The sequence below is a fragment of the Equus asinus genome, chromosome 1 (assembly GCF_041296235.1).
Source record: "Equus asinus isolate D_3611 breed Donkey chromosome 1, EquAss-T2T_v2, whole genome shotgun sequence".
NCBI classification, from domain to species: domain Eukaryota; kingdom Metazoa; phylum Chordata; class Mammalia; order Perissodactyla; family Equidae; genus Equus; species Equus asinus.
This window is the reverse complement of record NC_091790.1, coordinates 167,873,117-167,945,205: the sequence shown is the minus strand read 5'-3', so window position 1 is coordinate 167,945,205 and position 72,089 is coordinate 167,873,117.

Here is a 72,089-nt window from a genome sequence, read left to right as displayed (position 1 = left end):
AGCACTTTATTTTCCTACTGACACTATGTGGGATAGATAGTTCTTTGTGCCATCTATAATGCTGGGTATTTTCAGTCTTTTCGTATTTGTTAAGCTGGAAGATAAGAAACAATATCTTATTATTTTTTATTTACATTTATTTAATTAAAATGAGTTTAAACACATTTAATTGTGTTGACCTACCTCTTAGATTTCTTTATTTTAACATTTCTGTTCATATCCTTTGCCCCAATTTTTGTTTTTAAATGGGGATCTTTATTGGATTTTGCAGTTGGCTCGTTCAATGACCCCCTGATGCCATAGTGAAACAATCCTGCCTAGCAGCCATAACCTTTTGTTATTTACTGTCTTCTTTTTATGGGCAGTTGGCGGCACCGGTTCTGCAACTGACCATCATTTGGATTCTGTCTTAGCTTCACTCTGCCTACCTTTCCCAGATGGGTGAGAAAAAATTAACTCTCTCTCAGAATGGCCATGGTCTTAAGGACTGATACAGTTGCACTGGATTATGGAATAAAATAACCCCATGCTCTGTCAGGTATATAGGAATGGCACGTGGGTTTTTTTTGGTTTATTTCTTTGTCTTTTTTTTTTCAGTCAAATTTCAGATGTTTTTAGGATATACCACCTGTCTCTGATCCTAGAACAAAACTAGATTATTTTAATTATTGATCTGTATCTTTTCATGACAATATTCACTAATATTGAAGGGTCCTTGGAACTCTAAAAACGTATGTAACACAAATGGGGGCCTATTCTATTTTTAAGATTATTCAATAAAGTAGTATCCATATTTAGCCTTTACTTATTAAACAATAAAAAAAGTACATCTTTGATACAAGACTATTTTCTTTATAAAAAAAGTGCATGTCCTGCTGTAGACAGTTTTCGTATTTTCAAAATTCAACTTTAAGCTCATCAGATCAATTTACTAAAAGCACCTGGAAGGTACGCCACATTGTAATGTGAAAGAGGTATTGAAGAGATGACTTGTAATTTAGCAAGTCTATTGTATCAGAGTTTTGATGGGAATAACTCTTGGCCAATTTCATTCAAAACTATGAGACTTCTTGCTCACTGATGAAATAGATATGACAGAATAATGGCTGATGTTAGATGCCAATCACACACACAGATATCTCCAGCCATCATTCTGTTTTCAAAAGAACATGCTGTGTCTTACTAACTCAAATGATGGCTTTCTCTGTGCATTCCAGTTCACTTTAATATGTGTATCATGCTGAAGAGAAAATTTTTTCTCTTTAAGATTTTATTGTGATCTCACATGCATTTACTTCCATTATTTAAAAACAATGTGGACTAAATTTCTTTGACGAAGCCAAAAAAGAAATGTTATAGAGTTCAATGTAGCTTATCCATATGTATTATAATCTGATTGGTATAAAAGCCTATCTAATTCTAATATAAACCCCCTGAGATATTGCATTTTAACAATTCAAGTGAGTAGACACAGATTTTCTGTGCCTCATTTAGGTACCTCAGTTTCAAATTTTAGCAAGTAGATAGTGTCATCCATCTATTTTTGCTCCACACTTATAAAAAATGCCAACAATACTTTTATGTAATGTTTTTCTTACAGAATAGATTTACCTCCCTTATGTGTTATACTTATTTTTGCCAGACCTAATTTTGATGGATTCCTTTCTACGTTTGAACACATGTGGTGCTATTTTTTCACGTATTTTTGACCAAGTATAACAGACAACCAAATTGGACAACTTTATATTTAGGGAAAATGACATTTTCATATTGTACACTGTAAAATACATGTTGGTGGCCTTGGGAACTTTGAATAAGTCAGCCTGAGAAAAATCACATGATTTCTTCAGTCTAGAGGAGGAGGTAGAATTTATGTGTGTGTGTGTGTGTGTGTGTGTGTGTGGCCAGATGATCTTTACAGTACTTTCAAGTACTAAAACTGCATAAATCCATTATACTATAGTTTTCAAATACTCAAGTCTTCCTGGTGTTGGGCCAAGTCATCTTCCTGTGGGGCCTACATATACTAGTGATCAGTCACAGAAACTCTCCTTTTAGACATTGTGAGCTTTCTTAGAAACGGAAACCGGAGCAGCTCATTTAGGTTTCCTTTGCACTTCATCCTCTTCTTAGGTGTCATCTTCTCAGCAAGAGTGTATAGGGTGGAGACTTGATCATGGGTTATATTAAGATGAGTCAAAGAGACGTATTTGCTTAAGTTCAGATTCTTAGGCACAAGGTATTTGGATGATTTGCAGTTTGGCAAATAGTATTATGAATAAAGGACAAGAATAGGGGTTCTGGAGAGATGGTGACCTATCTGCATACCCCTGTCTCCCTCCAATGTGAATTACAATCCATCCACCCATACAGTTACCAGGGCTAGCAGGCAAGTGAAGTCTGACAGGTATATGACGGCGATGGCCTTTCTGGTTTTCAGAAGGAGGTGGGACCTGAGGGCTCAGGACTCAGTTCTCCTTTGGGGCTGACTAAACTCTGAGAATGACAGTAGAGAGCTCAGAGGCAAGAGTCAGGACTCTGTGGCTGGAAAAAATTGGCTTGTGTAGATTCACTGACCCCTGAGTGGAAGGGTAGCACTACCTAGCATGAGTGGCCATGGGAAGAAGACCTGCTAGTCTCCTTGGACTTTAAGAATTTGCAGAGAGAAACTGATGGCTTTAACCCATCCCTAACCTCAAGCACACAGACCACAGATTCGTAGCTAAACAGAGAGTAGAAAAGAGGTTTCTTCCTCTTTCTGGTATGAGAGAATGACAGTTTGCAGCTGTCAGATTGCCAGTTTTCAGAGGCAGAGACTGGGAGGTCAAAGAAGGAAGGAAAGCATATAATGAAGTTTTGTTATTTTTATCTTCTTAGCGTGGAGATAAGAAGAATACTGATTATACCCAATGCCTACAATGTAAAGCATTGCAGCATCTTGACCTCAGGTGACTAGAACCATGTGTATCCAAAGGAAAAGTGAGCACACAGAAAACTTGACTCCTGTTGAAATAGGAATAATGAAGGAGACAACAGGAATATTAACACAAAATAATTAGACACATAAAGACATAAGATAAAAGTAGAAGACTATCTTAGATTCTGAAATATTTATGGATGGAAGGATATTATTCTAGGATTTGTTATCAAATAATTCAGTTGGGTTAGGAGGTAGTGGGTGGGGGTTTAGATGAAACAAAATCTCCATGTGCTGGGAGTTGCTAAAGCTAAGTGCTGGGTACATGGAGGGCAGAGAATTGTGTGTGTGTTATTATACAATTCTTTCAAATTATGTATAAATTTTCATAATAATACATTTAAAAATTACCATGAAGGATACAGTATATTATACAGTATATTGAGAACCATTTAGTGGCCTGGAAGTTCAAATAGAAGAAATAGCTAAAATTTCAGAATGAAAAGACAAAGATGTTGAAATCACAAAGGAAAAGATTAAAGACTTGGGAAAATGCTGGATAATGAAATTTAGAAGGAGAATAATGACTACATGAAGGAATATAATAAAGAAATTACAAAAGAAATTTTCCCTAGTTTGAAGAATGAGTTTAATTTGTTAGTTGAAAGGGCTTAGTAGGTTACAAGCAGGATTGATATAAAAAAGACATTTAGGCATATCCTGGTGAAGTTTCTGACTTAAAAAATAAAGAGAAAATTCTTACACGTCTCAAACAATAAAAACTTCACAAACAAAGAAAAAAAAATCAAACTTTCTTTGGACTTATCTCTAATATTGGATGCTAAAAGCCCAGTGTAATAACTTCTGCTGACTAGTGAAAGAAAAAGACAGCAACTCAAGAATCTTACATGGATGGGAGGTAATTCACCTGTCAGGGTAAAGAAAGGCAAGGACTTTGATAAGCAAGAACTCACAGAATATAACCCACATGGCCCATCTGAAGAAAATCCTTGAGCAAGAATTCCAACCAAATGAATGAATCACAACAGAGGCCTTAGAAGAATGGAAGACAAAGAGAGGAAGAAACATTGATGAGGCTAGACGAGGATCCTGAAGGTAGAGGAGGCGTGGTGCAAAGCAAACCTAGCAAGAGTCTGCAATGGAAAGTGCCGAACTATCTCAGTGAATCCAAGGATCTGGGATGAGGCAACAGGAAAAAGAAGAAAGAACCTGCACAAGTCTTCTGACATTCGATGGGGTGAGAGTGGGGAAGTACTGATACCCCAAGTCTCATCTTATTGGGTGGGAAAAGCAAATCAGAAATAGAGCCCTGAGTGGGGAAAGAGAGTTGACATCTTATTTTTGTATAGGAGTAGAGAAATACGTGGTCCTTACCAAGTCCTCAGAATCAGAAGGTGGAAAATATATATTTATGGAAAAATATAAATCTCCAGAGTAACAAAAGAAAAGGGGGGTTGTGTAATAACTACATAAAACTAGGCAAAAAATTTTTAAAAAAGGCAAAGGAAAAAAACCCAACAAAGTAAGTGAATAGTAAACATAAAGTAAGATCAAGAAATAAAATTAAATCTATTGTTATACCAAATATGAATAATCTAAATTTCTCTATTGAAACCTGTAGACTGTGAGAATAGTTAGAATATGTTCATTAAAAATGAACATACTTAAAACAAAATAATAAGCAAAGTATGGAAATAAAAGGATAGGCAAGCAGATAGCAGAAAAATGCAAAAATAATTTAGAAAGGAAACAAGTGACAACATTAGTTACGTACACTTCATTTTTAAGGACAAAAGCACTGAACAACTGAACAATATAAAAGAAACATTATGTAATGATAAAAGAAAATTTATAGATGATGCTATTCTCACACATTTGTGTGCTTCAGAAAATAGAACAGCTTAATTTATACAGTAAAAATGATTTGCAATTGCAATGAAAACTTAATAGTGTTGCTAATGTAGTAAGAGATACTGAAAAAAACTTTTAAAGAATTTTTAAGATCTAGATAAAAAAATAAGAAAGAGTATGACTAAATAATTAGCAATAAACAAATGTGATTATATAGAGATATATAGATTATGTGTGTGTATATATATATATATACATGCATACATATACATATACACACACATTTGTGTATATATATGGAGAGAAAGAGAGGTGAGAAATCTGCAACCTAAAGATTATAAACCTTTTTCATATGTACATGGACATTTTACGAAGAATCGATATCGTGTTCTTGGTTACAAAGTAAACCATAACAAAGTTTTTAAAGTAGAGATCTTACAGGTGCCATTTTGGTAATTTAATAAGCATAAATAAATTTAAATGATGATAAAACATTTTATTACCTAAGTATTAAGAATAGTCCCATATAAATCTTGGGTCAAAGAGGGAACAAAAATTAAATTTGAGGCCAAATAAAATCCAATTGGGGAAAAAAAAAAAACATTTTCCATGCTCAAACTTTTGAAGATAGACACAATTTAGTCACTCTCTAATCAGATGGAATGTATAGTTATAAATTCATTTATTTGTTGGCCCAACAAATATTCATTGCACATCTCCTGTAGGTCAGGTGCCTTTCTCAGTATTATGGACACAGCAGTGAATAAGATGTCTGTCCTGTGCTTTCATTTTAGTGAGGAGGAAAGATGATAAAAATAAACAAAAATTATAAAGTTAATAAAATAAAAATGGGACAAAAGAAGGGTATAGAGTAGAAAAGAGATCCATTTTAGTTTAGGTATTATTAAAGCAGAAAAAAAATCACAGGACTCTGGGGCTGGCCCCATTGCCAAGTGGTTAAGTTCGTACGCTCCACTTCAGTGGCCCAGGGTTTCGCTGGTTCAGATCTTGGGCATGGACATGGCACCGCTCATCGAGCCATGCTGAGGCGGCGTCCCACATGCCACAACTGGAGGGACTCACAACTAAAAATATACAATTATGTACCAGGGGGCTTTGGGGAGAAAAAGGAAAAATAAAATCTTAAAAAAAAAAATCATAGGACTCATTTTGGGAAATTAACAAAGAAACGAATAAGCCCAAAACAAGTAGGGAAAGAAATAAAGCTGGAATTAATTTAAAGTATAAACATGCAAATAGAAAAGTATAATATCAGAATGGAAAAGGGTATTAAAGGACACATAACAGTTTTTAACTTTGGGGCAGGATAGGCATGCCGTGGTGGTGGGGTATGCAGATATATGTGTAGTGTTAAACATGTTTCCAGTAGAGAGTATATGAGTGTGTGTGAGTGGATATGTGTGTGTGTGTGCACACATTCAAGAAAGGACAAGGATTCCTACCAGAGATTGGTTTTATGTTCATTAATTAGCCCAAGGTATGAGACTCATTTCTTTTCGAGAAGAAAATGATGTCTTAGGTTATGATGACGATGATGCTAGCAAGCACAGTAACAGAGCAACAATATCAATGAAGAGTTGACTCTAGGCATCCAGTGTTCGTAGTTAATTACATTCACTATCTTTTATCATTAATGTCATATGGGTCCCATTTTACGAATGAGCAAACAGAAGCCCAGAGAGTTGACATTCTAAGCCTCAGTTTTATCTGTGATCTAGTGTATCACAGGCCCTCCAGGACCAGTTCAACTGACCCAGCTCTTATCAACGGAGTGATAAGATTTTCTTTCAGAAAATCTGCAAAGTCATATAGCCAGGGCACGTACAAAAGAAGAAATCAGGAGCTGAAATGACCTCAGGACTAAAGATCCTCCTCCCATGGAACCCCAGCCCTGGGACACTACTGGAACTTGAAATTTGGACTCTTATCAGAAGCAAAGTGTCCCTCACAGGAAGATCTGATATTAAAATTCCTTCCCCGTATCATCATAAATCTTTAGAACCCTGTAATAAATGTTTAAAATATTACCATAAATACTTGAAGCCCATCAATCAAAACCTGTCCCATCAGCATTTCCACATGCCAGCCTATTGTCCCTAACCTCTTAAATTTCACCCCAAAGCCTGAATCAGGGAGAAACATCTGAGGGCACACGCCCCATCTCCCTGCAGATTGATCTTGCAGAATAAAAGCTGATTTCTCCCCCAAAGCTTGATGCTATAATTAATTGGATCGTTTATGCACGTCGGGCAGAGAACCCCAATTTTGTGTGGTATACTAGCATTAAGAATAAGCTTACTATTGCCGTGGGGTGTTTGGAGAATATACTTATTTAGGCTGTGTTAAAATTAACTTCCAAATGTCATGGTGTAACACAGCTGAAGTCTCCTTCCCGTGCATTCTACAGGAGCACCATGAGTTGGTGGGGTGCTCTGCATGATTCAGTTACCTAGCAATCTAGACTACAGGAGGCTCCAGCATCTTGACTGGAGCAGAAGTGAGCAAGGAGTTTCTACTCACAAATTCTCCAGCCCATTGACCACAAATGATCATCTAGCCCTGCTTACATACAAGGGGCCTGGAAAATAGGGGTTTTTGTGTGTGTCTAGGAAGAGAAGGAGAATCATCTATTCATGAGCACTAATAATGTATGTCACAACATCTAACCAGGGGTTGTTTGTAAAGCACTTTGCACAGTGGCTATCACATGGGAAATTATTCAGCAAAAGTATACTATCATAATCATAAATACTACCTACTTGGAATCAGAATCATTTAATGTCATTGAACCAAAAGACATATATTTGAATATGTGATAATCGTAAATATTATCAGAAATTAGGAAAGTGGGTCCACGGGATTGTATACATATTTTAAAAAATGGAGATTATGAAGGAGAAGGCAATGCAATATTTTTGGCTTATTGATAATAATAGATAGCATGAATTTCTCAAAAGTTTGTGCATTTTGCATAGATGTATGTAGGATAAGCTAATTTCCGGTAGAACAGAAAGAATCGCAGATATGTAACCACGGGACCAGGAGCAGAGTTCGCCACCCCAAAATATGCCTCTTTGGCATAAGAACTATTTTAAGCTGAGAAACAGCAGACACAGGGAAAGCTCTGAAAACCTAGTGGAAGTTACCTATTTGTAAGGGAAATTTACATTTATAAGAAAATCTCCATTGTAAGGTTGCCTTCCTCTCTGTGCCAGGAAGGAGAGGTTGACTAAATCTCTAGAAACTCTTAAAAATAGAGAAGGCATTGACTTAAAATCTACATAACAACTTTACCCTGGCTCACTGTGCTGACCTCATCTTAACACGAGAGTGTTAAAGCTATTTTTTTCAGGGCAGCAAGACAGCCAGGAGCATGTGCAGACGAGAAAAATTTATATGTCGATCGAAACTCATCCTGCCAGTGCTTCCATATCCCAGCCTGACCTCCCTGATCCCTTAAACCTTATCCCATACCCTGAACTGGGGAGATGGAGTTGAGAGCCTTTCCTTCTGTCTGCTTACCAATCGATTGCATAATAAACTGCTTCTTTTCTCAAAGACTGCTGTACCACGGTATTGGCTTCTGTGCACATCCGGTGGAGAGTCCTTGCTCTGTAACAGATATGTTTCTCTGTGCTCACTTCTCAACAGCTCAGAATAGCAGGACAAAAAAAAACATGAAGAGAAATCTCAAGGGAAGAAATAGAGCCAAAAAGTTTTAGATAGTAAAATAGATATTTACAGCTACAGAAGTAATTAATGAAAAGCGTATACTGCAGAAACAAAAGTGGAAAAATTGAAAGAAAAAACAAAACTACTCATAAAAATCTTTCTACAGAGATGGGGCAAAGTGATTAGAGATGTAAGAGAAAGTAAGTACAAATAAAAGCGTCAGACTCACCTCTGAGTTGGTATGATCAAAACAGGATGACGTGAAACTTGAAAGAAAAACAGCTAGGTTAGGACGGCAGTGAAAAAGAAATCTTGGAAAATTTAGTTTTGTTTTGTGTTACCTCTTGCAAACACAAAAAAAAGAATATATATATTTTTCTTTTTACAAGACAGAGGCAGGAATTTAATGAGATAGCTGACTGTCAATCAAAGGATGAAGATATTACAATTTAACAAAAGATATTGTGGCTCAGAGATTGATCCATGGGATAAAGATGTGGAGAGAGTTCGCAGGCGGCCTGTGGGCCTCTGGCCTCACTGCGGAGCTCTACTCAATTCAGAACGGACCTTTGACTGCCTTCTTCAACAGAAAGAAAGGTGAAATGTCCAGCTCCATAAAGCAAGGCCTGGTAAACAAGGCATGCTGGTGATATTTAATAATAGTGATAGGAAATATTAGAAACTGAAGTCACTGGCATTTGCAAGCAGAGAAGCAGAGATTAAAGATTCTTCCAGAACTTCTCTTACTAAGATTGGGGGAAAGAGAGGAGGGACTGACACACGAGATGGAGTTCTTTGTTGAATTTAGGAGGAATCAAAATTCATGCTGAAGGAGAAAATTAAGCAAGATGTTTACTACACTGTCTCAAGAAGAGTAAATCCTGAGAAGAGGAAAAAAGCAACAGCTACGGGCATTTTTTTCTGACAGAGCCCTTGAGCATTATTAGGGGGGTAAGTAATTACCAACTTTTCCACAACTAATTAGTGAAATTTGAGTCCAGAGCCTTTGCTCACAATTGTATTCTCTGTCTCTCTCTCTTTCACACACACACACACACACACAAACACACTTTCTGCTGCACATCTCTTAGTCTCTTTAAAGATAAATTAGAGCTGATTTAAAAAAAAATCAAAACTGTTGCAATATCCGATCAAATAAGCAATTTCACTAAAGAGGGAGATTAGAATCACTTTACGCCTGTGTAGTGCTTTAATATCTTTTCAGATTTCTCCCATGTCCATCATTCATTTGATCCTCACAAGTTATTATTAAATTTATTTACATATAATACATATTAATGATTCTCCAACAAAGATCAACACAAATCCTTCAAACATTGCACAATAGTTTCTAATTAACTCAACACATACCTGTTTTTACTGTTTTGCCATAATCTATTTCATCCTTCTTTATTATATAATGTGTTTTACCTTTTTGGACTGTTTGTAGACTTATTGCAAAATCATAATGTTTATATATTTTTACTACTGAAAAAGATATCTTGAAAGTATTAGTTCTTGATTCCCCACCCTTTCCTTTTCATAAAATCAAGAAAATTTTTCCATAACTGTAGTTTACACATTTTCTCCATGATCTTAGATAGTTGGCTTTAAAAGCCTTTTGAAGTCGTATAGTCACACACTAAATGTCATGGTGTCATCTCCTCTCTATGTCCTACAATTAGGCTGAGTGTCCTCTCAACCCAAAACTTCTGTTACCCTTAATTGAAACTTCTCTATTTTTAATTAACTCTTCAGAAATTTTAAACACTCAATAAATCAGAAAGCTATCTTACCCATCCTTGCGCAGATCGCTTTTGCTATACTTCCGTGAGATCTTTTTCTTTCTTTTCTTTTCTTTTTCAAAGAATAAAACGCTGTAAGGGCCAGGCCCTGGACTGAGTGGTCAAGTTCGCTTGCTCTTCTTCAACAGCCCAGGATTTGCTGGTTTGGATCATAGGAGTGGACCTACACACTGCTCATCAGGCATGCTGCGGCAGCATCCCACAGAGAAGAACTAGAATGACTTACAGCTGGGATATATAACTATGTACTGGGGCTTTGGGAAGAAAAAAAAAACAGGAAGATTGGCAACAGATGTTAGCTCAGGGCCAATCTTCCTCACCAAAAAGCTTAATTAAAAAAAAAAAAGAGTAAAACACTGTAGATGCAGTTGAAGAAACTCCATTCCTTTTTCATGTCCCTTGTCTTCCTCCCCAGCAGTAACTGCTATTCTGGATTTGAGGTGTGCCCTTCCCATTCATAATTTTAAACATTTACCACATATATGTATATTCATAAATAATATAAGTATCATCTTATTTTTGTAAAACTGATATTAATGATAACATAACTTGTTCAATAATTTTCTTTCACTCTGCATTAAGTTTTCAAGTTTTATTAGGTTGATACATAGCGATCTAGTTCACTCATTTTAACATCTGAATTTTATTTGTTCTATAACCCAGTCCAATAAATTTCTGGACCTATTTTCCACTGGAATTGCTGTTTTCATCATCATCATCATTGATGATGAATACTCTTATTTCAAAATTCAGTGGACACTTTCTACTGTAGTCCTCAGTTTCTCAGCAGAACTGAATCCAGTTGCCCATCTCTCCTCCTGCGTGACTCGTGCTTTTCTTTTGGACTATGTGGGGCAGTACTCTCCTGGTTTCACCGTACCTCTTTGAACTGCTTTCAGTTTCCTGTGCTGCCTGTTCGCATCCAGATTCTAAATATTGAAGTCCTCAGGGCTTTGTCTCAGGTTTTTTTTCTAATTTCGTTCTCCCTGCAGTCTCTCCATGAATGGTTCATCTATCTCCATGGCTTTAAAACTATCTCTGTGCTGATGACTCCCAAATCTATATGCCTTCAGTACTGGCTATTTTCCAGGATCTTATGTATTTAACGTCTTTTTTGCTTTCTCCAATAGGATATCTCTAAATCCCCTTGATATTTGTCTCTTTCCTGCACAAACTTCTCCTCCCTCACCCTGCCTTCTAATCTACAGATATATTTGAGTTGGAAATATTTATGATACATTGCAAATCTTCCCATTTGTTTTGGTCTCTGTCACCACCATCCTAGTCTAGGCTGACCTGAATTTTTGGAATACTCTCTTATCTGAGCTCCTTGTGTCTGTCTTCTCTTGCCTCTCTGGTCCATCCCCCACATACAAGACAAAATGGCCTTTTAAAAATGCAGATTTGATTATGCTACTTCTCTACCGAAATCCTTTCATAAGCTTTTCGATATTCTTAGAATAACATTTAATATCCTTATTATGTCCTACATGGTCCTGCAAGATCTGGGTCCCCCTTCCCTCCCTAACTCTCTCTTTCTCATCTCTACCTTAGTTGTGATGTGAGATAAAGGACTTCTGAAGTTATTCTACCAGCTCAGCAGAAAACACATCAAAATATAAAGCTTCTTCTCAGAAAAAAAGACTTTTGATTTGTAGCATAGTGAGAACTAAATAAATTACAAAATGCAGAAGTTTAAAAAATATGATTTTAATGAAGTGGGCGTATATTTAGGAGTGGAATGGCTGAATCACATGTTAGATAGACATTTAATTTTTCAACACGGTTTCAAACTGTTTTCCAAAGTGGTGTGATCATTTTGCATCACCACCAGCAGTATATAAGGATTCTAGTCCTTCCACACTCTTGCCAACACTTGGTATGGCTGGGCTTTTTTAATTTTAGCCATTCAAATAGGTGTGTAGAAACATCTCCCTATTTCCCTAATGACTAATGATGCTGGGTAATTCCATTCATGTTCTTATTTGCCATCCATATATCTTTTTTAGTGAAGTTCTGTTTAAACTTTTTGCTTGTTTTTCATTGATTTTTTTGTTTGTTTTCATATTACTGAATTCTCAGAGTTCCTCATATATTCTAAATACAAATCATCTCTCAAATACGTGACTTTCAAAGTCTATGGTATATGAAGTCATATATCCATACAAAAAATTATACATGGAAATTCATAACAGCTTTATTTGTTGTAATCTCAAACTGGAAACAACCCAAATTTCCATCAGTAGGTGAAAGAATAAACAAACTAGTTTATCCATATAGTAGAGTACTATTCACCAATAAAAAAGAATTGACACATATGGCAGCATGAATGAGTCTCAAAATAATTATGCTGAGTGAAAGAAGTGACACAAAAAATATATATACTGTATGATTCTGCTTATGTCAAATTGTAGAAAATGTAGTCTAATCTATAGTGAAAGAAAGCAGATTATTTGTTGCCTGGGGACAGGGGTAGGGCTAGGGCTGGGTGAGATGAATTAGAAAGGGACATGAGGAATCTTTTGGGGGTGATTGATGTATGCATATCTTGATTGTGGTGATATATACATATATTAAAACTTAGAAAATGATATGTTTTAAATATTTGCAATTTATTTTTTGTCAATTACACTTCAATGAAGCTACATAAAAATATACTAGACCAATTTGTTTTTTGGTGAGGAAAATTTGCTCTGAGCTAACATCTGTGCCAATCTTCCTCTGTTTCGTATGAGGGTCGCTGCTATAGTAGAACTTGATGAGTGGTGTAGGTTTCCACCCAGGATATGAACCCATGAACTCTGGCTGCCGAAGCGAATCATGCCAGACTTAACCACTATGCCACGGGGCTGGCCCCTAGAGCAATGCTTTATTAAAAAGAAACCTAAAGTGAAGAATCTTTTCCTAATGCAAATTACCCCTTCACTGTCAGCTTGCCAATGTAGTGTGTGGATTTGGGATTGTCAGTTGGGTACAGTTCTCATCTGTGGGATGTTTGTCTCAGCACCTGACCACTTATTGCCCTTTTGGCCCTCTCAAAAGATATATAATACTATGCATTTATTTTGCCTGTGGTGCTGCGCCATGACACATTACCAAGGCTTCATCAACCTGGCCCTACTCCTGGCAGTGCAAAAACACCACATCCATCTTTCACTCTTTCAGGAAGTTTCACCTCGCCAGCTGACAAGGGAGACTTTTATTTGAGTTCTATGAGAGCTTCCTTAGAGAGCTTCAGTTTCCCTAACTACACACCAGTCTACACCATAGCCCAAATCTGTATAACGACAGGATCTTTTGCTTAATGTTTCTGCATTTTCCTTTTAAATTCTATAACCGAAGCAGGCCTTTTTGGTTTCATTTTTAATTCCATCAGGTATTCGTTTAGATTATCCTACCAAATTTTAATTGATGATTTTGTCTTGATTCTAACGTACTTTTGCAGATACCAGACTGAACTTGTGTTATAGTTAACTAGTAACAGATATTTCATGCCATCTTTGCTGCTTATTACTTGTAATTAAATATTCACAGCTGAAAGCAATTTGTGTTAATAGTGGAAAATCCCTTCTGAGGGGTAGATCCAGGATATCCTAGGGGAAAGCAGAATAGGAAGCCATCACTTGGGTGTGGTTTGATAGTGCCAAGAGGCCCTTATGTAAAAACATCGGAAATATTTCCCCTGGCTGATACTGCCACAGGGACTGAATATCCACGACTGGTGTTTTTCCTTACAAATCTTACCAAAAATCTATGTATATTTTTATCTGGCTAAAGCATGATGGTTTCTGGAAAATAAAGTATATTGGGTATCATTTTAGCACAAGAACATTTATAAGATTAAATAAATTTTGCCATGCTGTTCATTTTAATTCTCTTTAATTTGATTTGGGAAAACAAAGTAAAATCACTTAGTACTTGATCAGAGTTAGGGATAGTATTTGTACGTATAATGCAATGAAGTATGTTAATCTGAGCTCTCTATCAAAATCAGAAAAACAAGCATTCATAATCATAAGGGAATGACCCATGTAGCTTAAAATTTTTACGCTATACATATGTTTGTGCATCACACACACAATATGCACACACATATATACATGGCTGAAAGGCAAAAAATGTGAGTTTTATATTTGTAGACTCAAATTTTTACTTTGAGATCAGTAATTTCAGAAATATGCTTTTTGTGAAAAAAGGGTTTCATATTGAGTTGTGGAATAAACCCACATTTATTTCAAGAGAAGTTCTGATTTTGTTCCTGGACTCTCAATGAGTTTTACAATGATACAAACAGGAAAGTAAAGTCTGAGTCCTGAGAGAAGGAACACATTACATGTATTCTTAATTGCTGCTTACTTTGGAAGGTTTATTGGCAGGCAAGACAAGAAAGGTCAAGAATGAAAACAATGAATATTCTGGGATCCAGGCCTTCATTAGCATTCTCTAGCTTTGTGAGTCATGTAAAGACAACTCTTGACTATTTTTTTTTAACCTTTTTTTAGGTGAGAAAGATCGCCTTGAGCTAACATCTGTTGCCAATCTTCCTCTATTTTGTATGTGGGTTGCCACCACAACATGGCTGGCAAGTGATGTAGGTTCGTGCCAGGGATCTGAACCCGTGAACTGGGGCTTCTAAAGAGGAGCACCCCGAACTTAACCACTATGCCACAGGGCCAGCCCTGACCCTTGGCCTTTTAATCAATTACTGTTTCATATTTCATTACTAATACTGTATCTTACTGGCATCTTTGCCCAACAAAATATCTCTCTTTCTCTCTCATATATCTCTTCTTCCCGTCTAAAGGAGCAAAAGCTAGAGAGTTACCAATTTTTGATATTGTTTCTTATCAGCTGTAGGCGGTGCTCCCAATTTCTCTCTCTGAGTACCACTCCTGGTCAAAATTGAAAGAAAGATTACAAATTATTTTATGTTTAGGTCTGTAAGCTTTTTCACTGAAATAAGGAGAGAAAAAGTATTGGGAGAGTTCACAGATATAAATATTTGCAGACGTTTAAAATTAAGGTTTGATCAATAAATTGCTGTGCTATAACAACACACGGAAAGTACAACAATGAATAGAGTATTCTCTCATTTCTCACTAGAATCATGAGTTTATATAGGAGGTATTTTTAACATTTCATAATTTTGAAAAATTTTGTCATTTTTTCCTCAAGTTTATGGGCTATGTTTGTTATTAAAATAAAAGTGAAAGCATCAGCCATAGTAAATACAACACAGTGATAGATATGTTAGTAAGTTATATGGGCTCCTTAAAATTAACATTAACTTTAGTTATATTTTGAAATAAAACTAGAAGAAAAAAATTGCAATATTTTATGATTTGTGCACCGGGTATCATTAGGACAAGTCGCTGCTTATTAACTACCTGCTAAGTAGTGTTCAAGTTATGGCTGTTTGCTAATGAAGCAAAGATATTTTGCTGCAACTCATTTTTATTGAAGAAAAGCCTAAGGGTCATATCTGCTCTGGGTTAAAACTGACAGAGATTAATTTAAATTCATTCGGCAGTCCTGCCGAGGTGACGGTGGTGAGTGAGGTGGTTGTCATAATTTATCTGTACTCTGAAAATCTTCTGACCTTATTTGCTTTCCAAGCTATGAATGAGCGATTTCTAAATGGCTCAACATTTCAGGATGAGTGTTGGCAAGTAAAATCCCATAACACAGGAGGAATAACGTGATGGCAGAAGTTGAAAGCCAAAGTCCGAAGCAGGAACCCTCGACAAGAAATTGTCTGTTTCATAGCATTCATGTTTAAATCTCTTTCCTTCCCTGCCTTCCTCTCTTCTTCCATTTGTCCTTCCTTCCTCCTTGCTTCTTTCCTACCTTCCCCCTTTCCTCATTCCCTCCCCTCCACTCTCTTTCTTTCTAGAACCAACCTAGTCTATATCTTAGAACTGATTTACACTTGTAAACAATATGCAAGAATGATTCCATTTTAAAGGAATCCACATTTCCAGTGTAAGTAGAACAAGAGAATTACCTCTAGACAACATATGGAAAAAGACTTGCATTTTATTTTTGATTTATTTAGTTTTACTTTATTTTCATGTACATTAAATCTCATAGCTATCTAGAAACAAAGTTGTAAAAAGATGAACATTGCCTTTCTTCTCCCTGCCTTTTAGCAACTCTCTCTCAGTTTCTGTCTCGCTACCCTGACACCAGGTACCCAGAGACTGTTTTCTGTTCTTCCGTATTTCAGTATTTCAAATAAAGCTTTTGTGAATGGAATTTGAATCTATTGCCTTTGCATCCAAGAAAACTGAGAGTTTACATGTTGATGGTGCAAGTAGCTTTAAGACTACATTAACCCGCATTATTACATGGAGTTTTCTGCAGCAACACTGCATTGTAGTTAGAAAGGCACTGTTACCTCCAACACGTAAAGAAATTCAGTTCAGAAAGGTCAAGTGACGTAACCAATGCTTGCCAGTTAGTAAGCCCCCAGGATAGAACTAAAACCCAGGTTTTCTGACTTATACTTCTGCATTCTTCCCACGGCATTACTTTGGAAAAGCTTTGGTTAGTTAAATCTTATGTGGTATTTATGTATGGTGAAAGCTTCCTTTAGTTTTTATCCCAGAATACATTGTATTGGGGATAATTTTGAAACTCAATTGAAAGATTATCAAATGGTAGAATTTCAGTCAGTGGTAAGAGAATATTGGCCTTGAAAATATTTTAGGAAAGGTCTTCTTGGTATTCATCTGCTCACCAGGGAAGGTCTACTGACTTCACCTGTACATAAAGCAGACCCTTGCAGATATGATCATGTACTTATGCTACTTTTTGTTGGAAAACAGTATGATTCTTTTTTTTTTGTAAGGAAGATTAGATTAGCTCTGAGCTAACATCTGCGCCAATCTTCCTCTACTTTGTATGTGGGATGCCTCCACAGCATGGCTTATGCATCAAGTTGGTCTACACCCGGACCCAAACCCACGAACTCCAGGCAGCCAAAGTGAAGAGCATGGAACTTTAACCACTGGGCCATGGGGCCAGCCCCTACAATTCTTTTTTATCATTCAAATGTTGGCAATGCACATAAACAAAGAAATTCTTCATACACAGCACAATTATTTAGAACACAGGATTTGATATGAGACAGAATTTGGATGAAGTTCTGACTCTTATCTTACTACCTTTATGACTGAGGTTTAGTTAATTGACCTCTCACGGTCTCACTTGCCTCAGTGGAAAATGGGAAAGATTAGGCCTAATACTCTGCTTTTAAGCTCCATGTGCTGTATTGATTGCTAACTCTTCAATTATTTAAGAGTCACAGTGACTCTTAAAAAGTTACAGCGTTTTTCAGATGACTCCTCTATTCTAGTATAATACTTTTTCCATCCCATAACTTGCTAAATAAATACTCTATATTAAACAACATATTGACACTTTAGTTTCAGGCAAAGTTATGTTTACTAATTTTTTCAAAACATTGACTTTTGGTTAGAGAATATTACACAAACACTTTCTAATCATTGTGTTAGTACGTTTGCTTTGTGTACTTAAAACAATTGCAAGGTACGAAGGGATAGATGCTTCTTTGACACTTCAGTCTCTTGTGAGTGTGCACTAGTTCCATTCATTTCAAAATGCTCTCAAGTTTTGTCTTTATTTTGTGCTTCAAGGTTTTTCTTTTCCTTTCTGTGCTGTAACTACTTTTAAGTGCAATTTGAGCGCAAAATGACCATGTACCTCCCAAAGGCTTACGTGTCTGAAAGTCAATCACTTGGCTCTTTATTTATTTATTTTCTTCCCCCGTGGCAGGATTTTTTTGTATCCTTTTCCACCTCTGTCCACCTGCTATGGAGTCATCGTTCCTCCTTTGGTCAGTCCGTAAGCTTTCATGATTTTACATGTTATTTAGATTGTTCACATTTTTCTATTTTTGAAAATTGTTTGAGTCTCTTGGGTCGGGATGAAATGCCTCATAATACTTCTCCATTAAAATTAATGGAAATATATATATATATATATTATTTAACAGCTTTGCAACTAATGGCAAGGTTTTCATGAACACATTAACATCATTTCATGAGGGATACCAGTTAGTCAATAATTATTGCCCTTAGTTCTCTAAGTCCCCCCCTACCCTGGCCACTTGAGTCCTCCTCCAGAATGCCTTCCCCAGATCTTCCCCAACACAAGACTGGACTCAGTAAGAATCTTTCAGAACCCTGGTCCATCATGGCTGGCTTGCGTTCTGAATGGTCCATGTTCTATACCTATTATTTAATATTGTGAATATTTCTCCCAGTGATAATAATAATAGAACCTGTCCCAAAGGGTTGCTTTTGGGAATGAAATTATATAATGCATGCAAAGAACTAGTATAATGTTTCGTACACAGGAAATCCTTCATGAATATTAGCTATAGTTACTACATTATTGTTTAGGATGTACAATTTAAAAATCTGTATATTTGTATAAGTAAATACTTAAATATATTAATTTTATAAATATATTATGGTAAACACAGGCTTCTGTATTTGATATCTTCAGTTATATTTCATCAGTGAGGAATAATATATTTGACTTTGACTTGGATATCCATTGGATTGCATAAAATCCAAAATAACTAACAACACGTAATTAAAATTAGAAATCTTTGCAATTGATTTATTTTTAAAGAACTTTATTGAAACAAATATTAATGCATAAAACTCCTCTGTGTGTAAATATGTGTGTATGTAACATTTACTATTGCAATCAATGTAAGGGTGTAATTTTATTGATAACATTTTCATAGAATCAGTATATGACTTAAATAGATCCATATTGGTTATCTTGGATGATTTAATTTATATATGATGCTTACATGATTTGTGTCAACAGTTTCACATGAAGCATGCAAATAGTTCCCTCTCTAGTATTCTGAGAGATCCTCAGAACATTCAACATTTGGCCATCCTGAATCACACTAAACCAACCAATCCTGCCTCTGTATGGTCACCTCCATTCTTAACTTCAATAACTTACTGCATCTACTCATCCAGTGAGTATTCATTGAGCATGGAGTACCTGTCAACCTCTATAGACTACATGGGAGGTCAGACACGTTTTTGAGCATCTCACATATGCAGCCTCTGAAGGCAAGCTGCCTGGGTCTGGGATGACCCTGGGTTGGTTGCCTCAGTTGGGTGACCTGGAAGAAGTTACTCAGGCTGTGTCTCAGTTATCTCATTTGTACAAAAGAGGATAAAAATAACTTCATAGTCTTGTAGTGAAGACTTACTCAGTTGATACATATAAAACTTTTAGGATAGCACCTGGCCAAGAGCAAATGTTCCATTAAAGTCAGCTATTTTTGAAAACAACTTACCATTTTATAGCCCACTGAGAAGACTTAAGTGGCATCAGTTTGGACGCTGAACAGTATACCTGACTACATATGTTTCTAATTGTGGTATTTTGATTTTCATAAAATTGGATAGCTGTGAATAAAAAAGGTCCAGCATATTTAAAATTATTTAGTGTTAACTAGTGTTATTTGTTTAACATAAAATAGACAAAAAGTCAACTTCCTAATTAGGATGATTATATTCTGGGCCTTAAAATGAAAATGATTGAGATAGGATGAAGAGTTACTGAAGATAGTATATATACCATAAATTCCACATTAAGCTTCTTAAATTCATTAACTGAGTTTCTGATAGAAATGGAGAAAAAGTTGAAGTCTGTGAAATGTGAAAAAATTCTTTGCAAAGCCATCTCTTCTGATGGCAGTAACAGGTGCAATTAGATGTGGCCCTTCAAAGCACAGGAAACTGAATTAGGGTCATATTTTAAAAAGAACTAGAGTTTTTTGGGGGTTTGCCTGGTTGTGTAGTGGTTAAGTTTGCACACTCTGCTTTGGTGGCCAGGGGTTCACAGGTTTAGATTCTGGGCTCAGACTTAGCACTGCTTGTCAAGCCATACTGTGGCAGCATCCAGCATAAAATAGAGGAAGATTGGCACAGATGTTAGCTCAGGGCCAATCTTCCTCACAAAAAGACAAAAGAACTAGAGTTTTTGAGTATGAGGAAGAATAGGCTCAGATGAATTAGAAAGGGATGCAAGATAGAGAAAGAGAACTGCAAGTTATAATGAAGAGTGTAATACAGAAGAAAGAAGAAAAAGAAGATATCACAAGTGATGTGGAGGATGCCAGAAAAAATGAAAGCATCATGGGAAGTGAAAATGAGGAAGAAGTTTATAAGAACGAGACCAAGAAGAAGTGAGAAAGAGGGAAAGGATGGACGAGAGAGTGTAGAACCTACAGAAACAGGAAGTATTATAGCAAAAGACATTGATAAAGCACAGGGGTGAGCCTAAGGTATAAACAAGTATTTTCAGAAAGAAATGATACAAAAATCAAGGAAGAAAACAAAGGGAAAAGTAGAAGGGAACAAAAGATGATAATGCCATGCTATAATTGAAGTCTAACTGTTAAATATTTGTCAGTTTCTGCCGAAAGCTTAGGTTGCTGTAATATTTTAATAAATTCATTACTTGTTCTTTAAAATGATGACGTGTATTAATATTACCCATCACTTTTCTAGTTTGAGCAACATTCTTCCTAGGTTAATCTATTGTTTATTTGTTCAAACACTACACTAATAAACAAGCAATTATTCTGTTATTCTAAACAAATATGTTAATCGCTTCCTAAGGTCACCTTTTTGGAGTATTACTAGGAGTGATTATAAGATTAAAGAATGAAAAGAAATGAAGCCAAGAATATGCAAATGCAATTTACATTAATTACCTTGCAATGACAAGGATGAATGATCTCATTTTTAAATCAGAAATCACTCCTGAACTAGCAATCCGCCATTGACACTTGTCACAGTACTTCTGAAAATGACATTTAAAAAAAAGATCACTTATTGTGTTTGCACATGCTTTCAATATGGACATAATATTAGCTCAACTTTCCAAAATATTCACACATATCGAATGATATACCTACAACATGTATTTATTGAGTTCATTTTGTTGTCCAGGCATTAGTGGAGGCTTTAGGAATACAAAGAAAAAAAGACTAAGTCACTAATCCTGGTAAGCTTCTGGTTTAATGAGACAGATATCTAAACCATCTTTAATAAAATATATGTATGTGTTATCACAGTTTGGTAAGAGAGAGACAAGGGAAGATAAAAATGAAGATTTAAGAAGGGCTCCTTGGAGTAGGTGTTCTTTAAACAGGGTCTCAAAGTATAAACATGGGATGGCCAAATTATTCCTTACAAAGGAAAGGGCAAGCAGAGGGCTTTGCAGGCAGAAAAAAACCCAGCATATTATACATGTAACAAGTGGGTCAACCAAGACAACGGAATTCTTATTTTCTGAGGTAAATTTTCAGGATCCCAAGGTTCTATTTGGCATCCATTTAGGTTTATATTGTGACCTAACCTGAAAAACTAAAGGACTAATAACACCAAGTCACTAGCAGCAATATAACATAATGAATCCTGAAGCATGACGTCCCTTTTTGCATCTCTTAAAGATTCACCGGTATTTGTACACATTAATAGTGGAAAAGTTTATGCATCTTGCCGAGATCTATGTGCACTATGCTTAGGGGAAACAATGAATTTTAGCATTATTTTAAAGGAAAGTTTTACAATTTTTATATTTAATCACATCTAATTGTAATTTAATTGAATTGTAATTACATCTAATTGTACAATCCAGTGGTCAGATGGACAACATACATACAAAATTTTTCAGCCAAAAAGGGAAAATGAATTCTCCAAAAATGGTTTTGTTCAACATATAGCCATTGGGTACCTGGTATATCTGTTTGATAAATGCTAAAAGATAGGCATGAACTTGAATAAAATGCTGTCTCTTCATAACCTTCAAAGGAAGCTGTGCACAGAAAGCTAGGTTAGAAAAAGATGAACATATATGAGGGGTTTAAGGATAATAATTTAGTCAGTGAGGGAGCATCACTTGGTGTCGTGTCTAGAAGCTTCAATTGCATAGCAAGACTGTCATTTATACTTATATTGTGTGCTTATTTTGGGAAAGGGAACTTTGGACAGGATGGTGGAGGTTTATGGGGTTAAAATCATCTCTTGGTGATATCATTGACTATAATGAAAACATTTACTTAGGGGAAAAACATCAAACAAAATTACATTGAAATTTTATTCAACAAGCCTAGGAAAAATCCAATTAAAAGGATCCCCTGGTGAAATATTGGCTAGGCACAACACAAACACCTAAAATAATTCTGCTAAAGAAGACTTTAGTTTGGAAAGGGAAACACAAATGTGCAGCAAAATTAATGCAAGAAAAGACAATAGTATCAAGTTATTGGGAATTCCTAGGAGCAGAGGGGCTACTATAAATAAATGAATGATACCCTTCAGGCTACTTGTCTTTCCTCATCGAAGAATCATACAGAAGATGTCTCCCAGTTAAAGCTCTTGAGTACAGAGACCACAAATACAATTAATTACGTACAATTCAAAGGTGTTATTCAAAACATGTGAGAAAGATAAACTGCTCTAATAAGCCAGAGAGGCACTTCGATAAGGTGGTACAATTTTGAGCAAAAATATCAGAGTGAGCAGAGTGAACTTTGCAGAGATCAAGTCGTGTTGAACTATTAATACTAAAAGCTAGCAGAACACTCCACCCGACTCTAGCATACTTGTCAACTGTGCACTATAGAGGAACTAAGTACCTGTCTTGAGGTAGAAGTTTTCTGCCTCCATTCTCACATGCAATAGTACCTAACACTTTACTATTTTAATAAGTGTTAGCATTTTGGTGCAGAGCCTTAGGAGCTCCATAACTGTTGCTTAATGATAGATTGCAGTCCCTATCTAGGACAGGATCTCTCTCTTGAGATAATATGAATAGTAAGTTTATACAATTTAGAGTTTAAAAGACTAACAGAAACTAAGGGATTGCAATATACATCTTGTGGCTTGTGTTTGCATAGTCCCTCTCTCCACAAGGTAATGCACTGGTTAGCAATCCAATAAACAGAGTTCAACAACTACTCTATTTAGAGGAAGGTAGTAGAATGGTTAACCAATGATAGTCTTGTTGCTAGGAAACAAAAAATGTTGTTACTACAAATAAGATTTTAACATAGGAGTAGAGCCCTCTAAGACTACAGTGAATTCTTGTTGAGTGATTGGATGGTTTTTTGCTTGTTTGTTTGTTCTTATTTTTCTTCTTAAAAGTAAATTTATCATTTATGTCTCCCACCTAGGCCATTAATGCAGTCTCATTTTTTTTTATCTTAGATTGAATTGGTTTAAGATATATTCTAATGGCTATTAGTTTTTCCTCTCTTGTAGGAATATTTATGACAATACATGACATACTTTCTGAAAAAGACTTCAGTCTAAGTTTTAGAAGCACTTCCTGCCTTTAATTATCCTTTAGAACCCTATTTTCCATTCAGCAAACATTTATCAAGTGGTTACTGTGTTCCTTGTATTGACCTAAGCATCATAGGGGAATACTATACTTTCTGCTTTCGGCTGAATTTGGGAGATAAGACTTGCCACAGCTGAAAGCCAGAGGAAGAACTATGGGAATTCATGGCAGGGAGAGATTACTTTCACTTGAGAAATCCGGAAAAACACCAAGGAAGATGTACCATTTGGGGTGTTAAAAAATGCGTAGTTTGGGGCATTTGGAAAGATGGAGAGGGTGGAGGAAGTACATATAATCACAAGTAGAAGGTATAATATGAAAAAATAGCTCAGAAACAGGAAACACTGTATGTTCTCCAATTAACACCTTTTTGATTGCCTAGAGTCATCCTGTTGGTTGGCCAGCCAACAATAGGAGTCTGTCTTTCAACTTAGAACTAAGAAATAAAGGCACAGAGGCAGAATGGTAGAGATGAGTTCATAGAAATATCACATGGACTCAGGGCAGTGGAAGCTACATTTGGTAGATTTGCTGAGAAGCAAAGAAAGTTTCAAGAGATTACCTCAATCTTTGATAGTTTCTCAAGTCTCATCTCCAGGTTTCATCTGATTTAACTCTGTTTTTGTCCTATTTAAATATCCTGTGTCTTTTCAATAGACTTTCTTTTATTTGAACTAGCTTTGATGGATTTCTGTTCCTTGAAGTCAGAGTCTTGACTAAGATATTATAATCAAATGGTGAGTCTAGATTGATTGGTACCCAGAGTGCCTAATGTGAACCAGTACAAGCTCTTTGTGAAGTGAAATGGGGCTCAGATTGTGGAATTTCCTGATGCCAATCAGTATTTCTACTCTGGGAACAATAAAACAACGTTTCTGAGCAGGATGGTCGTGACATGATCAGAGCTATATCCTTGAAAAGTTAACTCAGCTTCAATGTGCAGAATGCATTGAGGGAAGAGTCAGGTAGACAAATTAAGAGACTAATTAGGTGATGTGATTGTGAGGAAAAAGATGACAGTGAGAATGAAAAATAATTTGTGTAAGTAGAATTGTCTCAGTGAGGCAACTGCTTGGATAGCAAGGTTAAGAAAGGGAAGAATAAAGAATATCTTTGGGAGTTTGTGCTTAAATGACTGCCAGAAATGGAGGGACTTTGGGTTATAAATTTAGGAATGAATTTCCTGGAGGTAATATTTTGAACCACAAGATGAGAAGAGATCAATAAGTGATGTAGTGTAGAGAGTTATGGGGATAGGTGTTTAACAACAAAAGCTGGAACTTTGAGGAATGTCTACGTTTTAGATAAAGACAAGAATGAGACACTGGTTTAGTAAGAAGGAGATTTCCAAAAGGTAGAAGAGTTAATGACGTAAGGTTTATACAAGAAATTTCAGTATTTTTTGCAAGGTTAAGAATGAGAAAAAGGCCAAAGGACTTGGATGGAGTGAATCATTGGTGAAACTGTGCTAATACAATTTCAAATCAAGTGGATGATGATGAAGGGAAGACTACTTTCTCAAAATATTTGACAGTAGAGAAAGGGGAACGTATTCCTTCTCTCAAGAAGAGATTTGGAAGAATGAAGACTATATTGTACAGTGAGATAGCATGGAAAGATGGAATGTTCAAAAGCATGGTGAAATAATCTTTAAAGCATAAATGGCCATGGAGATGATAGGAAGGATGAAAGTAGTGCCTACGTATCAGAATTAATCTTATAAACTGAAAGTAAAGAAAAGAGAATGTGTGAAAATACAGATATTTTGAGGCAGGAAAATGGGAAGAATAAAGAATTAATATTGAATGGCCTCAAAAATAGTAGACAAGATTATCTGCTGAAAAAAATTGAGAACCTAAGGAAAGTAGAAAAGGCAATCAATTGGACATGAATAAATCACTGATGAGTTAGCAAGAGTTTGCAGTAAGGCCAATTTGTCTGGTTTCATGACATTTTTCTATTAATTTGAAGGGAATAGGAAAGTGCTAAATTGAAAGAGTAGGCAGAGAATTCTGAGTTCTTTAAGTGTAGAACTTCTTCTTCAACCAATATGGTGGGCTAGATAGTCTGAAAAACACTGTCATAAAACATCTAGATTCAGAAAATTAAAGCAAATGTCTGTAAAATTAATAGCTGAGCTTAAGCAAATTAAGAAACATAATCAAAAGAGTAAGCAAATGTGGACTCTGTGGCTTCTTTGGAACATTTGTTTTTACTGGGAACTAGACTCTGTGGTGGAATTAATACAACATCTAGGACTCTCACAAAGTGACAAGTTGGAATTGAGACCCACATTTAAGCAAGAACCCTCAAAGGGCTACCTTCACATCAATGAAGAGTGATAGAGAATCTGACCTGCCAGCAAAGGAAGATGACAAGATAATTTGACTATTTTAGGCAGATTCAGAATGGGAAAACAAAAACTCTGTCTGAGAATTTGTAACTGTAGGCCTTTGTCACATTAACTATAATTTATATTTACTCTAATTTCAAGGTCCAGAAAATCCTAAGCAGAAAAACTGAGGAGGACCTGGGTTTATAGAACTAGAAGGCACGTGACGAAAACAATTTTAAATAATATCCCTTAAAAAAAGCCTAATATGAGCATACAATGTTTACCAAATAAACAAGGAATAAAGCCTCGATGGGTGAGTGTGAACAAAATTAGCTAACAGCATGTTTAGATTTCTAAAAACTCTTGATATTGGAATTACTTAGCACAGAATACAAAATAGTTGTTTTTAAATTGCTTGAAGAAATAAAATTTAGATTGAAGAACCATAAACATCAAAAGGAATAAGAAACTGTCAAAAATTATCAGACCAATAGTAAAAGAATAATAAGAACAACAAGAAAAAGCAACAAAATATTTGTAAATAAAAGATTATCATCAAATTATGGAATAAATTGATGAGTTAGAAAGAAGATTGCATTAAAAAGAGCATTTTTGGAGTTCTATTACCTTTTGGCAGGGTAAATGTGCAATGTTCTAGTCATCTCAAATATAATACAAATAAACTCTGGACTAATGCAAAATAACAACTACCTGAGGGCTCCAGAGGGTGAACAAAAACAGGCGGACTTTGGAGGGAAGTTGAAACGTGGAGGAAGCTGCTGGTATAGATGAGTCCCACTTTTGTGGATTTGGCCTGAGGGTGGGCCAGGTTCACAGTACAGGGGAAGAGAGCTGAAGTCATAATAAAAAGCCCATTGTCTGTGCTGGAGAACAAGAGACTCCTGGAAAGGAGAGAATATAGAATAAGAATCCTGTGTTCTGTATATAATCACTACTACGTCTATACCTGATCTATTAACAGCACATGCAGGCATCCTGGCTAAAAAGATTAAAAAAAAAAAGTCATCCTGAGAATTAGGTTGCTTCGTAATTCAGGGGAGAGAGAGATTGCAGTTTGAGCCTAATCAAGTTAATTGCTTAATGAAAAATAGATCAGCACTTTTCAGAGGATTATAACTATATTAAGATTCTCTACCACAAAAGTTTTACAGTGTCCAAGATAAATTCCAAACTTACTTGACATAAGAAGAATCAGGCAAATGTGATTATTCCCAAAGGAAAAGAAAATCAACTGAGACTAACCTCAAGATATCCCAGATGATGGAATTATCATAAAAGACCATAAATTGACCCTGCTTAGTATGGTAAAGGAGAAAGTGCTTGTAGTGAATGAAAGGATAGGAAATCTCAGCTGAGAAATATAAATTATAAAAAAAAACCCAGACATTTTAAAGTTTTATAAATACGATATTTAAAATAAAAAAATTCACTGAATGGGCTTAATGGAAGATTGGAGATTACAAAGTAGAGTCAGTCAACCAGAAGCCAAATGAATAGAAATTATGCAATTTGAAAAGAGCAAGGAACACATTTTAAAAAGACTATCTGGCTTCCACTCAGGATATAAAAAGCTGGAAAGATCATCACGCAAGATAATCTACAAAGTCATAACTTTTTGAACTCATCAGAAAACTGAGGTCTCAGGCAGGTTACTACCTTGATATATAAGAAAATACTGATGCTTACAAGGGAAGATGTTATGTGAGCATTGGCTTACCTACAGGAGTCATGAAAGGAAGATGGGCTACCATTTTGGTGGGTGAGAAGAATGAAGATAAAAATTAATCCTAAAGCAAGCTGAAGGAAAGAAATAGTAAAAATTAAAAATCCATGAAACTGAAAACAGAAAACAAATAGAGAAATCAAATTCACCAAAAGCTGGATCTTTGAAAAGATGAAAAAATTAATAAAATTCTAGAAGGACTAACTGTAAAAAAAAGAGAAGACACAAATTATCAAATGAGAAATGAAAGAGGGATATTATTATAGATCTTAAAGACATTAAAAGGATAATAAGAGAATATTGGAATCAACTTTATGCCCATAAATTCAACAGATTAGATGAAATGGACAATGGAAATGGAAAGACACAAACTTAAATTAAATATTAATATTTAATTAATATTAAATAATTAATATTAAGGTTAAATAATGTGAATACTCCTATATCTATTAAATAAAATTAATAATTAAAAGTCTTCCAATAAATAAATCTCCAGACCCAAGTGGCATCATGGAAAATTCTAATGAACATTCAACAAAGAAATAATACTATTGTTATATTAACTCTTTCAACAGAAGAAAAGGAGAGAACACTTCCCAATTCATTTTTATGAGGCCATAACCCAGCCCAAACAGAGATATTACAAAGAAAGACCACAGACCAATGTCCCTTATAAACCTAGGTGCAAAATGCTTTTGCAAAATATTAGCAAATCAAGTCCAAAAATATATAAAAAGGATCATGACAAAGAGGGATTTATCCTGATAACTCAAGCCTGATACACATCTGAAAATCAAATAATGTAATTCATAATAGCAACTTACTGGGGAAGAAAAACGTGATATGTGAAAACCAAAAATTTTTAGAATATTGGTATGTTTCTCTTAAAATATTTGGTAGAATTTATCACTGAAGCCATCTATTGAATAAATCATGAACTGTCTCTGTGGGAAAGGTTTTTATTTACGGATTCTTTTTCCTTAAAATTGAGAAACTTCCGATTTTATATTTATTTTTGTTTTATATGTTGTTTCTTTCTTGGAATTTGCCTACTTTATCAACCATTTAAATATATTGGCAAAAGATGTTTATATAATCTGTATTAGTTGGCTAGGGCTGCCATAACAAAGTGCCACAAACTTGGTGTCTTAAACAACAGAAATTTAATGTTTCACGGTTCTGGATGCTACAAGTCCAAAATCAAGGTGTTGTCAAGATTGGTTTCTTCTGAAGGCTGTTCCATGCCTGTCTAGTAGCTTCTGGTAGGTTCAGTTGTTCCTTGTAAACGGCATTATCTCTACTTCTTCACATTGGTTTCCCCTTATGAATGTTTTTTCTCTGTGTCCAAATTCCTGTTTTCTGTTAGGACACCACTTGTATTGTGTTAGGGCCCTCCCTAATAACCTGATCTTAACTTGGCTGTATTTGCAAAGACTTTATTTCCAAACAGGGTCACATTCTGCGGTACTGTGGTTTAGGACTTCAACACATGAATGTGGGGCGAACAGTTCAACCCATAAAAACATTACTTTTTAATACCTTTAGAATTAATATCTGCAACTATATTTAATAATTAATTTTTAATATCTGTAGAATGTACACTCATGTCTGGTTTTATTCCTCAAGTGGTTTACTTTTACATTTATATGATTTACATTGCCAGAAGCTTTTCGATTTTATTGATCTGTTCAACAGAAGCACATTTTAACATTGTTTATTCCCTTTCTTGGATATTTGCTTTCCGGTTATTGATTTCTGCTTGTGTTTGATGTATAATTTGATTTATTCCCCTCCAAATTCTCGATCAGATTATGGATATTTTTACCTTTTATTCTTTGTAATAAGTCCACTTGAAAGCTATAAATTTGCCTCTAAACTCAGCTGGAGCTTCATTCCTCAAAAATTTTCCTAAAATTTTACTTGGAGAAATTGTGGAGATCGAGACAAATTAAAAGAATAGCACAAGAAATAGGTATACACATTTACAGATTGTTAATTTTGTGCCTTATTTGTCCTATATCTTTCATCAGTAGTCAAGATATGTTCTCCTGGTAACAAGAAGGTTTTTCTGTTTAACTGAAATATCATTATCAAATCCAAGAAATCACTTTGTATTTTATCTATTTAATACTATCATCAAATGTAATATTTATTTTTACATTCCCTAGTGATCCAAAATATTTATTGTAGTTGTTATTTTTTTAATCTGATATTCAACTGATTTCATGTACCTACATACATTGAAAAATTGTATAATTTGTTTAAAATTATTTCCTAATTCTTTCTTGTCATGGTTTCTTTGACCCAATTGATTATTTAGAAGTGCATTGCTTAATTCCAAATTTATGAGGATTTACAAATTATCTAACTTTGCACTTGGTTGGAGAACATATTCAGGATGATTTCAGTACTTTAGTTTTTATTGGAACGATTTTTGGTGAGGCATATGCTCATATTTAATAAATATTTAATGTTCACTTGAGACTTTTGTTTGGCAAGAAGTTCTGTTCTGCAAAACAATTTTGTTCTGCAGTTTTTACCAGTAGAGTTTTATGCTATGTTGATTAGATGAAGTCTGTTCATAGTACTATTCAAATCTTTTATATGTTATTGCTATTTTTCTGGTTGTCCTATCAATTATTGCGAAACATGGGTTAAAAATATCCTGTATATTGGGGCTGGCCCCGTGGCCGAGTGGTTAAGTTCGCGCGCTCCGCTGCAGGCGGCCCAGTGTTTCGTTGGTTCGAATCCTGGGCGCGGACATGGCACTGCTCATCGAACCACGCTGAGGCAGCGTCCCACATGCCACAACTAGAAGGACCCACAACGAAGAAGATACAACTATGTACCGGGGGGCTTTGGGGAGAAAAAGGAAAAAATAAAATCTTTAAAAAAAAAATATCCTGTATAATGGTGGAATTATTGATATATTTTCTTAGTTCTATTATTTTTACTTTATATGTTTTGAGTGTTTGCTGTTAGTTGCATACAAACTTATGGAGATTAAATATACTTGGTGAACTGAATTTTTACACCATTGTAAAATTTATTTTTTAAAATCTCTATTATTACATTTTTACTTTAAAGTCTTTTTTACTTATATTAATATAGCTATACCAGCTTTCATTTGGTTTGTTTATACATGGTACATGTTTTTCTTAGATGGTACATGTTTTTCTATCTTTTTATTCTCAAATGCTAAGTTCATGCACTTTGTGTGTCTCATGAAAACTACTTTTCATCAATTCTTAATAAATTCTTATTAGTATGTTTGCATTTTAATTAGAATGTATAGAATTTTACATTTAATAGAATAATTGGTATTTTTAAATCTAAATTTGCCATGGTACAATTTTTTAAAATTGTTCCCACCTGTGCTATGTTCCTTTACCTCTCCTTTCTTAACTTATTTTGAACTGGTTACTTTGTCATTCTATTTTTACTCCAGTAGCCAAATAATTATATCTTCTCTTACTATAGTAGAAATTACAGTCTGCATTCTTGAATTATCAGATGTGAATTGGTACTTTTCTCTCTTCCTGGACAATTCAAGAATCTTAAACATGTTTGATATATTTAGTTCTCTTGAACTTACAACTTACTTACATATGATTAAAAATTTCTCAACCTTATTAATAGTTTTAGAAATGCAGATTAAAACTATAATATGATAGGGGCTGGCTCCATGGCCTAGTGGGTAAGTTTTGCGTGCTCTGCTTTGGTAGCCTGGGTTTGGTTACTGGGCGCAGATTGACACCACTTATTCAGCAGCCATGCTGTGGCAGCACCCACATCGAAAATAGAGGAAGACTGGCACAGATGTTAGCTCTGGGTGAATCTTCCTTAAGCAAAAACTAAAATAAAAACTATAATATGACAATTCTGCACACTTACAAATTTGACCAAAATTAAAAAGCCTTATAGAGGATGTAGAGCAATTAAAACTTTCATATATTGCTGGGTTGGTATGAAAATTTGTACAATTACTTTGTAGAGTTATCTGCTATTACATAGAAAATTTGAAGATATGCATACTCTATGATCCATCAATTCAACTTGTGGGTATATATCTACAGAACAGTGAGCACAAATGTTCATGGAAGTAATGTTTGGAATACTCCAATGCTGGAAACAGCCAAATGACCATCAACATTGAATAAATAATTAGTGATATATTCATATAATGGAATATTGTACAGAAATGAAAAGTAATAATCTAGAGCTACATAAAACAAGATGGATGAATCTTTCAAACATTATATTGAGTTAAAGAAACAAGACATAACACATAATATAGATTTCCATTTATATAAAGTCCAAATATAGGCAAAACACTTAATGTCCATAAAAAGAAGTTTTCCTCTTTAATGTGGGACAGAATTCAAACAGTTTTGTTGAGCCATCTTAAACCAGAGGGAGAAAGTCAACATTTCTTCTAGTGGTTTCTATTTCCAGGGTGTCTGAGAAATATAGTTTGCCAATTCTTAACCCTAGATTCACAGAGCAGAGTATATAAAAGTTGCCTTTCAACAAATAATCAGTTCACCAGGAAAGTTTTATGTTTTAATTTTTTCAGATGATTCTATTTCCCAGTCACATAGATACACAGCCTATCTATAAAAACTCTCCATCTCTGACCATTTATAATAAATGAACCTCTCTTACTCCCTAAACCGATTTTAATTTTAAAATGTTTAGAAGTAACTACTATGGAAAAAAACAAACAAACTGTGCTATGTACTGGGCAAGAAGGATTATAAAGATAAATAAGATATTGATTGAAAATGACATTTTAAATTTAATTCATCTCACAGCCTAATTCAAATAGCATGACTTAGTCACTATAAAAAGCAGCACCATGGTAACAAACGTTATCCTAAACTTTTAAATTTTTCTTATTCTTCTAAATTAGAAAATTGCTTTATAAAGTACTTTTGGAATCCATTACCTTGAGTCTAAAATATGAACTTTTTTTTTATCAAACATACTTTGATACTAGGCAATGCATCTTAAAAATGAATGTTTTCCTAACAGTAATATAATTTCCAGATAAAAGTATAAATATAGAGAAATTCTTACCTTCATTGCTCAAGTGTTGCACTAGTTCTTCATCGATCTCTCTGTTCTTATCACTGAGGTTGCTTCCTCTTAGGAATATATGGTAGAAAAGTTAATTGTGAACTTATTTTGCATGAGGTTTCATAAAGTTCTACACATAAACACTTTCAATTAATGAAGAGACTGTGATATTTTATAAATCAGAACTTAAAGTCAATTAAAAATACCAGTTTATTTAAGAATTGAGTGCTACTAAATTAAATTCATTGTTCTTGGTAGTAGGGAAAACAAAGGATAGAGTATGATATATGTAAAAAAATAAAATAGCGTATAAATTACATTAGAAAGATATTAATAAATTGTTGTATTTGGTCCAGTAAAGAGTGAGATTCTACAATAAGAAAGACTGTGTAGATCCATTGGTTTGATTAAAAGTGGCTGTGGACTTGGAGTATGCCAGCAGCAGTTCGCTTAGAAATTGCCGTAAAATATGAACCTAGAAAAAATGCTCAGAGAGCTCTAATTTTGTGGAAGTCACAAAGCAGACAAAAGAACAGGAAACGAAAAGACCCTAGGCCTATTTGCTACTGTAGATTTTTTCCCATTCACCAATATGGAAATTTCTTTTATTCATTAATAGTTATCTTTGAAACATGTATAGAAGACATTACTTCAGCTTTTTAAATTTTAGTTAGAATGTTATGAATAAAATATTTGCCCTATCTTCAATTTTATCCTGCACTATATCTCTAATAGGATAACTAATTTGAATTTTTTTCTTAATTCAAGTCTCCCTTTTATAGTATGATTTAAAATCCCTTACAAGTCATTTCATAATTTCCAACTCTTTCATATTATAAGTGTACTTTATCCTGCTCTTTTTTCTGCTTACTCCTTGGACCTAAGAGAACATGAGTTATCCTACATTTTAATAATCTCCTCTTTTAAGCAATTTTATGTAAAAGAGTGACATTAACTTAGTAACCTAAAATGATACTACCAAACGGAAAAATTAAGAGCCTCTTTAGAGTGATTACTATCCAGCTATAAATGAAAACAATGACACTTAAACTTTACTGGAATATCCAATTTTTTAACATGTAAAAGCATCAATAATAAAAATATTCATTATTATGATAGAAAATATATTACTTTTTGAATATGAAACATTTAAGAATGTGAAATGTCTTTACATCCTTTTTGCTCATTTGAAATGTGTAAGTTAGCAATGCCTATTCTTTTGTTGCTTCCAACTTTGTAGTATTTGTTCCATTCCATACTTTTAAAAAGTTAGCTAAGCTCAGATTTGTTAAATGGTCTTTCTGATGACAATGAGGAAGACAGAAGTTCAGTGCAGATTGTAAGACTAAACTAGAGGGCAGTTGTTTTACTCTTCTTTATGAAGTGAATTAGGAGACGATCTTTGCCAGAACGACCTTAAAAGTCTGTCCTTCTTGCAAAAAGGTGATGCTGAGATTCACTTGAGGGCTTTTATCCTTTACATCTATGGCGATTATTAACAAACCTCAGTATATACTAGTTCTGAAAGGGGGAGAATAGGAGAAGTGGGTGAGAACCTAGGAACACAGGGAAAACTACGAAACATCTGTGAGTGGAGAGAGAGAAACATGCTGTGGAGGAGTAGCTCCAAGATAAATTAAGACACTGTTGGAAAAAAGAAGGAAATAATAAGCTAGCTTCATTTATGAACTTTATTATTTTTAGTAACTGTCTAGCTTTCATATGTTCAATCTTGAATATTCTTCTCTAGTTACTAGAATACAAACATAAGAAAACCTCAAACAATGAATATAGGTAGATAAGAAAGGGTAGAGCTTGTTAAAAGAGAGACATAGGGAGTGGTATGGGGTTATGGTGACTCATTTGAAGATAGTGCCAAAATCTCAGGTGGAGAACATTAAAGGTAGATGGAAAGGCAAAGGAAGTGGCATAGCTTTTTAGTGGAAGATAGTGTTCGAGTGGATGGATTTTGAGTTCAGCTGAGAGATTAAAAGAAAAGATCCTAGTTTGTCTATCACAATCAAACATACTTCAGCAAATTCTAACTGAAAAACCTCTGCTCACCTTCCATATTATCAGGAATAGTTTCATTGAGGAGTGATAATACATAATATCCATGAATTCAAAATCTTATGTTAGATGGACAAAATTTGCTTATTGTGGTGATCCCTATTTGACACTCAACTAACATCCCACTAAACTTTCTCTAAATTTGTCGAAATACTTGGAAGTTTATATTTGCTCTTAAATTCCTTCCTTTTGGGTCAGTTGTTGAGACTATAATCTTTCTTGTTTTTTCTAATTGGTTTTCTCATGACAATTTATCTACGTATTCCACAACACTTCATTTTCATGTGCTTGTCTGGAATTTACATCTCATTGATCACAACTGAACTCTCATAATAATTAGGATTAGGCCAACTTTCAACTTTCTGCAGTGTACCCCCTCGGTTGGCTATAGACCTTGCCAAAAGTTCAAATGCATATCATCTATCATTTGGTAAGATAGTGTTGAATTCTAGAGATTTGTATCAAGTAGAATATTGGTAGGTATATTCCTATTTTCACCTTTCCCTTTCCGCAAGCATTATAATACAATAATATTTGTTAATGCAAATTCTGAATCATTAGAAAACACTTTTGTGAACTCTATACACTAATGTCAACTCTTAGGAGAACTATGAGTTTACATAAGGTAACTAATCCTGATAATAGAAATTTTTAAATGAATTTTTAAGTACTATTTAAATTATTGAATCTGATCACAACAGATAGAAATTTCTCTGTTAATTTGGGCTAGCACGTTTTTATGCTTCTCAAAATACATTTTACCTTTTGTTTTCAATTTTTTATCAGTGAATCACCAGTTAAATTATTGAATTCTTGCTATACAAATTTCATGGGAGACTACAGAAACTCTGTGAAGAGAGATGAATGATTTGTAATAAAAAATGATGAATTCAATGACGTATTTGTTTTTTTGACCAACAGATAATGGCTTCTTCTTGACATGGTATAATAACACCTCAGGTTGCATGTATGTTGCATGTATGTGGGGAGAGAGTTGAGAACAATCACTTCAGTATGAAGTTCTATATAACCTTTTCCACTGAGAAACTTTCCAAAGCTTCGATGTTTTGAATTTACTTCAAAAAGCCCCATAATATTTCTGTTTCCCAGACTTTTGGGAGTGGAGTCACTGGACTCTTCTACTGGGATTTCAAAATCATAAACTATAGTAACAATTTCAATGATACTATTTTCTTTATAAGTCACATCCACATTCTTTTCTCTTCCTCTTCCAAGAGTCTCTTTCTATTTCTCTCTTTTGTATTAATTTTCATTTCAAATACAAAAATATTTAATGTAGTTCTTTTTTAATAAAAATTATTGTTAGCTGGACCAATAGTACATGACTGAGCTGAGCTGTTAACCAAAACAATAGAGGAAATCTGATTAATAAGTGTTTCCTAATATTTGCTTGTGATGAACACTAGTTCAAGTAAAGTCTTTCACACATTTTATGCGTGTATTAATGTATATAAACAACATAATTACAGTAATTAGCTAGCTTCGTATTATTTTATAAAGTTTGTAAATCATATATCCCGTCATTTAAAAAGGCTATATTAATGTAGTTATTTATTTGCTAACACCATTGTATTTCTCTTTCTAATATACTTGTTCTTGACTGGACTTCTAAGGGAGGTAGAAGAAGAGGTATGGAATTAATGAGAAATGGAAAGTCAGGGAATTGAAAAAGTCAAAATTCTAAAAAGCGAGACTGAAGCAAACAAGAAAAGAAATCAAAGGAGGAAAGAAATATTCCCTGGGGAAAATATGAAAGATACGACAATCGTCAATTATAATTATGTTACTCTGGGAATGTGTGAGGCACACGTGCCATCTGTCACTCTGCTCAAGCCATCACATCAGTGATGTGGTAGAGACTGCTGTTTCCCCAGAGGGGTTTATTTTGATAATTCATGATGAGAGAATATGGTGGGATATTTTGAGGTAAAGAGTGGATATTTGGGGGAAAATTATATCTATCAATGGAGCATATGGCCTCCAGCATCCAACTTACGAGATTCACCACTCTGTAAGGAGCAGGTAGACTTTAGTTATGTTCCCTATAGTAGCTGCTAGTTTGAGTTCAGGAAAATAACGCCACTGAAGAGGAATATACATAATTTATGATTTTGAAATACTTTCATAAGAACATTATTACCAAGAATGACTTTGCTAAATCTGATTTCTAAATATGTGACTGAGCAAGTTTTACTTGTATTATGAATTATAAGAGATAATAATTAATAGATCACACACATTGTCTTAGTAATGAAACATTTTGATGAGTGAACTAGGTTCCCATACTTTAATTAATATGCTCTCACAAAGGTTCTTACTGTTGACACTACTATTAATACAAAAAAAGGATTTTGACTTACAAAATGCACATGCTAGGCATGAAAGAATGGTCTTCTATTTTTCACATCCTTGTCTTAGTGTATTTTGCTTCTAGTCATCTGAATACTTTTTAATAGGTGGCTTATATTGTTTATCTCTTTCATTCCCAATGAAATTTGTTCCAATAATTTTTTAAAAGGACATCATTCAGAGAAAGTCCTCCTGTGAAAAATAAGGGCAAAGAAAGACTTTAACTTGAATGTCTGACCCATAAACCTACACCTTAACCTTCTGCCAAAGACGGTTTAATCACTAGGTCCACAGTGAGCAGAGGTTTTTTGAATATTGCTATATTCAGAAAGATTTGGTCCTTTATATTTTTTTCTGCTTCATGAGTGTATATCTCATCTCTGTATGGGAAGTTTAAGCATCCTGAGGGTAGAGGCCATGACAATCTCAGTGTTCCATATCCCATTTTCTTTCCCATACTTTCTCATTGAACCTCTAACACATATATGCATCCAAAGCAAATTCGATCATGCCTGTATGCCACGTAATGTTCTGTTTGCTGTTGCTTATTGGTGTATGTGTGCATGTATTTGTGTTTATACATACATGCATAAATTCTAAATTTCTAAATTATTTTTGTAGTAGATAATATTTTAGGTTTCTTTTCTCTACACTCTCTATACTTATTACTTTTCTTCTACTATTCATTTGGCAGTGATACCTTTTCATAGGCTCCATTATGAGTTTGAAGTTGATATAGTTTAAGACAAAGAATTCAACTGCAGAATTCATAATAAAGTGTCCAGTAGAGAAAGCTGAATACAAGTCTATAATTCCAGGTCCAAATAACCCTTAAAATTGATTTTTTTTTTGCAGCAAAACTTTACCTAATTGAACTCATTTGCCTTCAAAATTTGACTAGAACGACATTGATTTATTTAGAGTCTTTATTTATCCCTTTTACACTGAATATCCATACAATTTTCTACAGCAATGTTAGCATGTTGGATTTCACCCAGATGCAGTAAACGTATTTTATTCCATTTTTAGTATTTAGAAAATTCTAGCATTTGAAAACCTATCTGACCCAAGAAGTTCAAGTAAAGGATTGTGGACTGAAAAAAATCTGGTGAGAAAAATCGCTTTAAATTGAGTATTTCATTGAAGTGACTTTAATACCTCAATGGAGTGAAACCAGAACTATGACATCAGTGATTTCCTTTCCTTCTCGTTTCATAATAGGCGACATCTCAGTCCGGAGTGTTGGGAAAGCTCTTGCCTAGTGGAGAAAAAGGAGATGGAGTGGAACATTCTCTAGCTAACAGGTTATTTTCTCCTTCTTTTTCCTCTTCCTTATCCTAACTTTTTATATTTTATTACAACAAAGTGTCCATGGAAACAATCCTGTACCATATTTGAAGTTGTAATGTACTGCAGTTTGTATCGCAAAAAATTAAAATCTAAGGCAAAAATATATTTAATATGTAGTTTGATCATATTAGATTCAGCAAACATTTGCAAAAATCTGTAGACCTTTCCTTTAAAAATGTGCATGTAGCTGCACGCAAAATTGCATGCATTTAAAAAAATTAGTCTCAGTGAATCCCTCCAAGAAATCTATGAAGAACCTTAGTCCTAAAATGTGCTTGAGATCATGCAAAGGATGAGTGTAGCTTCTGTGCCATGGTTCTGGTTGTTGAAATATTCCAAGTCTAATAAAGGATGCAGACAATTAGACAAATTACTACAGTGCAATCCAATCATTCTTACAATCAACAAAATTGCAGAGTGATATTATACCCCAGAGGAAGGAGTAACTGACACTTTACAAGGAAGTTTTCCTGGAGATGACATTTTGGAGAACAATCATAGGAGGGAGATTATAAAGAGATATGAGGGAGGAAGTCTGGAGGAGGCTGGAGAATAGCTGAACTAAATATCATTGTGTACCATCTCCAAACGCAATGTTCTAAATTCCATAATTGTATTTTCAGAAACAAAACAGAACAAAATTTTAGTTTCTCAGTCTGGTTCTCTGGAATCCATTCATTTTTTCAGTAAATATTTGCTGAATATCTTTCCTGTTCTCTGCTAGGTCATAGAATATGGAGCAAAGTGACACAGTGCTTGTTGTTAAGGAGCTCACTGTCCCATCAGAGAGACAGGCAAATAAACAATCGATCACAGCATGACTTATAGGGACTGAATGCTGTGGTGACATTTTGGCTGATGAGCAGTACCAAGCTGTCTCCTAAGATTCCACTGAGATAGCCCTGAAGAGAGATACACAAATCCATGCAACAGTGCTGCAGACTAAAGAGAAGAACTAAGCCAGTGTCTGGAGAAATTTGCAGACATCTCTGTACCATACCTGCTCCACATTCTGACGAAGAACATCCCAAATTACTGCCCCAAAATCTGAGACTCAGGACGTTGTCAAGCAGAATTGCATTGGAACTCTCTGAGCTGGCCAGAATCAGGCTCATTCCTGACAACTCTGTCACATTTTCTTGTTCCTTATTGGTTTCAAGACTGTAACTCCTAGGATTCAATACGTATCAGTCAGTGTTCTTAGTGGTAAGTAAGAGATACAAATTCTCTCGTCCTAGGCCAAGAATTAATTAAAAGCGTAGTGTATAGAATTTCCTAGAAGGCTGAGAAACTCAGTGAAGAGGTAACAATGCTCCAAACTACACTTCCAAACTGCTGATGCTACCACTAAGCACTGGACATTGCAGCTTGTACCCCTGACAATAATAAGATGGGGCAGTGGATGCCATCGCTAGAATCGCTAGCACTGCAACCCATACTGAAGCCCATATTGTAACTGTCAAGAGGGTTCTCTGCAGTCCAGTTCTCTCTTTATCATGGCAGCAGCAGCCTTGACAAAGTACAGAGCATGTGTTGGGTCCTGAGACACGCCGGCATCCTAGCTACCAAGGAGGCTGAGTGAGGTATTCAGGGTCTAGTCTAGTTTGTAAGACCGAGAAACAATTTGGTGTTACAAACCCACTGGATTGGTAATGCAGGTGATGGAAGAGCTGAGTAGCCAAATGGAGGCCAGGGAGACCATCCAGAGATTAGCAACAAGAGGAAGCTACTAATACTCCTGGGGCTAGAGGAAAATGGGTGCTACCAGAACACAGAAGAGAGGGAGATTTGGTTGGACTAAAAATAAATTGAGGAATACCTAGAGAATGTTGGGACTATAAGGGACAAATTGTCCCAGGAGATAATCATAGAGAAGATGCAACAGATATGCCTGAACAGAATGAGAGACAAATACCCTGCCTAACTTGTCCCTTCCTCTCCTGTTCCAAATATCCATCACTGCCTTCCAGTGACCTAACCTCCCTAGAAGTCTGTCGCAGTTTCCTGTGATACAGAGTTGAGTGGAGAAGGGGAAGAAACGGATCTGAGAAAAAACAGGCGAGTCATCTGAACACTGGGTGAGTAGGTAGCTGGCACTGTCAACTTCAACAGAAGGTGTGGTATCTGCCTCTCACAGGTTTCAAAAAGTAGGGAATTTTCCATTTGAATGAGGATTTTAGGTGCTAGGCAATAAAAAAGCATAGTGTGTATTCACTACACAACCACCAGGAACAGAAATAAGCATTAATGTGATGCAATGGCTCCTAGGAGGAAAAGTCAACTCAGGGAGAACCTTGTGGACAAGCCAAAAGTCAAGAAGGATCCTCAGAGCAGTATGTTTGTGGATGTGTAGTCCTCAATTTATACAGAGATGAATTACAGACTGCATCTCACTTCCTGGCTTGGTTTAAGAACACCACAGTCAGAAGCTGTTTACCAAGCATCATACTTCCACTTAAGGATTTAAATAGAGTGGAAACTGTCAAGACCGAAGTGGATAGTAAAGGGGCTAAGGGATCCTCATCTTTCTATTTCCGTTTTCTGCACCTCATTGCAGAATTAATAAAGCAAGAAAAACAATCATGATTCTGTAGTACTAGTTAAAAGAAGCATTTCCCCAGAGGATTCAAAGGAAGAACAAACCTCTAAAGATGATTTTTTACCAAAAAAAAAAAAAAAAATGTTAACCAGCACCAAATCCTACTATCGTTTTCAGTTACTGAACTTCTTTCTGCATTTGAAGCTGTTGACCACAGCTTTCTTCTTTAAACTCTACTCCTGATGCTATGCCATTTATTGCTATTTTCTGATCATTTTTTTTCTGCTCTGAGTTTTAACTCTTAATGTTCTTTGGATTTCTTTTTCCTGCTCATTGTCCTTTTCATGTGACATGCAATTCTTACAAGATATGATTTGCTCTCATTTTTAATTTTTACAAATATTCAGAAGACTTCCAAATCTGCACACCCAGTTTCTCCCCTGCTCTCCTGAAGGTCTATATTCACAAGAACTTGTTTAACATTACTTATTTTGTCCCAGATTAAACACGCACATTGTCTTTCCTAAAACTAGCTTTTCACCTATTACTTCATTTAGTTGAGGATCCCATTATCTTCCATTCAGGCTGTCAACCTTGAATCCTCCATGTTTCTCATTCCCTAATCCGATCATTTGTAAACTCTTACCCATTTAATCTGATTTAAACATATCTTTTCCTATCCAGTTCAATTTCTATTATCCTAGTTCAGGCCTTTATCATCTCTTAGCAGCAACTGGACCCCCTGCCTCTAGGGTTGTTTTACTCAAATATATTCATACTGTTGCCAGAAATCTATCTAAAAGATGTGTACGACACACTTCTTTTCTTAAAACCCTTTAATAGTTGCTCATAACATTCTGGAAGAGAGCCCAATTATTCAACTTCCTCAATTATCTTAACTTTTCAGCTCACTCACTAACCCTTTCTGTTTCACCCCTCTTCTATCTTTCTGAAATTGGGTCTACTCCCCTTTCTGCACCATGTTGTTCTTTTTTTTTTTGGAAAGAGTCTTCCTACCCCATTCCTATAGACTATACCCGGCAAAATCCTATTCAGTCTTCAAGACTCAGTTCAGGATGATAGTTTTCAGCAATCCTTTCAGACTAGTCAAACTGAACTAAAAGCTCCTATTTGTTCCTGCCCACAGAGTAGTAACCATAATCCTATGAGAGTAGATAGTAAGCTCTTGGAGGGCAGGCCATTTCTCATTCATCTTTATATTCCCAGATCCTAGCAGAGACTGGTTCATACTGAAATTTTGAGTTTGAACATCTGCATTTGTGTTCTTCTTCTTCTATTTATCACCTAAGTGGCCTTAAGAAAATAGCATTTACCTCTTATAAACTATTTTCTTATCCATAAAATGGTGGAATAATAATATCCACTTACTGATCTTGTGTGGTTGCTATGAGGCTCAAATGAGATGTCTGTAGATATATGTTATATACTAGATGAAATATTCATATATTGGTTGTTTTATTCATAGTATTGTTTTAATAATAAATTATTAAGAACTTGAGGTTAAGCACAGCTTTGTAGAAAAATAGCATAGGCAGACATTTAACTTGGTAAGAGAAAGAGAAGGAATTTTGTTGTTGTTGCTGTAGTAAAGAGAATTACCAACAACAGTTAGTATATGTAGCTGATGAAATGGATATGTAAAAACACACTAACTTTGAGATCTGTATGGAAGTCTTGGAAAACTCATGACAAAATACAATTTCCAATTTGGTTAATTTAGATTCTAGGGAATGATTGAATTTTTTTCTAACAATGTGACATAGAACTTATGAGAAAGAAGCCAAAGTGTGAGAAGAAATGGAGCAGACAGGATTTTGTTTACTTGACCTAAAGACTTTGAAATAAGAACATAATTTATCATTGTGATGGTCAGAAACTAATTCAGCTATCTATTTACATATCGAAGAAATCACTTGGAGGCTTTTCAATATGCTTTCTGTCATCCATTTTATCTCCTGTTTCTGTATAAACATGCATGAACCATTTAGGAATTATAAAATATCCATGAAATCATTTTAAGGAATTAAATAAAGACTAAAAATTTATCAATTAAAAAGCAAAATAAAATTTAAAATGCTTTTCAAAATAAAATGTTTGTCAGATTTGCAACACTTTTAACAGGACAAAATAGCATAATTTCAGAGGTGATTACTGTGACATAGGTGGGGAATTTTTATTTTCAGAGCCCCAGTGGACAGGTTATAACTGTGAGTCCTTGGTAAATCATTTTACTGAGGTTGTTTGTATGAAAACAGATTAACAGAGAAAAGAAACTTCATAATTTACCAGTTTTATCTGGTAAAAAGTAGGCTGAAAAGCCTGACAAGCCATTTCATTTGTATTTTAAAAGAATATGGACTAAGGGTAGCAAAGTCTTTCTTAATAAGCTCCACTATTAATGAGTTAGTCTTAGAGAATGTTCCAAAGCAATTTTCTTAGAAAACTAGGACAAAGTCTTCATAAGGTTTTTGCTAAGCCACTCTGAAGTCACAATTCAGCCTAAGGAAGGAAGGAGAATCCTATTCTCACTCTCCCCAACACCACCTTTTGTTTTACAATCTTGTTTCCCTGTAATAAGACTTTACAGTGAAATAGGCAGGAAAAAAGAAATAAAAGGGGAAAAGCAAGGTGGAGGGAAAGGAAGAGAAATGAAGAACTGGAGTGGCAGAACCAGTGGTACAAGGCATGATCTTCAACAAATCAAGATCTGCATATATTTATGCACAAGCCATAAAAATGATTGCTATTGAAGCCGCAGCTTTAGAATTATGCTACCCATGTATTGCTTATACCTGGCCCCATGACCAACTGTCTCAAGGGTGCATTTTTTTTTTCACATAAACAACTAAACGTGCAGGAACAAACTCATTCTCTTGTTTATTACAAAATATCACATTTTTATTCAAATAAACTCATTCTCTTCATTATATTTAGAGTACATGCTTGCCTGCTTGAATAGCTGAAATGAAGGATTCATAATTACCCATGCGAATGTTCAATAGTAATACTATTTATAACCTGGGTCCTGTCCTGTGGTAGTTATCATTGCCCCATAGATCAGCATAGATTAATTGTAGATTGGTCAGGATAGATAATGTTGTCACTATATAGTAAAACAAGGAATTTTAATGAGCGGGACATTAACTATTTTCCTACAATAGTTGGAATCACAAACAAACAGATGGAGCCCTAAAATGATGCTGGTAAACAACTGGACTTGGTTGGAAAGGACGTTTATATATTTCCCCTTTTCTTCAGATTGCAGAGTACTCTCCAAATATTAGCTGGTGTCTACTTGTTCTCCTGAAAAATTATATTGCTCGGAACCTATTTCTCATGCTGCTTTCTTATTGACTTGATTCAGGAAATGGTGTTCTTGCAACGGCACAGTCAGAGTTCTCAAGGAGCCCCTGGTGCCTTTTCAATTATTTTTGTTAAAAATAAGGCTCTGCCTGTTACGGGGAACAATTTTTAAATTTATCTGAGGGGCACATGGCAGCTGATAAATCATTGCACATGAAAACAATCATACAGAAACTGTGGCTTAGAAATCAAACAGACTTTTGAAAATGAGTTCAATAAAGAATCACAAAAAGAATCTAATCCTTTAGGAGAATTGACTTTGTCTAAGTCCTATAGATTCTTATTTAGAAAATGAAATGAAAATGAAATAGATCTTTCCTATAAAGTCAAGAATAATCTTTCCCATTTGATTACTACCGATGACCTTTCAGTTTCATCTCTGAAGGTTATCAGATAACCTTTGAGGATTAAAGGAATTATGGCCTGGAACCCTATCTCCGTCTTACAGAATTGTTATTCCATAAAGTACAATCAAACTACTACAAGCAAAATTATTTCATGAGAGGACCTTGATGGCCCAACTCCTTCAAAGTGTTTGAGGACCCAGACCCCACCCACCTCCTTTCCATGACATTAAGAGGATTAACTCTGGGGCCAGGGGTTTGAGAACTTTGGCAAAATTTTGCTTGTTGACCTAGAGTATACACTTATGCCATTGCTTAGAGGCTGCAATTGTGTCAATTTCTAATGTTTCTAATTATTGTTGTTTTCTTTTTGCTCATGAGAGCTATTGAATACCAAGGCCAAACTGGTTGAGAATTGTGGAAAACTAGATTACTCTTCACTGGTCTGAACATTTCACTGTGCCACATTTCCCAAGACCAGATCCAAATGGTATTAGGAAGTCATAATTCTTGTAGAATAAGATGGAATTGACACTGTTCAAGATAGTTTATTGATTTTTAAATAATTTATGTCTTAAGATTACTTTCCTTAGACAACTTAGATGTAGATAATTTCTGCATTTGTGCACTAATCTTGTCTCAGTGCCTTCATCTGAAGTGTTTACCATTATTTGAATGTCAAATTTTCTTATAGCAAATGAGAAACTTGAAGTAGATCATTTTTAATAATTCTAAACTGTAGCTCTGTTTCTGTAATGTGATGACATAAACAATAGAAAATTATTCTATTATCCTTCTATTTTAATTTTTGTACAGAATATTTGTAAACAAAAAATGAGATGATTAGAAATTCAAATAGTTGCTTTTTAAAAGGGGATTTATAAGATGGTAGAAAAAAATACCTCTTTTTTTCTCTTCAAAGGAAATTATTGAAGGATTTTAATTTAAACAAGATTTACTTATAGATCTTAGTTCTCTCAAGTTAAACCTTAATAATACATTTGTATATTGGATTCTGATATTCTATTTATTTATTTATGTAATTAAAATAGCTAATTGGATCTTAGCTTGTTCAAGGGTCAGGCAAATTTAATAGGCTTAGGACAAAAATGAATCTTCCTAAATTTAAAGCCATAAAACATTTATATAAAGATGTTAAACACGAGAATGTTAGAATTAACCCTAATAAGCAATCATCTGCATTCACCCATTCAATCTCAGCATAATATACCAGTGAATACATGAATCAAAGATGTACCATCACTTTTATCCATCCTGTAAGATTAACTGCACAAATTAAAGCAAGGAAATTGACGATAAAGTTAAGACCTAAAATTCTAGGGTTCTTAGAATTGGCATAGGGTAGGTGATGGTGGACGGTTCTTACGCAAAGAAAGAAGGCTCCATTAAAGTAATCCAGCTTCATTAGTCCTGCCCCCCTTTGTGGAGTCCCAGTGTCATGGAAAAACTATGAACTCTGCGGGGGAATCCTCAATCTCTGTGTACTTCAGCTCTGAGCTCCCCAAAACATTCTCATATGTAGTCCCTTAAAAACCAAAGAAAATTTTATAATGGGTACCACTCCTTATTCTCTCTACTTATTTCAAATACAATGGATCTAAGGCTGGTCAATACTTCCCTAAATGTTGTCTTATGTGCTTATGTGTCCCGCATTCTTCATTAATACCTGTGGCAGGCAGATTCTAAGATGGCCCCCAGGATTCTCATGCCCTGGTGTACACACCCTATAAATTTGTCTCCTCTTTGGGGTGGGCAGCACCTGTGAATATCTCAGGCTCTTACTCCTATGACAACATTACTAATCAGTTAACTCTGAGTTAATCAAAAGTGAGATTTACTTGGATGAGGCTGAGTAATCAGTCAAGCCCTTTAAAAGAAGGTGAAGCATCAGGGAGAGGCTCTTCTGCTGACCTAGAAGAAGGGGCAGCCATGTTGTGAACTTTCCTGAACTTCTTGTAGCGAAGGTTAGGGATCCAGGATAGGAACGTTACAACCTGAATAAGCTTGGTAAAAAACCATAAGCTCCAGAAAGGAATAAAGACAAGCAGACACCTTCATGTTAGCCTTGTGGGAGACTCAAAGCAGAGAATACCATTAAGCCAGGATTGGACTACAGAAACTATGGTAGCAAATGGGTGCTGTTTTAAGCCACTAAGTTGGTGATGAGTTGTTACAGAGCAATGGAAATCTAATACAATACTGAGTGTTTGCAAAGTGGATGGTCCCCTTTACTACCTTAGAATGGCAATACAGATTTTTCCCTGATATTTTATTTCTTTAGTTACTTCAGCGAGAATTTGAAATAAATGAGAACTTGAAGCAGATGTCTTGATTCCTGGTGGTCTATTCCTTTAGTTTTTTGTTTTGAGGAAGATTAGCCTGAGCTAACATCTGCCACCAATCCTCCTCTTGTTTTTTGCTGAGGAAGACTGGCCCTGAGCTAACATCCATGCCCATCTTCATCTACATAATATGTGGGACGCTTGCCACAGCATTGCTTGGCAAGCGGTGCATAGGTCAGAGCTCAGGATCCGAACTGGCAACCCTGGGCTGCCAGAACACATCGTGCGAACTTGACAGCTGCACCACCCGGCTGGTCCCTTATTCCTTTAGTTTTAAACCTCATTTTTATAGCTTAAAACTCATGACGTGGTTTTTGTGATGAAAAATATTTAGAGTTTTGAGTAGATACCTCATATGGTAGATTATTACCAGACAAATTTCTCTGCTTTGTTGGAATATCCTAACCATTGTGATAAGTAACTAAAATTTGATTCTATGAGTTTTCCTAAATAAAATGTGCTGCAATATTCTACATTAGTTCTTCTACCAATCTTCCATGAAAATATGGTGTGAGGAATGTAGATGGCATATGGTTTGTCATATGGTGAGCATTAATACATTGTACTGTTCTCTTTTTTTTTTCGTAATTTTCAAACAATGTTTTTGATAATGCCACTGATCTTCCAGGAAGTCAACTGCTCCCACCCTGAGATAAAGTGGTATCTGCAATTCCAGGACATACTGGTGTTACTTGGCATCCTTTTAGCATTACACAGATCCCTCATTTTCAACAAGCCTTTCATTTTAAAAGCATCTGCCGATGGCTGACATATCTCTAATGCATTCTGCAGAAGCCTGTAATTTATCTTGCTTAAATTCTCTAGGGAGTTAACCTAAGTCTTCTCATACATTGTCTCTGGATTGACTGCTATATCTGCATCTGTGTCAGCTTACAGTTTGACTTAATAATTTTTCTTGGGCAAAAATAGTGAAGTAGTCAATTTGTATAGTGCTTAGAATGTTCTTTAATAGGACTGAGTGTTGCTGCTTTCTGATTGTGTGTCTGTATGATCATGCATGCACATACATGTAAAAATCTTGTTAGAATTCATAAAATCTAGGTAATTTGGGAAGCCTAAATTGTGAGTTTCTGGGGTATTAGTTTGAGGATAGAAAATTGTGGAAATTGTTGGTTGAATATTTTCAATCATGGCTTCTTTTCTTTTCTACTGTTATTTTGTACTAAGACGTTTTACGTATGGATAAAACCACATATGCTGTATCTTTTCTTTCTGGAAAGTTTGTATATTAACTAGGGGATGAAGGGAAAGCTTAACTGTCCTTTTATAATGAACTATAAGTGCTGATAGGAAGGCTCAGAATATTAAGTACTGATATTTTTCTATGCTTCCCATAATACCAATCGAAGATTCTATTGCAGGCTAATATTTATCTTGTTATTTTCTTCACAAGAATTCTTCCCTTATGTACCTTGTCTGATGGTCTTTGCCTTTTTCCTCAAACCAAATGCATTTAAAATTTTCCCCTGTATATTTTCTTTATGGTTCTAGGATTACTGTAGCTTTTCAGATTTTGGTCATATACTGATTATTATTACTCCCTAAATAACTCACTTTTATTTATTTTTTGAAAGTAATAATACGTTTATGCCAGCCCTGGTGGTCTAGTGGTTAATATTTGGTGCTCTCACCACAGCAGCCGGATTCATTTCCTGGTCAAGGACCCACACCACCCGTCTGTCAGCTGTCCTGCTGTAGTGGCTGCATGTGTCTGTGATGCTGAAAGCTTTGCCACTGGTATTTCAAATACCAGCAGGTCACCCATGGTGGACAGGTTTCAGCAGAGCTTCCAGACTAAGACAGACTAGGAAGAAGGACCTGGCCACCCACTTCTGAAAAAATTGGCCATGAAAACCCTATAAATAGCAGTGGAGCCTTGTCCGACATAGGACCGGAAGGTGAGAAGATGGCACAAAAAAGACTGAGCAGGGTTCTGTTCTGCTGTGCACAGGGGTGCTAGATGTCAGAATTGACTTGATAGCACTAACAACAAATCATAGCTTTAATATATGACCATATATAAGATGTTTTTGAGATGAAGTTCACACAACAAAATTAACCGTTTTAAAGTGAACAATTCAGTGGCATTAAGTACATTCACAATGTTATGCAAATACCACCTCTATCTAGCTCGAAACATTTCTAAAACATTTCATCAAAATGTTCACAAATTAAGACCCCATAGCCATTAAACAGTTATTCCTCACTTCACCCTCCCTTGGTCCCTGACAACCACCAATCTGCATTCTGCGTACATGAATTTACCTATTCGGAATATTTCAAACAAATGAAATCATATAATGTGTGATCTTTTAGGAAATAGACATGATGTTAGATTGGTGAAAATTAAGTCTCTTTTATTTCTACACCTCTCGCACATCAGAGGTGTGCATTTGGTTTAGATATTTGAGAAATCAGATAGGATAAAAATAATGAAAATAAAAATAAAAATTCACTTTCACTTTCTGTAGATTTCCCTTTAGTAAATGAATCTTTTTTTTTTTATTTTCAGGAAGATTAGCCCTGAGGTAGCATCTGTGCCCGTCTTCTTCTACTTTATATGTGAGATGCCTGTCACAGCATGGTTTGATAAGCAGTGTGTAGGTCCACACCTGGGATCCGAACTGGTGAACCCCGGGCTGCCGAAGTGGAATGTGCAAATTTAACTGCTGCGCCAGCCCTGTAAATGAATCTTTTATATTAATTGTATTAAGCAAATATAAGGTTATTGGTTGTATTATTATTTCGGATAAATTTGACAATAATGATGTCATGATAAGAGCTTCTGCTTCCGGCTGTGACAGAACAGTTTGTATCAGATTAGGTCTTTCAACAAAGGGAAACCAGGACAGTAGGATGTAAAATATAAAAGAACTGTTTGAAAGCATAAGAGATTGACTGAGGCAGCCAGCGCTTGAGGGCTTTCTTCTCTGCTAGAGAGATGACAAATATACTGAATTATTCTCACATTCACATATTTTTTTTCCCTCAGGCAAATGATAATTTTTAATGCAGTGACTAAAGCATGTTGCTTAGAGTCCAAAGCATTCTTACTGGGCAGAGGAGACAAAGCGTGGATTTCCAGGAAGTCAAGGCACCTAGGATTTCCAAGGGGCTGAACTCTCAAAGAGAAGCAAACCCTATAAAAACGAGCTCCAAATACTGTTCACTCTTTCCTCTGGCATGTTTGTTGTTTTTTGCGTATGCAAGGGGACGCTGTAAGAAAACAAGTAGAAACCAGCAGGTATATGGATAAAGGTATGATCAGATATGTAAATAATCTCACAATGTTGGTAATATATAGGTAAAGTTTCAGGACCCTTCAAAATATCGGGGTCCTGCTAAATACCTCAGACTTTTAGCTGAAACTACAGAGGGCTTTGCTCAAAGAGTAACTACTATGTCTTAGAAAAAAGAGTAAACATTAAGAATTATGCCAACTGGGGGGCCGGCTCTGTGGCCGAGTGATTAAGTTTGCACGCTCCGCTGCGGCGGCCCAGGGTTCGATCCTGGGCGCAGACATGGCACAGCTCATCAGGCCACGTTGAGGCGGCGTCCCACGTCCCACAACTAGAAGGACCTGCAACTAAGATATACAACTGTGTACTGGGGGGTTTGGGGAGATAAAGCAGAAAAAAAATGGTTAAAAATAAATTAAAAAAAAAAGAATTATGCTAACTGGAAATAGTGCAGCCCAATAAAATGCTAAAATCCAACCTCAACTGGATCAAAGTTACCTGCCTATTCTTTACCTCTCTGCTAAAATTAAATTTAGTATTGTTTAAAGGAAGATATCAAGATTCTATATAATATTTTTCCTACACAATATTGTCAACAAAAAATTACCAGGCTTACCAATAAACAAGACCAAAGGATACACAACCAAGAGGAAAAAAGAACAGAGATCTGCAGGAAATCTACATATTGAAGTTAGCACACATGGATCTGATAAAACTATGATAAATGGGCTGTAGAAAAGAGGGAAAATTTTGCCAAAGAATTATAATCTACAAAAAAACCAAAAAATGAATCAAATGGAAGTTCAAATACTGAAATATACAATAAATGTAATCAAGAATTTCACAAAGGTGCTTCAAAGCTGATTAGATGTGACAGAAGGGAATAGAGAAGTGGAGGTTCAGTCAGTAAAATATATCCAGGTTGAAGTAAAGCAAGAAAAAGAAATGTGGAAGGAACAAAACTGAAGTTAATATATGACACACCTGGGGCATGGTGAATATTTTGGACATAAGCATATTTTTGACATCCTAGAAGCAGACGAAGAAGGGAATTTGACAAAATCAATATTCAATAAGTACTGAAAAATAAGTTTTTAATACTGACAAAATAATATATCAATCCATAGATACAATATGATATAAGCAGGATAAATATGAAGAAAATAACACTTGGACATCCAAAATTTGTCATCTGGCAACCAAGGACAAAGAGAAAATCTTAAAGCCAGCCAGAGGAAAACTGGCATATTACTTTCAAAGAAGTAAAGGAAGATTTATGAAAGACTGTTCAGCATAACAATGAAAGCTAGAAGACAATGGATTACATATTTAAAGAACTTAAATAACACCCAACCTTTAATTCTTTTTTTCACACAAAGAAAAGTTGAGAGAATACGTAAACAGAGAAAATGATTATATTAAACATAAGGGGGATTTTTTTCAAATAAGAAAATGAGCCATGCAGGAAATACAGAAAGGCAGTAAGGAACGAAGAGAAATAGAAAGAGTAAATATGGGGTTTTCTCAAAAGGAGTATCCCTTGTTTAAAAATAGTAACGATATAATGTCTTTTCTGAGTTTAAAACACACATGTAATTAAAACATATGGTGACAATAGCAATAAGGCAGAAATTGCATAAAGGGAATTAAAATGCGGTAATAATTTTGTATTGTTTGAGAAATATTAAAATTATTAATTTAAGGTAAACTGTAATAAGTTAAATGTTGTACTCTGAAATATCTAGAGCAACCACCAAAGGAATAATAAAAAGTTGTAAAACTCAGGAGCTAAAGGTGATGGGGGGTCAAATAAGATAATAATAATGGTAAGGATAATTACAATAATAATGTTACTATTAGTAGTGCTTGATTAATCCAATAAGCCAAGAGAAAAAGAACAGAAAATATGGACATGGAAAACAAAGGATGAGATAGTAAACTTAAATCCAAATGTATCAGTTATTACATTAAATGTTAACTGATTAAATATGTCAGTTGAGACAAAGATTGATCAGACTTCAGTGAAACACACAAGCACACACATATCGCAATTCATGTGGCTTATTCCAGGAATGTCAGGTCACTTTATCGTTTGAAAATCATTCAGTGTAAGTCACCTTATTAACAGAATACAGGAAGAAACCCACATGATTATCTCAAAAGGGGTAAAAAAAGCAATTTATGATAAAATGCATCAATTTATGACAGCCATATCCTTCCTTGCTGGCCATTTTAATATTAAGCAAGATTAATCAAAGCATACTCACATGAATCAGAAAACTTATCCAGTATCAACTTTACTAAATATTTCAAGGATGCAGGCAATGAAGAGGCTCAGAGGAAGCAAAAAGAGGGTTGGGACATCTAAGGCAATGACTGTAATCTTTTCTTCCCTCTTGGACGAGTGTTCTCTGGCCCAGTAACTTCATATACTATATAACTTCATTTTGTAACTTTGTATACTAAGTAATTTAGAATACTCAGAGCATAGATCTTTTAGATTATGAAACAGCCCTATTTTATATCCCAGAGATTTAGAGTTTGCATGATATTTTTCAGGGGTCTATGACTCTTAAAACCATAAATCATAGTTTAGTTTACCATAAACAATCTGGAACAAGGGGTGTCCTGTCTTTACAGGACATCTTTGTCTTTATTTATTATAATATTGTTGATCCTGCATCACCAACACTCCAGGGATTTGGGAAAGAAATGAATCATAGAATAGCTCCTCTAACTAGTTCCCCCACGATATCTTCCTACAAAATTCTATAGCAAATTTCCAACATAACAGTGAAATAGCAAAAGTTTTCCCTAAGATATAAATAAAGTAGGAATATCCACTATTGCTACTTCTATTCACAATTGTACTAGAAGTTCTAGCCATTGTATTTTTACAAGATACTAAGATTAGAAAGAATTAAATGAACGTGTCATTCTTTGCAGAAAACGTGATTTTGTACGTAAAGAAGACTTGAAACCACAGAGAGAGTTTAAAGACTAAAAAGTGAATTTTATAAGATTTATGGATATAAGATCAATGTAAAAAATAAAAAATGTATTCTCTATACTCCAACAAACAAAGAAAATCAAATTTTAAAAAAAGCATTTGTAGGAGGCTGGCCCTGTAGCTGAGTGGTTAAAGTTCTGTACCTTCCACTTCAGCAGCCCAGGTTTGTTAGTTTGGACCCCAGGAGCAGACATTCCACCCATCAGCCATGCTGCGGAGGCATTTCACATAAAAAGTAGAGGAAAATTGGCACAGATATTAGCTCAGAGCTACTCTTCCTCAACCAAAAAAAAAAAAAAAAACAGACGATTGGCAACAGATTTTGGCTCAGGGCAAATCTCCCTTACCAAAAACAATAAAAATAATAAATATACCATTTATAATATCAAAAATGTCAAGTGTCAGGATTAAATTGAATAGCAAAAATAAAAACTACATAATATTGTTGAGAGAAAATTTAAAGGATCACATAAATAAAGGAATATATCATTCTCACGGATAGAAACATTCAATATTATAAAGATGTCAAATCTTCCACAATTGAAAGATAAATTTCAAACAGTTTCATTCAAAATTCCAGAAGGTTATATATACTTTATTTATATTGAAAAGCTAATTTGAACATTCATATGCAAATTTAAGGGGCCAAAATAACTATCTTGAAGTAGAACAAAATTAGCATATTTATGTACTCAAATGTGGAAATTAAAACTGTATGGTGCAAGTATAAGCAAGTGTACTAATGGAACTGAATGGAGAGTACAGAGATCACCCCACACTTACAACACTGCTGGCCAATGACAAAGTCGTCGCCACAGTGCAGTGAGGGAATGATGTCTGCACTCAATTCAATATTTCAAATAGTTTGCAAAAAATGTCTAATAATATAAACATAGATTATTATCCATTAAGTATTAATAAAACTCAAGACTACGTAATTTAACTCATTTTTGCTAATAATATTTTAATAGATTTAATAAACTGAGATTCCTTTTTTCAGTCTTAATAGTCTTCTGAGATTCTACGAATATCAATGTTTCTATCTAACTCATAGAGAATAATGGTTGGATAGATTTCTTTTTGAGCAGTACCATCCAATTTTCTTCACTGGAGACATTGCTTCAATCTGTACTAAAGTGAACATTGAAGAATGAGCATCACAAATGGTTTCTGGGCTAAATTATCCAAATCCTATTTGTCCCTGACACAAATCCTCAAGTGATATTGAGGATTTTTGTTCATTTGTTTTTCCGTTTATTTTGTTTTAGTACACCTGACGCTTAAGAAGGGAGAACAAAGCATCATTAGGCGATTTTGTCATTGTGCAAACATCATAGAGTGCCCTTACACAAACCTAGATGGTATAGCCTCCTACACACCTAGGCTATGTTGTTCTAATCTTATGGGACCATCATTGCATTTGTCATTGACTGAAACCTCATTATGTGGCTCATGACTATATGGTTACAGTTATCTCTGTTTCATGGCACATTACATTGTAAACCAAAAAGAACTTAATATTTAACTTAACATGAGGTATCACAAACAACACTCTAAACAAAATTCTGTGGATCATCTAATTTAGAGATAAGGTTATACAAATCAGCAACTCACTGATGACTAGGCTTTGGAAGTCTTAAATTAGGACACAACTGAGGGAGTTAAAAAAGACAAGTGAGGGGTGCAGTTACACTCTTGTGCAAACGTACTTATCTGACTAGTCAGTAAAGGCCATTTTCTATTAATTAATTAATTACACATATGGAGCATTAGTTAAAACATAGCCTTAAATGATTGGGGACAGTGACTACAACTGGGGTTTAGAAGCCATGAGTGCCCCACTGTACCTTTTTCAAGGTTGTGACCTTATAAAATCCAGTAATTGAAACAGAGAATTAATTCCTTCTCAGATGCATTTCTAGTCAGTTTGAATGGACAAACCACCATTCAATTTAGATGATAGTTACTGACATTGAACTCTGAGCTTTTAGACATATTTAGACTACAGTAATATTAATTTTTACAAAATGGAGGAATTCTTAATTCTATGATAGTGAAAGCTAGCCTGTTAAGCTGGTTTATTCAGATGTTTTGGGACTTGACACTTTAAGACACTTAGAGCTCTAAATGATCATTCTTGCTGTGATGATGCCAGCTTTTTCTAGAGGCAGGTAGACCTGTATGGCACCAAAGTGCAATCAGAATTTTGTTAAATGACTTGTTTTTACAATGCAATGAAATGGCTCCAGAGGATGTGGTAACGGCCCTCTTCTCCCTCATTTTCTGGTTCCATGTGGAGGACGAGGAACCCTCCTAGAATCTTGCAGCATTCACTCTTCCCCAGGGAAGAAGAAGTGAGTTACGTCTTTGATGAGAGCAAGATTAGTCAGTCTTCCCCTGACTTTTAATTTTGCTCATTTTATTTTAAAGGAGCATCCCTCATCCCTTCTCTTCCAGCCTATAAATTTGTAGAAGAGACTCTGACCCTGAACAAGTGTACCTACAATTTATCAGCAGTGCCTGTGCCTGGCTGGGTGAATGCACCTAAGTCTGGAGTTCACTATTAGCGCATTTAGCCGAGCATCCAATATGTATCCTTTACTGTAGCTTTTGTTGGTAATAAAGCTCACAATTTGAACTCTGTTTATCTGATGCCTGTGTTTGCCCCTCAACTAGTTTTGAACTTGAGAAGGAGAATGCCATTTATTGGGCCTTCTCCACCCCATCATTATCCAAAGTATTTTCTGTTGATTATCCCATGAACTCTTTATAAGGAAGTGAGCAAAGGAAGGATGGACTGTTTAGCTCCCTATTATTCTGCAATTTTTCAGTGGCAGATCTCACCCCAAATCAAGACTTCTCCCATTCAAATAGAATTTGGAATAACCTTAATATAATTTTTTATTGTTTCTCTTTTCCAAATACAGCCAGTTCTCATTATTCATGGTGGTTTTGTTCTATAAAGTCACCAAGAGCAATGAATTATCACATAGTGAATCATGGCTCCTAGAGGAAATTCAGAGTGAAGTTCCTGTGAGCCTGTGGCCATAACATGTTCAGCAACTCAACAGTACATAGCCTGTTTTATGTGTGTTTCTGTTTAAAGACAATTTGTTTAATATATATTGCTGATTTATTAACATTGAACTCAACCAACAGCAGTACAATCATGGCTGAAGGAAGCTTATCCAACAGGAGTATTTTCTCCGTAAAGCACATCACGGCCTTCCTGTGCTTAGTAGCACTAAGTGGCTGGTCAGCAATATGCTTCAGGGCCATTTGAAACAGTGAAATCATCAACAAAATCCCCTAAAATGTGGAAAGTGGAGCACTAAATAGATCATGAGAAGCACATTTGTTTGCAGAATGAAAGCTGACACAAGGAGGCAGAGTGTTCCCTTGCTCACCCTCAGCTGGGAGCATACAAGCAATTCAGTCAAGCAATTCAGACTGTTTACCACTCTGTGTATGCCCACGAATGACCATGACAGTGCCCGAGTATTGATTTTGGGGTTATAAATAAATTTTAGAGAATAAGTGAATTCACAAATATGGAATCTGTGAATAATGAGGCTCTACTATATGTAAGACTCAATCTCTAATGATCTATCTTCTACTTTCTGAGAGTTCTTTTCCCTGCCTCCAAAATATCCTAATAGAATTATAAATATATGTTTTGAAAATGCTTAATATTTTAGCTCAATATAGGAGCCAGTCAAGTGAGGGTTTTTATAAAATTTTCTATTTCTAACTTTATCTCTGGAGAAATATACAACTAGAGAAAACAAAACTAGCTTTATATGTGGAAGTAAAATCCCAACACCGTGCCAAAACTTAAAAAGAATTCTGTGAGGTATTTAACGTGGCAGGTTTTTTATTTCAACACAGTTTTGTTGAATGATGAAAATAAAAGAATTTTTATAACAGAGGCTTTCTCTGGTGACTATCCACTTTTTATTTTCACTATCTGCCATCAATGGAAACCAGTTGTGCTGTAGTTGACTTACAACTATCATTTTCCATGAAGTGACAGTTACTTTTTATCTTTGTTCATGATTCCTTACATTAAACATTTCAATCAAACTCCTGTTCTCCAAAAGACAAAACAAACGTAACATCCCAAACCAGTCACCCCTACAAATCAAAACAAAAGTTAACGAACCACTTCCTGTTTCCGTTGTGGATTCAGAGAGCAGTTTTCCTTGTGTCTGTTCTCTCTGATCATTTACTCAACAAATCCTTAAAGAGCAGCAATACTCGGTTCTGTTTTACTTTTCATTCACCAAATATAAATTCTTCTTATTATCAATGGAATGTTTTGTGTTTGTAATTTATTGGTCTTTGTATCAAACTCAAATTTTATGCACCATCTGGGATTCCTTGGCATCTCCTCAACTACTTGCTCTGCTTAAAGTGCTTGACCAACTCCTTTTGGCCCAAAAGTTTCCACTATCTGGGGATGGCCAGCAATTCCCCTAGGAGTGCTCTACTCTTCTCCTTAGTTGCTCCCATGTAGATATGATGGCCAGCCACGTGCCCAGAGATTCTGTCACCTTTCACTTCTGAATTTGGATGAAAGAACACACTGTAGAGTATGAGATCTGACATCTGAAACGGCCGCTGCAAAGGTCCAATGATGCAACATGGACATGCAAGGGAATTACTTCCCAATGGTGCAAACTGTGACCAGTGGGAAACAGGAGAATGGGGGAATCAGGAAGAAACAATGCATTTCTTTTCTCTTCTCATGGATGAGGCCAAGTGGATGTTTCTGCTGGGTGACCTGTTACTCCCCTCTTCACGTCTCATTGTAACGCAGTCGCCAGCATGGTAGTATACAATGGGACACCCCTTTACATCTTCCTATATCACATTTCCCCTTTTGCATACTCTTGCTGCCCTGGGTTTACATTTTCCAAGTAAGCTGTCAGTGCGTCCATTCTCCCTTCCAGCTCTGCTTTACAGGGAACCCAAACGGAGTAAAACTTCATCTTTTTCTTACCAAAAGATAGGACCAATAAGAGTTTGCAGTTTTTCTATTTCCTATTTCTTTTAAAAACAGAAAGCCAAATTATTTAGTTAGCTTAGAAGGCTTCTAATATTCATAAAGAAAAAAATCTCCATGGAACTGAATGTATGGTTATATACCACATTAATATATATTTCAGTTAGCAGACTTTCTGCTTGAGAATTAAAAAAAAGAGGGCAATTAATTTAGCTTGAAATGCAGCTAGGACATATGCAGAGTGAGGGCCTTTCCTAAGAATTTTCGTATGTTTTATATTCCATTCATGTATTATTCAGAACAGCTAATACGTAAAATCCAAATCAGGTGACAAAAAGTGATATAGTCACACACACTTCCACCTTCTCATGTGTGTCTTCCTGGGAAATGCTTTTCTCTGAGCTCTGCTCAAAGAAGCAAAGCGGCAGGAGCCCCCACTTCACACGAGCTCCCAAAGAGAAATGGTGCTGCACACTTTTCATTTAGAAATAAGAAATTTGGAATACGTCCATGGAAGTGAAAATCCATTAGGTAATTGCTGCTAAATGCCTAGCATTTTAATTTGAGGATCTTCAGTGTCACATTGCTTTTGAAATGGCAGTGCAGTTTACAGAGCTTTGTCTAAATCTTGATGGATCTAAGTTTTCAGAATAGTCACCATTGCTGTTTTCCCTGTCGTGTAAGTATTCATTAGCTCGATGTATTGTTGTGTGATGTGATGGCCCTTTTGTCGAGGTGCCTAGACGTTCATTATGAATTTTAAAAAGAATATTCAGCAGCAATTTATAGTTGTTTGATAACTAGTTTACAGGGGACTGAGAGAATTAGTAGTGGATTTACAGGTTCTGCCTGGACAATAATCAATCTTTGGATTTAAATATTCTCTTTGCTTACACGTTTCTGCATTTTTTTCCTGCTAAAACTTCAAAAGTATATGTGACTACATTGTAGTGTGTCACCAAACTTGGCTATCACTGCTTCTGTCACATGCTAGCTATTCCGCTGGTCTCTTCCCATAGTTCTTGGAATTCTCTCATTGTGCTCTACAGATCCATTTCTTACCACACCAAGTATTGCTGCCCTTGTCCCTCTATTTATATTTCTAACTATTAAAAGATGTCTTTCATTTTCTCCACATTCTTTAATAACTAGTCTCAATTTCATACAAATACCTATAATGTTTCCCCCTATTCCCAAAGCTGCTCATTTTCTCCGGCATTCCCGGTCTCATTCAAAATCACCACCATCCTCATTCTAAATCAAATCAGACAAACACAACATCCTTCTCCACCTTTTAGCTTCCCTCTTACCTTGAATATTACATTCTCTACCATTTGTTCACTTCAGACACTTTTAAAAGAATTAATAGTCTATATTCTTTCTTGAGCAATCACTTCTGTTAGATTTTAGAGGTTTCATTATATAATAAAATGTGTTTGATGAATTAGAGATATGTGTGCTTTTTTAAATATAGAAGTGCATCCTTAATTTTTTTCCCATGACTGTCGCCTCTTTTCACTGTTTCAGAGTTTGCTTTGGGACTGCTGGATTTGAAATATGGCTTTCTTCTCTGTTCTATACTGTGCTGCCATGAGTAAGTTGTTCAACTTTTTTGAATATTTGGACTTATTACATAAAGAAGACAAATAGTATCTGTTTTCTAGAGTGATTTGGAAGATTAAAGATATTTAATAAAAATTCTTGGAATATTGCCTGGAATCTGGTATTCACGTGAGAAATGGTGCTCATCTTTCCTGGATGGTATGACCTAGTGGCACAATTATGTAGTTCTATAGGAAGGCTTTTTAAACCACCACATTTAGTAATCAGATGGGAAGGGGGATTTGGAGGTAAAGGTAAAAGCGTACAAGAGAAGTATGATATGACTCTACACTATGCCTATTTGAAATGGCTACATATTTTTTACCCTGACTTCTTGGAGTAGACACCGAGAAGTCTTGAAAGTACAAAATATTTTGCACTAAGAAGTTTAGTAGTTTCACTAAAGAACAAGAAAGAAATGTTATAGGAACTTGTAAAGCAACACAAGAACAGTTTACTGGGTGATCTTTCTCAGTCTCTGCTTGCCTTAATTTATCTCTGAGCTCTGTTTGGAGTCACCTTGATAATAACACTAAAAGACAGAAAAATGGTTATATTAATTACTTCTTAGAACACATAAGAGTTATTACTATGTTATTATATATATATACTTGGATGGATTTGTGTATATGTGTGTGTGCATGGATACATATATATATATAAAGAGTCTTGTTTCAGAACATTAGTCCTAATTCAGAAAGATCTGACAAAATTTTGATATCAGCTAAGTTTTCTGAAAAATCTTCACTGTTAGACCCAAACAGACAAACAAACAAAACAACCCTTTGTTTTCTCATTCATTTTCTTTGTAAAATTTAATCAGTTCTTTAGTTGAGCTGTCTTATAAATAATCCACTTATATCTAGACTACAGTGAGCAGTGATTTATTTAAAATTACTAACTGAGAGACTCATTTTATTTAACTTTACTACTTTGTTGGCAAACTGGAAGGATGCCAGATGGTAATTTTTTGCTACTTATTTCCAAGAGTATAATAAATCATTTTTCACTTTTATAAATGGTAATTTTAATAAGACTTATGATACCTCTTGGGTTCAGGAAAATACTTCCATCTATTCCTCCATAAACAACTCTTGAGCTAGGAAAATATTAAAAATAGGTTAATAGAAGTCTTCCCAAGTGACTGAAGACATTGTAGCTGTCACCAGGCTATGCTTCATGTTGTGTAACTCTGAAGGACTCTGGGCAGTAGGAAATGTCTTCTCTTTCCTTTCTTCTTCAATTAATTTACCTTTCTAGTTACATGACCACAAATACACTCTGAAATGATTGTTTATCATTCTTTTGCTATACTCACGACTACCAAAGTTAAATAAACATATGATTGTCCATTTATGTTTTATCTTACTCATTAGATCTTATAATCCATAAGCACAGGAATGTTACTGTCTTACCCAAAGCTCTATTGTTGGTAGAAGAACAGAAAATATTTAATTAAAGAATTAGGCTGATGAGTAACCTGACATTTTCTGAAGTCGTGACATCTGTACCATTATCAGCCTGTATTTTGTCACCATATCTATGGGAAATAATGCTATGATCAGATAGATTTGGGAATGCCTCTAACTTTCTGGGCCAGTTTATGCTTAGATATTTTAAATTTGTGAGACAGAAATTTTAGGACTTTTGGAGACACTTGTCAAAGGGTTTTACGTGTCTTTGATTTTTTGTCATGCACAACCTAGATGGCATGTTTTCTGCTTTCAGTCCTTTGCATGATGGTAGAAATCTTTAGTTTTGTGATATGGTATGGCATGATGCTGAGAGCAGATGACAGAGGGGATGGCTATACTTCAGCCGAGGTATTCCAGTACTGATTCAGAAAGAGAAAGAGTGTTCTTATTGTATAGTGAAGGTAATTGCAATTTACATTCAATGTAAAATCAAATGATCATGGTGAAAAATTATTATAATTAACTTTTGCCTCATTTAGCATACAAATGAACAGATATATATACACTAAATATATGCATATATTGCATATTTGTTTACATCTGTATATATCTCCATCTATAGCTATTGATCAATATCTAGAACTTTTTATCCTTCTAACTCTTAAATATGCTCAGAAACAAATTAACCTCAATTAAGCAATTCACGTGTTGTTTAGACCCTCACAGGATAGATAGCAGGTTTTATTGACATATAGGGCAAATAGGTAGATACCTTATACTGGCATTCTTTTTGTATAATTCAAGTTCTTAGTATCAGTTTTTCCCTGGGCCTCCACCAAGTCCTCATGAAAATGACTGGGATCAGGGCAGGAGACTGGGGAACTCTACCACCTGGTGGCTCAAGTGCTCAGGAGGTTATAGGATACAGGCACAAAACACTACCCACCTCTGTGCATCTTTTTCTTACACAGGCAAAATCCTTAAGCTGGAGGGGGCAGCAAATTCTCTCCCACCACAGCCTCAGAGGGACAGGTAGAAGCAACATCCATTCCTTCTGGCAGGAGGAGACAACCATTCCTGTCCACCCCAAGGAACTAGGCGGATTCACTGAAGCAAAAGTTGTCTGCTCCTAGGAGAGGGACATAAAAACCTCTTGGGCCCAGGATCCTGCACCAATAAACAGCAGATGTCTGCCACTTCTGGAGGAAAAGAGAGAAACTCTTCCTTGTCAAGATCTGCCACAGATATGAGGCCGTTTGCCCCTGGAGGGAAGAAGCAAGAATACTTGGAAAGCTCCACACACAAGTCACAAGCATAAAGAGCCTACCTAAGACCAATGCTGGCCCAGAAGAACCAATAACTCTCCATATCCAACCCTGTCATACGTTTAGCATGAAGTAATCAAGAGTAGCAGTCTAGTGCTGTGGAAGAGGCAGGAGCGTGAATAGAAATCCTCTCTGAAGTGTAGATATGCAGGCTCTCTGGAAGGTCAAGCGTGGAGTAAACACAAAGATACTGAGAGAAAACATCAGTTGACACTCCATGTCCTATATAAGCACAAGGTAACAACAACCCATCCCGTGAGGGATTTGGAAGCTGTGGCTCAACAAAGTTAATGATAGCAACAACAAAAACAAAAACCTAACCAAAGTCAACTGTTTGTGAGACACCCCACACTGATAGCCTGATAGAACAGGCTTGCCCAATTCTGGGTAAATATATTACACACCTCAGTCTCTACTGTTCCTCTATACATGCTGTTTGACATAAAATTAAAAATTATGAGAACACAAAAACAGAGGAAAAATGACACATTTTCAAAAGATGAAGTGATCAATAGGCCCAGACTCATATAATTCAGATGTTAGAACTATCATTCAGGGTCTTTAAAATAATAATAATTATTATGTTAAAGGTTCCAGTTGCAGAGGTTGACAATACAGAAAAACTTTTGGGAATTTCATGAGAGAGGAAAAAACCCATAAAAATAGTTAAATGTAAATGCTAAAAAAGAAAACACCTTATCATACATGAATAATTCCTCAGATAAATTTATGAGAAGACTAGATCCTGCAGAAAGAATCAATGAACTTTAAGACAGGTCAATAGACAGTATGCAAAATAAAACACAAAGCCATAAAAAGAATTTAAAAATATCAGTGCTATAAAACAATATCAAACGTTCTAACAGATGTGTATTTAGATGATCAGAAATACAAGAAAGAACAGGACAGAAAAAAATATTTGAAGAGACAGTTGCTCAAAATTTTTCTGAAATTAATAAAAGAAAATAAACCACAAATCTAATATGCTCATAGGAACCTAAGCAGAATGAAAACAAAAAAACAAAAGCATATCTAGAACACCAGAGTTAAATATCTGAAAACCAAGAATAAAGAGAAAACCTTGAAGACAACTAGAGAAAAAAAGCAATATATATTAAAGAAAAAAGAAAGAACGAGAAAAGACTTCCAATCAGAAACTATACAAGACAGGACTCAAAGAAACATTTTAAGGGACTGGAACAACTGGAGGATGATTAGAGGCCAGTGAGTGGTAAGGTCCTGCTGTTGAACAAATTAATGAATATTGAGTAGAAAGATACTTGGGCCCAAAATAATTAAAAAATACTGATGAAGCCACTCAGAATTTGGACCATTAAAGATATATTAATTTTTTTTTCAGGGAAAGTCTTGTCCTGAGCTAACATCTGTTGCCAATCTTCCTCTTTTTTTTTCCTTCCCCAAAGCCCCAGTGCGTGGTTGCATATCCTAGTTGTATGTTGTTCTATCTCTTCTATGAGAGCTGCCACCACAGCTAGGTGGTGTGGTTCTGCAACCAGGAGGTGAACCTGGGAGGCAGAAGAGGTGAACAGCAAACTTTAACCACTAGGCCATCAGGGCTGGTGCTAAAATTATTTTTTAACACATTCTGATTATTTTCAATCAGAATTCTCTAAATTTAACTCAGCCTCTGAATTTTACTTTAACGTATATGTGCCAGTAGCCTTTCTCTTTTACCAGAAGTTCAGTTGACTTCAGATCTTATTCACTCTCCTTTTGAAATGTTTCTTAACTCTGTTTATTCAAAACTTTCGTCCCTCACTGCTACTGCCTAAGTTTGGACTTTTTCTTCCTGTGCACAGAATATTTTAGTGCTTTTCTAGTTTGCCTCCTGGCTTCTAACTACAATTAAATACTTATTTTTTAGATCATTCTTCTACTTAAAATTTTTCAAAGATCACACATGGCCTATATAAATTCCCAACTCTGTAGTGTCAAACAAAGAACCTCTTGCATTCTCATCCCTCTCAACTACTTCCCCTCAATCACTCTATCTTTCTACTTATCCCCTCCAAGCCCGGGAAGACTTATATGTATTTAGTCATTGTATTAATGAAGATTATTTCACCTGCAGTCAATGTAAAATCATAATTAATATTGGCTTAAACAATGAAAACACTTATTTTATTATATAACAGGAGATCCAGAGATACAATTACTTCAAGATTGATTGATTCAGGCCAATGATATCATCAAGGATCTAGTAGTTTTCTATTCTCAATTTGGTCAACTTCAGCGTTGACTTTAATTTTAGATGCATGGCAAGATGCTGCATAAATTCCAAGCATTAGATTCAGATATAACCATTTCTGGAGGAATAAAAGTAATTATTATTCCCTTGATTTTCACTTAGGATCTGCAAAACTTTTTTGAGAAACCCTTCGTTAAACTTTCTTTCACATCTCATTGGTCAGGATTGGTTCACATTTCCATTTCATTAAATTTAGACCAGTGAGGCCCACTTCTCGAGATGTGTGTGAATTCAGAGTCCCATGAGACAATGTGGAAGTGGGGTATCTGAAAACAGTATCAGATTTTCAAGGAGGAAAAGATAGAAATGGATGCTGCATAAGAAAACAATAATATTTTATATATGTATACCATTCCCTATTTCTGGAATACATTTGGCTTAACTTTAGATGACACATTTCTATGCATTTTTCAAAATTTAGCTTAAATGTTTTCTCCTTGTGTTATCTTTCTTGACATCAAGTTACTTACTCCTTCCCCTGGGATCCCCCAGGATTTAGCGAATTCCTATAGTACATTACTTAGATTTAAAAGATATTATCTTTCTGTCTTCCCATGTAAAAGCTCTCAGAAAGTACTAACTATATCAATCACCTTTACTTACTCAGCATAGAGTATAGTAAGTTTAGAGAAAGAGACAAAAGTGTTGAACTGGATTTTATACAAGATTCTGAATACATATTGCAATATGTCAATTTTAAGTATGAAAATCTCTTGGTTCTGCCTGCATTTTTTTATACTTTTTGTATGATTGGCTTTAACATAGAAGATGATTTACTCAGCATGAAATCACTCAGAACTTGAAAAACAATCAGAGGGCCATATGGATGTAAAATATTTCAGTCATCTGGCATAGATAATAACTTGACAGAGAAAATGTCAGACAAAATTACCCTTAAATGATTCTGAGTCCCCTATGGAAATCATGTAACTCTACTGCACCTATTTTAAAAATTCCACACCTAGCTTTGATGAAATGTTTATTACTAAATAAACATTTTATGCAGAATATCACTGAGAGTGACTGAATATATCATCCAAATTCAGTCTGAATATAGATGATCTTTTCAGATGACAATTCTAACAGAAATCTATAGACTCTTAAATTTATTCTGAATAAAATTGCCTAAAAACACTCATTTTTAATTGTATATTCTCTATACTCACAAAGACTTTTTTGTCCTTCAAATTGGTCTCTAACTGAGAGATGAATATGTGATTTCAAAGATTACAATCTATACATTATTTTAATGAATAAAAAGTTAGAGTTTGTGGCATCATGAAAATGGCGAAGTAAAGAACTCAGAATATTCACTCCTTCATGAAACAACAAAATAAGCCTGCGAAAATGTCAGAATCAACTTTTAGAGAAGTCTAGAAATTTACTGTAGGATTGCGGCAACCCGGGGAACATTTAATTAAGAAAACTGGCTAAATTTTGGTAAGGACAGAAACCTTCTTGATATTTTAACTTGACATAGTCCAGTGCCCTGCTCCTTAGCTCTGCATCAGACTTGAAAAATAAGAGCCCATACTCCTAGTCCTGGAAGGGGGAGAGCAGAGTTGATGCTCTCTCAAAGCCTTATTCTGAGGAAGGAGTCATTATTTGACCTGTCTTGTGATTCCCTGAAAGTTTCCACATGAAAGAACTGCCTTTATTTGACTTCACTCAAATTCACCCAGTGTTAAAAGGTTCTCCTTATGGAGCCTCTGTTGAATGTTTTGAGATTAAGCCTTTTGGAGGCAGTGGGGCAAACAATAGACTAAACCAAAAGATTAAAAGGAAAAGCTGAGGATGAGTTGTTCATAGGGGCTTTGGGAAGCTCTAACGTTCCTGGAAATCTAGAAGTCCATGTCCATGTACAGGTGCACACATGCTGAGGAAAGATCTGAGAAGTTTTCAAGCTCTTACTTCTGGTTGACCTAGAGGCTCCTTACAAGTAGAGGATAAGAAAGAGTTGCAAATTACCTGGCTGAGTATGGAAAGCATATCCCAACATCCACCTAGAGCTGCTGATCAAAGACTCAGAACCTCATTGGTTCTAGATATTTAAGGAAATTTCTGCCCAATTATTAACTGACCACTAAGCAAGCTGAGTACGGACTTTAGTGACCATACAGGACAAATGGTATTTACAGGATTGGTCCAGAATGTCATGAAACAAACAAACAACAACAATTGCAACAAGTAGCAATACAAAGCAAACTTGGCATGGGGAGGGGGAAGAATCTGACTCACTGGGCTTCCACGTTATATAATTTAAAATGTCCAGTTTTCAACGAAATTATGAGACATGGAAAGAAACAAGAAAGTCTGACCCATAAACAGGGTCCCAACGTAACCAAAACAATCTTAAAAATGAAGAACAAAGTTGGAAGACTCACACTTGCCAATTTTAAAACGCACTACAAAGCTATAGTAACCAAGACAGTGTGGTAATGGAATAGACATATAGGTCAATGGAATATAATTGAGAATCCAGAAATAAACCCATCTGTGGTCAATTGATTTTGACATGAGTGCTAATAGCATTCAATGAGGAGAGAATAATATTTTCTGCCAATGGTACTGGTATATCCACATGCACATGAATGCATTTGAACCACTACTTCATATCATATGCAAGAATTAATTCAAAATAGATCAAAGACCTAACTGTAAGAGATAAAATTATAAATATATTAAAGGAAAACATAAGGGCAAATCTTCAAGACCCTGAATTCCTCAAAGCTTTCTTAGATTTGACACTGAAAACACAGGCAACCAAAGAAAATATCAGCAAATTAGAATTCCACAAAATTAAAAACTTTTGCATGTTAAGGACATCATCAAGAAAGTTAAAAGGCAATCCACAGAATGGGAGAAAATATTGAAATCATATATCTAATAAGGGTCTCATAGCCAGATTAGAAAGGATGTCCTACAATTTAATAAAAAGACAACCAAGTATAAAATATGCAAAGGATTTGAATAGATATTTCTCCAAAGAAGATGTAAAAATGACCAATAAGAACATGAAAAGACAATCAACATCAATAGTCAGTAGGGAGGTGGAAATCGAAACAAGAATGAGATATTGGTTCACACTCACCATGATAGTTATTAAAAAAAAAAGGAAAATAATAAGTGTTGGTGAGAAAGTGGAGAAATTGGAACCCTCATCATTGCTTGTGAAATATACAATGGTTCAAACTGTGGAAAACAGTTTGGAAGTTCCTTGAAAAGTTACACTTAGCAGAGTTACCATATGACCAGTGATTCTGTTCTTAGGTATATACCCAAACAAATTGGAAACAAGTATGCAAACAAAAACTTATACACAAAAATTCACAACAGCATTATTCCTAATAACCAAAAGTGGAACAAAATCCAATGCAAATGTCCATCAACTGATTAATAGATAAATAAAAGTGATATATCCATACAATGGAATATTATTCAGCCACAAATAGGAATGAAGAATTCACATATGCCACAACATAAATGAATCTTATAAACTTTATATGTGTTGAGTGCTGAGTGAAAGAAGTTAGTCAAAAAAAACTATGTATTATATGATTCTATTTACATGAAATGTGCAGAATAGCAAATCCATAGAGATAGAAAGTATATCAGTAGTTAGGAGAGGAGAAATCAGAATTGACTACTAATGGATACGAGGTTTCTTTCTAGAGTGATGAAAATGTTCAGGTATTAGATGGTGGTGACGTTTCATCTTATGAATATACTAAAAAACAATGAATTGTACAGTTTCAAATGGTGAACTTTATGATATATGTATCACAGTAAATTTTTTGAAGTTATAAAGTCTTTTGTCTTTCAAAAATAGGTATATATTTCTTTCAAGAAATGTTCTTTCTGCCCTTATCTAGCTCTTTCACAATGTAATATAATAATCTAATACTATATGCCCTTGGTAATATCATCAAATATCTTGCTCTACGTCAATTTTTGAAAATATATTTCTTCAATGATGAGTTCATCAATGTCCAAATGACACACACACAATTTATAGACAAAGACCTACACTCAGCCTGAAGATGGTTAACCACAGTAGTTTTGCCCCAGGAGGGGAGGCTTCGGATACAGGTCTCTAACAATAGAGAAAATCGTGGCATTCTTCCAAAGGAAACCTCATCCATTCACACGAAAGGCATTGAATATCTGAGTAAGGTGTAGAGTCTAAAATGTGAAATACATGTGAAATTCAAGTTGAACCAAGCTGGACTGAAAAATCCCCACTAAGTTTTTTTGGTGACATATATGTCATAGATGAGAAAAAAAAAATCAACAATAATGCAGAAACTTGGTCTTTCAGTGACCTGGTTGTTAGTCAAACTGGTGTGAGGAGGAGAGTTAGCTTGTGTCTTTGACACAAGACACACTAAAGTTGTGACTAAGATCTGAGTCCTAACTGTGCGAATTTGTAGAAAAAAAGAGGAAGGTGTATGGATGCTAGAGGAATAAAATGGATCACTCTTGGTATCAAAACCTAGAGAGTCCCACGTTCGGTGTAATTGTTGCTATTACACTTCCTATAGTTGTTTTGTATCTAAGGACCTTCATGAATGTTAAAACCAAAAGTAAACCACTTAGAGACACAATATTCCGTAACAAGTAGAAAGGCGTGTGTTCCAGTTATAGGAAGCACAGGGACAGATAATAAGAGAGATGTGGACTGTCATTTTAAAATTAACACTTACTTAGGCAAGTGCACCTATTAATATTAACATGGCAGTGGGAGATCATTAATTATCCCTTTCAAAGCAGCGGTTACCCCTGTGTTTCTAAACAGCTGCATTCTGCCTTGTTCTCAAAGCCTTTTGAAGCACTTCAATTCTGTTTGTTATGCTGCAGGAAGAAGTGTGGCAGCATGTATAAACTCCAGAGGTCCATGATCTCAAATGGGGAGCAACTGCTAGGTAGATGAAAGTGTCTGTAGAGCGTTTTGTCGAGGAGTCAGAGGGTGGGAAGGATTATGTCTTTGGCAGAAGGATGGCAATATAATGCAGGGATATATGCCATGGCATAAAGTAAGTCAAGATTCACTGCTCTCCTAGTTTAAGTGAATCAATAGCATTAGGCTAAATGTGCCCCTTCCTCCTCCTACAGGATGTAAAGCTGTTGAAAGCTTTAAGGTGCTTAAAAATATAATGTTTTATGCTCAGCAAGTCTAGAAGAAAGAAAGCTGCTATAAAATATCTTTAACAGATTTTCAGGTAAAATAATAGTGGTGTCATTATTTCTCTATACTATTTTATTAAATGAGTAGAAATAAAACACACACAAGGGAACTGAATTTTTTTTTAAATGTCGTATTGCCCTAACATCTCAATAAGATGCAAAATACGTGGCTTACAAAGGCTCTTATGAATGCCTGATTTTGTAATAACGAGATTATTTTAAATTCTTATAACTAACAAATAACTCCTTTTAAGTAAGTTTTGTACTTTTTGAAGAATGAGTCTAAAGTAGTCCTTACTCTAGGGCACGATCCTTATATCCAAGACATGACCTTTCTTGTCTCAGTTGAATGCAGGGTATGTGCACAAGGTCTCTCCGCTCTGGTTGGCCCCTTACACAACACGGATGGTCAGAGGGTCAAATCAGACTCACAAGAAGAGAGATCTCACAATGTATCAAAATTTGCTAATATTTTAAGGATGCAGGTAGTATGAGACATAGACAAAACATGGAGATATATAGGATCATAATAGATTTCCTTGAGTCCATTTTTATACATTAGATTTGCTCTGGTCTGGGTTTGTCATATGAGGTCTCTACATGATGTATGTTAGACATCACTTACATAAAAGGGAGCTCTTTCAGTTATTAATGTGACATCTACCAGAAGCCAGACTCAGATACAGTCTGCTTGAAGTGTTCTATAGATAAGGGCTCTCCTGCTAGTCTATAACATTAGCATGTCTTCCAGGAGGTCTCTGTTATTAGTGTATTTCAGAGGGTCTGTCTGAGTTGTCTTTCTTTCTTACCCAGGTGTCATCCAGCAAAGGGAGAGAACAGATTGCACCTCTGTCTTATACTTCCCAGTCTAAACTCTTACCTTGGCCAATATCTCCTTACTACATATTTCTCAGGTTTATTTTTATAATTTGTTTTAGATCATTTTTCTGAAACATTGCATGCAAAAGCATAATCTTATGAACATTCCATTAAACACTGGTGTTTGAACTATCCAATAGGATGTAAGAATTCCAATTCAGTTATTCTTTTTCTTCCATCACTTCTAGTTATTAAAACCTTTTAGCATGTGTTGATGTAGATATTTAACTGTATACGTAATTTTTCTAAGGATGCCTTGGTAATATTTATACCTTCCTTAAATGCATTCCTTCCTCATCTACATTTGGTACATGAAAAGGAGCAAATCAAGCTCTGACATACTGAGCATGCAGCAACAGTCTACTTCTGTCATTACCAGGCTACTGTCTTAGCAACATATCATCATAATTTATGACTTGATGAACTACAGAAACCCCGCTGTTCAACATCTACCATCTTATATGATTCACTGGTAATATTTTTCTTGGGTCATCTGGAAAAATAATCATAATTATAAATATAGCCTATAAAATATTAGCCTAATGATTGCTGTATTTTGGTACACGTGAGTTTAGTTACTGAAAGTTTTTGAAATCATCGAGTCATTTTTTTTCTCCAAATAGTCCATATGAAATTTTTTTGGCAAATACATGTATTAGTAAGAGTCCAGGTCACCTTCACTGAAGAAAACAGATTTGGTGTTTTTTAAAATTTATTTTGGTTTGGCCAATAATCAGTGCCAGATCTGAGAGATAGCTAAATGTATTATTCTCTTGCTCTGGGATATTCTCATAGAAATAGTGTGGGTTCATTCTGTCCTGGAATCATGATCCACTTATGAGTGACTCTTCTGTTTGCTACA